Genomic DNA, 72,089 nt, shown 5'->3' on the forward strand with positions numbered 1-72,089 from the left:
GACTCACCTCTCGCAGCTGGATAGCCAAGGAACGGTACCTTGCTTCTCCCTTCTGCCACGCAAGCGGTCTCCCTCCATCTTGACCTCCTTGAGTCTGTCTTAAAAAGCAGAAGAGCAATACAGTGATTAGGTGTCAAAAGAAAGGATACCTGGGCGGTGACTTGGGTAGAACTTGTCCCAGGTTGCACTCAGGGCCAAGGGGCTGAAGTGAGCTCCCTGTAAAGCCATGAGGCACCACATGTTGCCAGGTTATGAGGCAGGAATGCATTTTTTGGGGGGGTTGCAATCAAACATCATTATATTGGCAACAGGCTGCAAAGAACTGCTCATAGCTCCACACAACCACCACTATCCCAGCCATTTCCTTCAGATACCACGTTACGTACAGCGTAGCCAAAGTCACATCTCCCTCTGCTGAAGCATTGTCAGAACAATTTGCATTGAAAGATGCCATGCAAATGGAGCTCTTTCTTACTACAAAGTTAACACGAATTAACCACTGTTTAATCAGGAAAGGTGAACATATTAAAGGAGTGGAGTTCAGATCCTAGAGGCTTGAGTCTAGCTTAGGTCACTAGAGTCAAGTACCTCACTCCCAGGAAGGAAGTCTGATTTTTGAATGCCCCAATAGAGAAAGGCCATTTTATTCACCAAACCGACCAAAAAGTCAGATGGTCAGGTACACTGACAGTGAGGGCTGTGGTCATTCTCACTTTGCAGCGGAGAACATCTGTATGGACCTGAGGGATGACAAAAAGAAATCCCACAACACAGCTGGTCTTACAAAATACACACTTCTCTACGCGTGGTTCCAAAGGAACGCGCACTCTACAGGTGAACTAGTGCCTGTATCTTTAGATTAAGATTATAGCAGGCTACATAAACACTAAGAAAACTTGAAAAGTTCTTTATAAAAAGATCATGTACATATAGCAACTTCTAAAGAAAGACAGACACTTGTATTGCTCTACTGTCACCTGCCACACTTAGCTCTCCTGCTCATTTACCTCTTCCTTGACTCTGAGTGCAGGCAGTCTACACCTTAGAGGGGTAGAAGATTTATTTCCATTTTGAGGCTAAACACATACACACTAATATACTCAGATACATTCAGAGCTATGCTCTGTTGTTAGCTTTACCCAGCAGTTATTTCTTTAATAAGAACCGCAGCTTCCAGCTCTTTGGGCTAATCTGCAAAACCCTGATGACAGCAGCAGCAGAGGAAGCTCCTTTTGTGTGGGGAGAATTCTGGGGACTGGAGGGAGCCACAGGAAGGAAACAAGCTTGTTTCAAGATAAGGTGATTTAACATAACACAGTTTTCAGATGTGTAGATTAGAAGCAGATTGGAAATGTTTTTTAGTTTCCCCCCCAGATGTTCATTGTTGTTTGCACAGACTTCCATGGGGTGGTTCCTCAGGAGCTGCTTCCAATTACCTCCATGTCCTCAGCCGCAACATTGATCAGATCCTGCTGAATGGAGAGACTAAAGAACTGCACAGCCCTGCTCGTAGCTTCCTTCAGGGATCCTTAACCACTCAGCATCAGTACAGTGACAGAGTGGACATGCCCTAATTCTGTCCCAGGAGGTGGAAGGCTGCAGTGAACCCTCTAAGGTAACAGCATCAGCCTCCCGCCTGAACAACACTGCTGTCAAAGGGCCACTCAACATCAGCAGGTTTAAAATAAATCTTAGTAAGTGTAGATTAAACTCAAATTTCCAAGATTTCGGCCAATAAAATATACATCTGAACCACAAGAGAAAGGACTAAACTCAACTCAAAATTTATGAGCATAACATTGGGGCTCCAGTATGCAGACTTCCAGAACACCACCAGCAGAGATAAACTCGACCACTGAATGCTTCTGAACCCTTGTATGTGGACAGCCCAGACACAGTACCTTTACACAAGTCATTTAAAGTTGCTTACGAGCAGAGTATCAAAATCAATGTTATTCAGCCCAAATCACCCCAAGTCTGTATACAGAGAGATTCAGAGTTTGCAAGCATAATTCCACCCTAATGCCAAATAATTTCCAGGTCTGAACCCAAATCACACAGAGTTGCTTGCATTGAACCACTTCAGAAAAATCCAGGGGCAGCCTGGTACCTTACACCTCTGGGGGTATAGAGCAGTGAGACTACTGGCATAGCCCTGAAATCACTGTACATCAGGAGGCATTTCAGTCCTTTGCCAGTATCACTCGACATGCATGCTTTTCAGACTACCCACTGGTTATATTGGTTTTACATCGTTCACAAATACTCTTGGCATACTGAAGACTGCATGTCCTCCATCCTTTTTTTAAAAATTGCCTTTTTCTCATCAGTTCATGGGGCTTCATTCCAGCTCTGAACAGTTTTATGGATTTCAATTTATACTTAAAAAAACACATATTAAAATTTATATTTTTAAAAAACACACATATATGCTCCAATTAATATGACTGCAAGTAGAGCAATATGAAAACCAAGATACGAAGTTGCCAGATAGTCAGCCACCTCCTAAAACCTAGCAAGTTACGTCTTCTTTGTATGATAGCAGACTTTACATTCTGACTGTGGTTGAACTAAGGCTTTACAAATCCTTCAAAGGTTTTGCTGTACCTGAAGCACGTCCATGTGCCTTGTGTCCTGTCTGGACTGAACTATGACCCTTGATTTCTTCTGGATTCCAGAAATAGAAAACAGGAAGAGCAGGTGCAGGGCATGCACGTGGACAACTTATCTTGAAAAACTTCAGTTGCCGGTCACTTCCTTGTCCGTTTTGAATGCTTGCCCAGTTTTACATTTATGCTGTGGATGAGTCCAAGTGGTAATCCATCTGGCCTCCTGCTTCCACAACTTACCTGGAGTGGGTCTCAATATCCTCGAGCCAGTGGACCCACAGTACTACTCTAGCACAGACAACACTGCCACAGAATGGTTCTGCAGCTGTAAGATGGTTGATAAAGGTAAGGCTGAATGCCTGTGGCCACTCTACAGATGTTAGGAAACATCATTTAGCAAGGCAACGAACGTAACATGCTTGGCTGAAAGGAATCTAAATCCCTAATGGAGCTGCAGCAGCAGTACGAAAACATTCTTAGCAGCCAGTTCTCCAATTAAAGCTTCTGAAATTTGACTACTGAGCCATGTTTAGTGCAATATATATACACAGCTCTCTTGGGATGTAGACAAATGGTATTAAAACTAAGAAAAAAACATCAATCCAGAGAGGTATCTAGAATAAAACAGTTTCTTAACCTCATTTTTGATCACCTAACTCATACCCACTTTTTAATACCCATTACTTCTCTCAATCCCACCATTTCTATTTTCTGAAATGTATTTCACGAATACAAAAGTGAAAGTCGCTGGGCAAGAGACACCCACTACTGACCCCAGCTCACCTCCTTCCTGACCACTTCCAACTTCCATGAATATGTGCTAGTGTAGGCATGTACTGTCAGGCCACAAACACTGACTCAGCAATTAGAAAGACAACTAACTCTCCAACTACAAGTTAGTATTCACAGATGCATAGCTACATATGCCATCAGTATTTTAAAGCTTCATAAAAATGAAGATCAAAAATATTCATTATTCTTTTGACTATAACCAGTAATTTAAGGATAGTATTTCTTCTGTTAGATGTAACAATTGAAATCCAAAATCCAAGATCCCTGTAAATACTATGAAAGTACCTGAAACTTTGAAAGATTGCTGCATCAAACAACACAAAATGAAGCACTGAACAGCTGAAGGAACACACATACGTACACACACAATCAACAAAAAAGCTCCTTCTATCATTTGCTACTCAGAAGAATAACTTTCTGGGGTATAACCTGGAAAACATATTGGTGACTAATACAGAAAAAAACCTAGGGCTTTATGATAAGTAAAGCCTGACAGATTGGGAAGGATTTAAATGCAGGCTAATCAAGAAAACCTTCAGAATTCCAGATTTCCTTGCTAAAGTATCTTCTATGATACCAAAGTTGCAGAAATGATGTTTCAGACAGGCCTTTGAGACATCGGGGTACCCTTATACTGCCACAGAAGATTGTGGCTAGTCTTTTAGTGACCAACTGCTCAACTCTTGCACTCTGTAACTTTGCTGAGTGCTGCCCTGTCACAGATGTTCCTGCAACACACTGCAAAACTTGACCTTGGAAGGTGATTTCAAATGAACTTTTTGAGGAAAAGATGGCTAATTATTTTCTCCTGCTGTGTACTTCCACTCAAATTTGAAATTACTAACAAGTATTAATAAAAGTTCAAGCACAAAAGCTTTGACACTTGTAGTTAGCATAGAATCCGCCATGCAATACCCAACTTTCAAAAACAGATTGCTAACATATATGTGTGTGTGGTCACTTATTATACAGCCTTGGATTTTAATTTCTCTTATTTCTCTTTGAACATGATACCTTAACATCTGTAACATCCTGACGGTTGCAGCACTGGTGCTTTGACTGCTGAAAAGGAAATCAACTCCTGAAAATATGTGTAAGAAGGGTTCTCTTGCAAGGAAGGGAACTGAATAAACTCCTACTTACAAGAAGCTCTGCCATCCAATCAAAGCCATCTGTAAAAGCAGGAAGGAAGCACAAACACTTAGTTTCAATTAATAACTAATATTATTCAGGTTTGGAAAAAGGGGAAAGAATGTAGTCATTGAGTTAGACCCGAAGTTTAATTGCTGTTTTTCAATCGAGTATTAGAATAACTTTCAAAAGATGGTATTCTTGTAAAGCATTTATTCTGCAACCATCTTTGATTCACTAAAATTGGTATTCCAAAGGGAATCAGAGGTTTTTAAAAAATACCGCTAATGCCATTTTCCTTCAGCTTCAATTACTCCTTTTTTATTTTTTTAAGTCAAATGAGTCAATATATTGGTATTCCTAAATCATCCATCTTGCATTTCGATGAGTTAGTCTACCATTACAGTTATGAAATTTCAGTCTCTTTGGAATACTCATTTCATATTTATAGGTTTGTATTTTTGACTCCATCCTATTTCCCTGAATTTCTTCTCAAGACAGTTGCTGATGTAAAATTTAATATAAAATATTTAGTCACAAAATAGTATTGCTTTTATGCACATTGTGGTAAGATTAAGATTTTTTCCAATAAAAACTATACCATCTTCCATAAAATCCTAAACATATTAAGAATTGTGATGCAGAACAAAATTACACAGGGTGAAACAGGTACCAGCACAACAGTGAGATTATATTACATCAAAAAATTTTAATGGTCCCAAATATATACTCAACAACTAAGCATACACTCAGGGGGGCAAAAAAAAATTATGACACAAAAGTGACCACATCTAGAATTCCACTCAATCTTTAATCAAGAAGGGACAAACAAATCCCCCACCTCCAAAAAAAAAATTCTGCAGTTTAAAGGGCAAAGGGAACAGATTAAAAAAAAAAAAAGAGGAAACTTTATATTCAGCCCTCCCCCGTAGAGGTTTTTAAAACCTGTTGTAGCTTGACTAAAATGTTCAGAATGTACGATTTCAAAGGCAGGTCTCTTTTATACAAAGAAACTGCTGGCATTCTTAACTAGTGAAGAATTATGGCAAAAACCGCCTTTTCTTCAGAAGTCTCATACATGGTCCAAGAAAGCATATTCTGATTGTAGCAACTGACCAGCCAATCCAGAGTTCCACTAACAAAACTCCTGCCCTGTTGGCTTTTTTTTTTTTTTTTTCATTTTTGTTTTCCATTTCCTTCCCTGAGAAAAGGGCAACATGTGGTCCAAGCTGGAGAGCTCAAAGGCATTAGTCTTTCCCCTTAACGAAGTATTTCCTCTTCTTCTGCTCCTTTGAATTGGCACTTGATTGGCAGAAATCCATTTGTATAGGTTGATCTGTGTCACACACAGTAATTCACAAAAGATTGCTGCTTTGTTGTGGGTTTTGTTTTGTTTTTTGGAAAAAATATCCATCCCTCAAATGTTAATGTTCTTCAGCAGTTGCCATTATGATGACTCGAGCTTTGCTTTCTTTGACAAAGGTAAAGTTTCCTCCTTATCTTCATCTTCATCATCCTCTTCATCATCATCAGGATAATCTACAAGCCCAACAAGGCCTCCCTACAAAGACAGACATAATTACTTCAAGAAAAACTTTGCATGGTGATACTTCACCTTTCTATTGGAAAATGATGTTTACGCAGCTTATTGCCATTATGGATAATGATTCATGAAGTTTTGGATAAAATCAAACAGAACAAAAAGAAACCCTTCAGTATTAATGAAAATGACATTGGCTGAAAAATATTTAAAGGAAAAAATCCAAACTGGGGCTTGACCTATCCAATGGGATAGAGATATTTCCAAATAGAAAGAAAATCCACAAATTTACTTAGCTTTGCTAAGTATACACTGCAGCTCAGTCTGCAAAGATGCAAATTTCTTTCACCAAGCATAGCTGACTGCAGCAATATGCAATCTGGAAGCACTTCAGAAACAAATACAGAGCATCCTTCAATTTGAATTTTCAATTAGGATACTTCCACAAGTACAGTCTATCTTCAAAAAAGCTAGCTAGCTAAATGTTAAGTAATTTAGGTAATTTATTGTATATAATTAAATGAATAAGGTATACAGGTTACATAATTTACACAGCTTGGCAACTGAAAATGAGAGCATAATCTTGTAATATTTAAAATTTCCTTGCATTGCAAATAAACACAAATTTTAGGATTAGGCAGCTCTAGACCCATGAAGAAGTGTCATGATCTTCAAAAACTTTCTCTAACTGCAGTATGCTGCAATTTCTGAAGCTTAACCAGGCTTTGACTACAATGGCAGCTGTCAGTATTTTACTCAAGGATCACGCTACTTATGCAGTTATCTAACGACATCTAAAATAGAAAATTGCAGTCAACTGTATACCAAAATGAAACTCTATAAAAAAATTACACACATTTTGTACCATCACACATAGCATAACACTGAATTTATTATACGTAAAGTAAGATTATAAAATAATTATTGGAAAAAAACAATTCCAACAACGTAGATTCTAGTTTGTGAACACTGCATTTTTACAAACAATGGTTGTTTATAAAAACAGTATGTTACACTGAAAAAACAGTATGTAACTGAAAAATGAACTTGTGCCTGAATCCATTAACACTTTTTCAGTGCACTGCATGTTCAATGTAACTTGAACATTTTTTGTAGCACCACCAGTTGAAAATTGGAAGCTAATACTGTATGCAATATGCTCCATATGTAAAGACTCCATTTCAGATTTACGGAATTACACTGACTGAGCGAGATGGTATAAAAACTCTCTGGTGAGAGTTTGGGCATAAGAAGAACTTATGTCTTTTCTTTTTGTATACATGTCAGACCTGAAAAATGCTAAACATCAGAGAAAAAGTAAGCACAAACTGTACAGTCAATTACTGCTTAGTATGTCAGAATTCACACAAACTAAAGAGGCACGCTAAAGTAAATACCTAGGCCGTAACAACGAAGTCAACCTATGTCTGTTCGAAATTACCTTAGTTGTAATAGCTGCCATCTGAGATGTGCTTTTAGAAACTGATCCTGGAGACCCAGGCGACCCTGGAGATCCAGGAGAACCTGGGGATCCAGGCAGGTTACTTGCAGATGACTGACTGGTAAGGTTGGATTTCGTCCCACTGGAAAAGGAAAGCTTGAAACTTGGGCTCTGACGACCTGAAAGGTTAGTTTTCAGAAGAACTTCCTTCTCTTCACTCTCTTTTACTGCAGAGAAAAAATAAAAACCAAAACCAATGCAACATTACTGAACGAAACATTTAATGACAAACCATTTTGCTGTATGGGAAAATGCTTAAGACTTTATGTACAACTTGCTAAAGAGAGTGATAAGAGAGACTTTTTTTTTATACTCTATACCACACCTAGCAGCTGTTGTCACCGGCCACTCTTATTCTACCTATGACATCACCTGAATGTTTATATAGAAAATGTTAAATCATAAACCTGAAATAAGACAAAGGAAAACCTGACAATCAGCTAAGATCAACATTTAAATTATTTATGAAATAAACACTTCTGCATCACTGTGCTTTTACAAACAACAGAACTTGTTCACCTTGCTCAGAGTCAGAATGTCAAAATCTATGAACTTGAGTATAAATATGTAAAAATCCTTTGTTGCAGTAGAACTAAAGAACAGCAGTTATGACTCCTGTGTAAACCATACGGCCTTATTCTTCTCATCACTTACATTTTTTCCTCTCCATGAATTTACTTATAGGGTCCATAATATCTTCATCATTCTTAGTTTTGTCAGAAGGGGGCACCACTGCCTCTCCATCTTCCATATCGTCCTCATCAGTATTAAACCACATTTCCTCCTCGTCTTCCAGGGTTCTTGCATCCCTTCTGTATCTGTGGTTCCTCAAAATGGAGCGCATGCTGCAGAACAGTAAGTTTTAAAACTTTTGATTAAAAAAAAACAACTCATATGATTATCAAAACTTCTACTTGACATTTACACTGACAGCTTACAGATATAAATACTGTAGAACAATAAAAATAACAGCATCTTTAATACAGCAAATCATTCTTACATGTGCCTCTTTCTTTGGATTTTCAGTGCAAGTAACATTAAAAACTTTTCCTTCTGAAGCATCAAATAACATAGCTCTGCTAATAGCATTTTAAAAGGTATCTGTACAAGATTCTGCAGATTACTAGAAGCTCTGTTACGTGTTACTTTAATAAATGTCACTTAATTGTTGTGTTCAGGCTTGGTATAACAGTTTACACTCATAAATAAAAAATTTTAAAGAAAAGTTTAGAAACAACAGAATTTTTCTAATAATATTCCATCAGTATTTGGGGTCCAATGTGTTTAAAAAATAGGTATGTTAAAAGGACAGTCTTCTCTTCCTTTCACATCTCTTTCACATCCACAAGTTTTGGTCAATATCAGTATTTTTTATTCTTAAGGGGCTTGGATACAAAGTGTTATCTTTCCTTCCCCGTTTAATTGATTTATTATTAGCTTTGGTCTATCTTCACCCCACCTTCCTTTACCTTACAGAAGCAGCAGAATGCTAAATGTGTTTTTAAAACTAAATCTATTTTTGCATAATTCTTTTGCCAACACTATCATCTGGATCTATATGAACAGTGCATCATCATTTAAAATTGCATTTAAATTAAAGTTCTACTCCCAGTGGAAAACTGTTACTTAAGTGGCAGTTTTCTGAATACTTCTGTGGCCCACATCAACACAAATTTTGGCCTCCCTGAGTGAACTATTCCATTGTTAAAATGTGTACACAGATTGTTGTTATTTTTGCATTTTTACTACTTCTGTTTATTTCACTTAGGACATGAATTGTGACAGGGCTTGTACAGTCACTTTGTAAGATGTAGGAAGAAGAGAAAAACCAGGCCTGGTTGAGGTACAACCTTCTTGAAGCTGTAGTTTTCTGCTGGATAAGCTAATGTGGCACAATGACACATGATCACTTATTTCAATGTAAACCAAGTAAAGACTCTAATGTTTTACTTGTTATAGTAGACTGAAATTACTGAAGGAAGTGACTGGGGGTTCTTTCCAACACATGCATTAAAGTAAGAATCCTGGGGTTTGAATTTCACAGTTGCTTGAGTGATAAGCTTAGCTAACCAGAGTGAGAATAATTATGTCACCTGTAAAAAAAAAAATACTATGCAAACCTGCAGATCCTGCACACACTCTTGAAAGAGCTTCAACATTTAAAAACAAATCTACAATCATACCTTCTAATTTGAAGAAATACGATGGTAGGAAATCAAACAACTTAAAAGTCTGAAATTTCAAGACATCCTAGTATGACTAATCAGGTATAATTTTAACACGTCTTCAAACTAATTCATGACAACAAAATAAGAACAGATCTTGCTAACAGTTCTGAACAGTAACTCACTTGCGGTCCATTTTGTTTGAATGGAACTGTACACATAAGTAACACCATTTGCAAAACATAAATTGAGTATAAAGTCCTAAACTTTGTATTTTTACAAATGCTACTCCTTTAACCTTAGGGTAACTGTGTACTAAGGAAGCGAAGTTTTGCTCTGGCAAACAGAAGGAATGATTCAAGTGTAGTATCAAATTGTTTTTTACCTCGTCTGCAACTCTAACAGTGACAAAAATTATCCTCTAAATATTTCTTCGCATATTTAATTTCTCAGTCATTTTGGTAGCACTTATTAAAGTATCTATTCCCATAACTAACCAAAGTAAGAAATCTGACATGAATTTAAAAAAAAATCTGCACAATGATAATTCTTGACAGAACGATGTTCCAAATCAAATAAAGGGAACCTGTTATTTAAGCAAATGAACTACAGATACTGGTAAGGCTTCCACCCTCATTACAACAGTACGCATAAGTTTAGGATACAAAAACTCAGCACTATTACTGGGGTCCAGGAAGGGAATGGGGGAACAACAACACTTAAGTGAATACGTTAGCTGAAAGCTGATCACCAGTTTGAAGCAATACATCAGAAAATCACACTATTGATCAATTAAATTCAACGATAGTTGAGATGTAATCAAGAGTATAAATCATTTACATTTCCTACTATCACACAAAAATCCACCAGTATTCCCTCTCCAGAAATAATAAGAGATTTGAGTGCCTGTTACCTGTCAAGTTTTGGATTATCTTGTCTTTCCCTTTGTTGCTCAAATCGTAGTTTCAGTCCTTTGAATGTCTGCACATAATCTACATCTTCCAGTGCTTTCCAGTAATTTTCAATGACATGAGCTGTTAATGATTTTATATCTTCCTGTAGGAAGGAAAAACCATAAAGTGACTTATTTTTGTTCAAGTGAATTTACTTCTTAATACAATATAAGAAGTAACTGAGACATTATTTTTAAAACATTCCACTGAAAACATCATAATAATTAGCTTAAGCAAAAATAAGCATATGCAAAAAACTACACTACAGGTGTAGTTAAAATCTAGAGATTCAAATGATTAGAGAAACAGGTATAATAGTAGCAACTTTCTAGCAATACATGCTTCAAAATATATTAATAGAATCTAAAACCCCGATAGAAAATGATATCAGAACCAATTCTGCAAACTATGTTCCACTACAACTTATAAATATTTGTATATTGATAGATTAACTGTTACCTGTTGTAACCAGTAGAGTAAAAAATATATATATATATGTTCACAAGATAGAGATTTGCATTCACACTGTTTCTTTGCTGCAAATGAATTAATTATGGAAAAATAATTATTCAATGCATTTGTTTAGGATGAGAGCAAGGAAGATATTTTTTATCAGAAACTAACAAGTTTTTTCTTTGTGGGCACACGATGCCTGTCAAGGTCCTTTATAGAAACCTGCCAATGTGCTTTTGTGCTCTTTCAATTGTTATGGCTGCCCAGAGCCACTCGTAAAGAGCTAAACCTAGCATACTGGTCTGCATACTGGTACAGGAAAACTGCTCTTGTGTGTGGTGTGGCTTTTGTACCGCTGCACAGCCACTGGAAAATACTGCAGAATAAACACCTGAATTACCATTTACTAAGAACAAACAAAGCAACATAATTCTTAAATGCACTGATTATTTTCTTTTTTGGTTGCATGCTCAAAGGTCAACTCTTTTGAATGGTGATCTATCAGTAATAATAAAAGTAATATCAATAATAATAAAAGTAATATATATGTATTTTTAATTTGATCTCTTTAAAAATAAACCCGGAGGAAATAAAATTGACCACAGTGATTTAGAGATAGCCAGGAGTACTCTGGAAATGCAACCTGGGTATCTATGTGATAGGGACAAGAAAATAAAAGATGACTTATTTTCCCATAGAATGAACTACAGAATTAGCATGCAATCCCAAAGAGTACTGAAAGACCATAGCACCAAATTCAGGACTAGGTGAACAGACCAACCTTTTTCATAGCTTCAAAACCATTTTAATGGTTTTTAAATGCAAAGAGGAAAGAGGACATCAGCACTGAAGGTGTCAAGAGGTGACAAAGCCTCAGTTTTCCCCCACCCATTTACTCCATCATGACTGTATGCACTTGCTTGCCCCCCCTTATCACATTTACAGTTTATACAGCATCTTGTCAGAATCTGGATAAAGACAACAGTAAGGAAAGAGTACTGTGCAGACAGCCAAATTGGCCTGGATATTTTAAGAGACTCCCCAGGGAAAGGATTTTGTAGCACTCCATTAATAAAAATCAAAAAAGACATAACTCTTTCTGATGTTTCCAAATTCTTTAGAATCGACATTACAGAGCAAAACTGTATTTGATGTTTTCATAGTAGTAGTTTCAAATGACATTCCTATCTTAACACGCCCATCCAATCTGCATGCTGAAACCTGAGCAGGGCTGCTGTTACACACACTGAGTATTAAGTGAATTTAATTCTGAAGTCATGGTACGGCTTAACATAAGAAAGAACAAATATGTAACACCGAAAATACAGAAGAAAGTTCATTTAAATACAGTGTCAGATGGTCATGAGAGCATAATTCAGGGCACAAACAGAAAGAATTTACTTGAACCACAAGATGAAGCAATACGTTAATTATCTTCAGCATAACAGCACTTACCACTCTGATAAACTCAAACATCTCTATTATGGCAGAGTTCATCAAATTATAACGGGAACCATTATTTAGAAATGCTTTGACCACAGGTTCAAACAAAAAACTTTTCATTATGTAACGGTTGTAGAATTCATCCTTTAGTCCAATTATCTTTCTCTTGAAACGAAGGGCACCTAAAACAGAGATGTTATTAAAAGCTATGCTTTTAACATTAATAAATTTAATGAAAAAATAAATTACTCAGTATCAGGGAAATTTGCAATCTCAGTACTTTTATAGCACTACATTATTAGGACCATGTTTTACATTCAGATATTCTCTGCTTTACAACAGTCTTGACCATACCGCTGAACATTACTTGACAATTTTATTATAAAGAAATCCTCCACTGTGATTCTGTATATCAAACCCCCTTTGTTCACTGAAGAAATGATATACTGCTATTTAACTATATTACCATTAACACGAAGGTGTAGTTTTTATTTTTGAAATGACTTATGGCAAAGGTGAAATATTTTCTCAAGTGGACTAAATTTGATTGCATTTAAGTAAGTCCTGTTTGATTAGGATGCAAAATATCTCATTTTAAAATTTGTAAACAAGATCTTCATACACACAGTAAAGATTTAATTTACATCCAGTTTAAAGCTCTTTCTGAAATCCTAAAGCACACATGAGTATGTAAATATCCATGAATAAATACAAGCAAGACTATAATCTTTCTAGAAGGCAGTATGTTCTGTTAGCAACCAGGTGGATGTGAAACATGATTACAGAAGGATTCCAAATCCAAATGCTCAGGTAATTCAGTTACAAAATGAAAAAGTACTTCTTACTGTAGAGTACTCTCAGTCAACTTAAGACTTTGTTTTGCACATGCACAGCTGAATCTTGGAAAAATCTCTTTCTGATCTCCAGAATTAAGTCACACCCCTTTGCTTTTACTGTGCTGAACACAGTCAGGAAACTACTACTGTTTGAAGCTCAACATGCTGAACAAAAATACTGTTTAAAGCAGTCACCTAACTGTATCTTTAATTAAATACCTCTTATGATATTTTTAATTAAATACCTCTTATGATTTCTACTCAAAAAAAATCAAAACTTACAATGGTTCTCTTAGGATATTCAATAATATTTTCAGTTCATGGCCATATGAAAGTTAAGAAAAATCCTTGTGCTTTGTAGAAAAGACATTCATAAATGCAAACTTATTTACTCATTCTGACATCTATAAATCTGTATAAGAAACACAGAGAATAACAGTAGAATTTCTGTATTCAGCCACAAAATGTCTCATCCGTGAAGTTTTCTTCCAGCAGAATGAAGATATGCAACAATTCACATTCACAAAATATTACTTTATTCTTTAGTGTTCTAACTTACACAATGCCAAGAAAGCGTGCTTTGAGGCCATGAGAACAAGTACCCTTCGCAGGATGTCTTTGTTAATAATGTAGTTCTTTATGTGGTAAGTATGGTGTTCTACGCAGAAAGTTAGCAATTCCAGTATTAATGCCAAGAGCTGGGCTGTCTGAAAATCATCTATAATAAAACCAAAACGAATCCAGTTAAACATATCCAGGATATTGCTTTCAGAATCTAACTTCAAATATCCAACTGCAGTCAGGTAAACATTCATAAGTTCTTCTATTTTCCCACAGATAGTTTAGGGAATACAACATAGAATATATTTACTCTTTAAAACAGAAATTGAAAAAACCTATTACAGATTGGATATTTCATATTTGTACACCTATGTCAGGAAACCCACTCAAATACAGAAACAATTACATTTTGTCTATCCTACATCAGTGTCTAAAGATTCAGAGAGTACAGAACTTTACACTAACACAAGGCTAGGTCAGCTTTATTTGGCCAAATCTCATTACGATGCTCACACACCTACAGACATACCATCAAAAATCCATTTCATTTTTACACCATTACACTTTTAACAAAAGTAGCATTGAAGAGAAATATCTCAGCCTCTTTTAACACTTCTAGGACAAAGTCATATCATTATATGGAAAAAAGTAGCTCAAATTCTGCTTTTAAGTAGACAGAAACAATAAATTAAACACATTAGATTTAATCTTTTTTAGAAGGCGGTACTACCTTGTTAAAGATACTGCCAGATTGTTGACCACTAAAGAATACAATTATTTTTTATATATATATATATATATATTTTTTTTTTTTATAGAAATTTATTATTTTAAATCTCACTTCAAAACCATCTTGAAGCAAGTTGAGATATATCAGATCAATTTAACTAAGTCTTTGGAAATCTAGATTAATTTAACTAAGTCTTTGGAAATCTTTACAGTTAATTAAGAAGTTTACAGCACATGTCTTTTTAATCTATGTACCACCTTTTACATCCATTTTGGATGTGCTTTAATATCAATAAACAGTATTGCTGCTAGTAGCAAGAAAGTACAGTTACTTGATTACTGAGCTTTGCTGTCCTAGGCTGATCTAGAAACAACACCCTTAAAATCAGCAAAGTATTTTGGACCCAGACCTTTCTCAGGCGTGCTTTTGGATCCTCTCTAGTAATTCCTGACCCTAAAATCACGTACATGTTTTCAAGTCTTTGTCACAGAACAGCCCCATGAGTTATTCAAGATGATACAAATGTTTAAACATTTTGCTGAAGTTAAAGCTGCAGCAAGTGCTGTTCACTTCTTAAATCGATCTGTGTGCTCAATTTTATACTTATAAATTATTCAAACGACTAATTCATAATTCAGTATTTTACTTTGAATTATATATCATAATCTCAGGTTATCTTAGAAGACAAAAAATATCTTCTGACAGTTACTCTGTTCAAAACATCAACAGCCTGTCTAAATTCAACAGCCCTTGCTGTGTCTTAACATCCAGAGCGGCGTTACCTTTGCTAGGCTTGTCCTCTGTAGTATTGGCCAATAAAGGGGCTGTCAGAACATGCATACAGTGTTTGTAGAAGAAACCCAAGAACTCTGTCTTTTCTGTTTTCTGGAGAATTAAAAAAAAATATATTATGCATGTAACGTATCACCAAATACTGTAAAAGCCCAACTGTAATTGTACTTGAAGGTATTTACTTACATTGGCAGTGGCAAGCATATTTTCTGGATCAACTAAGGTACGAAGCAAACCCATGAGTAGCACTGCCCCTCCGAGTTCTGGATCCGTGTCACAAATCATGTGTTCTATAATGAGGTTAATGAGTAGTATATCCTAACGGGAGGGAAAAAAAACATCAATTCCAATGCCACTCCCCAAAAAAGAAGAAAAAGCCTAAGAGAAGCAAGTTAACTTTACATTCCAGCGACACATTCTGGGCAGTTGTTCAACAGTAAGAAGGCAAGCAGCAAAGAAGAAACTTTCTAAGCAACTAAAATCGTTCTGAAATTAAGAATCTTTAGAATTTAGTTGGAAGGAAAACTCCAGAAATAAAAAGTGAGACTCAACAGTCTCAAAATTCAACTGATTTTTTGAAGTGTTTTCAGAGTATACACGTTTAGAGATGTATCTCCCCCCCCTAGAATACATACCAGTGTTTTATTTCCATGAACATACAACAGTAAATTTTGCTGTGCTATTGAACTTGATGAGATTATTTTCACCTAAAAATAACCCCAACATGTGCTTGCAGAAAACAAGAATAACATGTAAAAATAGAAAATAATATTTACATTTAGGAATCCCTACACTAAAGTTGCTGGGTTACCGCTGTCCCTCATAAAAGAGGACAGTCATCCAACGCAACTGGCTGGAACCAACAGCCCTATTCCCAGTACCTCAGCTGCACTTGCAGCATACAAGGTCCCAGCTGCCCCTTTCTTTGTCTTCCAGCACAGAAGTAGCAGCACGAACTATTTCCTGTCCTCAGCCATGCTTTTGGCAGATACAAGAAAACATATCAACTATCTCCTCTGTAGAAAAGGCAGCACAATATTTTTTCTCCATTGATTGCTACTTTGAACTACCTTTCTTACTAACAGTTGTGTGCTAGAGTTCCATGTTAATAATTTACTGAGGATCTCCAGGAAATGCAAACCTCAGTTTGAAAAAAAAAAAAAGAAAAAAAAAAGAAAACAGCGTCCAGAAACACTGAGAATCATAACTCTACTTCCATTGTGTGTGATAGAAAACTGAAGGTTTCTTATATATTAATTAAAATATGCGTCCAGGCTAAGATCAAGGCTTAATTTTATATTTTGCATTTTAAGGAGGCTACCAATCAAAACCAGTTTGTTTTTCTTGTATGGCTGCTAATGATAACACCAAAACAGTGGTTTACAGTAACTTCTACTTTACACACAATGGATAGAAAATATATAAACAAACAAACAAACAATCATCTCACCCGACTAACAGAACTTCTAAAAATGTGGTAGTTCACTGGTCTGTAATCATATGACTAGATTCCATACTTCTTCAGGACAAGGGTTCACCTCATTAATAGAGTTGTAAATAAGAGCAGCAATTTCAGAAAACAACAATACACACATTTCTGGGGAGCCATTACTTACATCGTCATTCTGCTGCGCTTCCTGCATGACAAACTCTCGTACCATGGATGGGTTGTATTCAACCAAATATGAGAATATATCAGTGGCTGCACTTCGTACTTGTGCATCATCCATACCCTGGAAAGTCAAATACAGTATTTTTTTTCCTTAAAATACTGGTCTCAAAGGAATGAAAATCAGAAATCACATAACTTTTAATTCCTATTTACAAGAAGTCATACCTAACTATTGCTGAAACTGTATTCCCAAACTGATTGGACTCTAATCTCTTTCCTGTACAAAGCTACTGGGGAGAATACATTTTATAGCTCTTCTGTCTGTTGGTTTATTTCCCTACTTTCTTAATTGTACACCAAGGAGCACAAAAAGATGGGAGCATGAATTAAAAAACAAAAATAGAAGAATGCCAGGGCACTTACCAACATCATATTGTAACTGCCTTAAAGTTTAAAAAAAATAATTTTTGAACATCCTAAAGCTCAAGATAAGATAAGTCAAATGAAGCAAACACTTAAGAAACCCATGTGACTGATGTTTTGCATACTCACTTTTTAAAAAACCTCTCTGGAGATAAATAAAATTGTTATCACAAAGAATATTGAGCTGACTTACCAATATAACTTCTAGTGCTGGCAGTATGCCCATATTTGACAAGGTTTTGAAAAACGCATCTCTGTTTTGAGGTTGCAGTGTTTGAGAGAATGCACAAAACTCTTTCAGAAAATTTACCTGAAACAGAGAAACACCACAGTAGTTAGTAATTAAAATAAAGATACAGCTATCGCTTTGTAGTAACTGTCCCTTTCATGTACATTTTACAGATTTCTTACCAATTCCTGTCTTTTCTCCTCATCTGTGGCTTCATCTGTTAGTTGTGCAAACAAGTCTGTCAGAAATTTTTCATCTTCCTACAAAGGCAAAACAATACCATTTGTTTATTTGACAATATCAAAAGGCATCCAAGTGTAAAACAAAGTTCTTCTAAACCAAGCCTCCTGCAGTTAAAAGAGAACACACAGTTGCATACTTTATTTAATCACACCAGCACGAACTTATTTTTCAAACAAATTAGTATCAATCTTGTTTCTCTTTTCTCTGCCAATTTCATTCTGAGTTACGATGTATCTCTGGTAGCCTTTCGGCTGACCTCTTTCTGTCTTCTACTGCCATCCTCTTCATTTTGCCTATGATTCTCTAATTCCCTCCCCCCTTGTAAGACATCTCTCATGCTACAACACACTACAATACCTTTGTGCTTCAAATGTTGATGTATTTTGATATGCATGATACTCAGCCCTACACACATTTGTTCAGGTTTGGGATATCAGAGATCTTTGCAGTGGAACTACACCAAGAACAGGATGAAGTTGTCTAACAGCAGGAATAAGGTAAGACTCTCCCCACTGTTGTGAAAAGGGTAAGTTCTGAAAATCAAAACAAAGTAACTGTTCCCGATGTATACAGCATTTACTGGGCATTCTGGCTGGCAACTATCAAAATCCGTTCAGTTAATTTTCATGCTGCTGAAGTTTAGCAAAACCACAAACAGCATCCAGCACATTACAGACGTGTATCTTTAGAACAGAACAAACAGCAGTACTCAGCTTCTCATCATCTTTACAGTCTTAGCTAGAAGATTAATAAAACAGAAATGAACCTTCCCCTATCCTTTCCCCAATATTATACTGTACTAGAGAGCACTTGCTTGAAAAAGATACCTTCACATGAGATCCGAATGGATTTATTTCAAAAGCTGCCAGAATGCTGAGCTGTTTCTTATGAAGTCAGTAATGCCACACGCTGTTTGCCCATCCCAAACCCACTGTGCTAGAAACTCAAGTTGCCTTGCTTATGTTTACATATCACAATGCCAAATGGTGGAAGCACTTACATGCATCCAATAAACTTTCTTATATTGCCAATTTTCTAGGTACCTCATCCAGGCAGCCTTGCAGAGAAAATGAGTACCTCAGTTAGGGTGGCACACTGTGCTAATGCAGCTCCAACGCCTTCAAACCCAGCCCAGGATCCCCGCGTCGCACTGCACAGCACAGATAAACTCAGAATAGGCTGGCACGAGCCGCTACCCTACAAGGCATTTCACCACACTCTGTGGCAAAACCTATATTTAGGGTATGCCACGTGTTTCCTCTTGTTTTGATGCTGTGCTTTTCTTCTAATGGGACCCAACAGTCTGGTGACAATGAGCAAAGAATGAGTCCTGGACATAATTTCAGGTGCTAGCGCTGTGACTACTTCAAAAGCAAATGAAAAAGAGATAGAAAAAGCCTCATCTGAAGCTGATTGAGAAGATCGCTCTAGAAGATCAAGCCCTGGAAATCTAAAATTTGACTTCCAGGTTTCAGCAGTCGTACACATTTAGAACAATTAACTAGTAAGGACTGATTTCCAGAAACAACTTCAGCTGTGAGGAAAGAACGCAAGGATGTCTGCTTGCTATCTAGCTCTTACATGGCCGATACATTTTCTGATCTATTATTTAACTCCTTAGGCAGGAGAGCAAACATAACTAACCTACAGCAGACATATTTATTTACTCCAAAAAAAAAAAAAAAAAAAGCATGATAACATTTCTTTCAAAGAATGTGCAAGTTATTCTCTATTAGCAGTACATTTAAGAATACTGCTGTTTTGATCTCGCTGTAGAACCAATTTCATCAACCAGACACATGCTGATCCCCAGCTGGGCAGCGTAACCCCATTTCCAGCCTGAACTGTGAAAGGAAGCTTTCACCTCCCTCGTAAAGCCTGGAAGTAAGTTCAAGTTAATGCCACAAAAATACTTCTGAATGATCACTGAAGGGGAAAAACGAAAAACACTTTTCCCACACCAATGTGATCTCCTCTCCCAAATTCCACTGAATGCGCTGTATTTCAAATGAACAGCACTACCTGAAACCTCTAGGGCTCAGCACAGCTCTAATCCCATTTAAAGTCAGTGGAAGTCAGATGACAATGAGTGAGTTGGAGACATCCCGCCTGACAAATTCCTTACAGGGATAACAAGCAGTAAGTGGTGGTTATCCCAAGGAAATACAAACAAACTGTTATTAACTCTGCCATTGTGGCTTAGCCCTGAACTGCAGGTAGCTGCAGCCTCATTGCAGGTACTTAACCAAAGGCAGATAGGTTGTTACTGATGGAAAAAAATCTCTCATTTATAGAAAACTTGTGAATGCAATGAACATTCAAATACAGGACTCTCAAGCACTAAGATTACTGAGTAGAGCACCTGTCTAAAGTTACACTCCTGAACACCACCACCACGATCTATGGAAACGCAGAGGACGAGAGCAAAGTTCATGTTTTACAAGGCACAAAGCACCAACACCAAATGCTACAAATACACGAGCTTAAACGTCTCCTGCTTTTTTATTCCAGCTTGGAAAAATCCCTCAAAAACCTGTCTGTGAAGTAAACGCAGCACAAATGCATCATTCCTTGCAGTACTTGGCCTCTTAATGAAGACAAGAATTTGTGTATATATGAGAAGCTGGCGAAATCATCCATGTCTTCCTAGAAAGAATAAAGATAGCTTACAGAGTAATTGTACAATCTAGCTATGTATTATCCCCACGCACAAAAATTATTACCTATGCAATACATATATGCATATGCCAAGCATATTTTCAAAAAGTATTTCCAAAAGTATTTTCATCTATGCTTCTGCAGGACCTAAGTGCACACTGCTAGGATTTCATACATTTTCATGTTCATGAAGATAAACTAAGCCTCGCTTAATTTATCTTCATGAACTCATTTATGAATTTAGAAACAAGAAAACCTACAGATCACCTAAAAATGCAGTATTTATATTTGTGAATCAGTTTTCAAAGCATTCATTCTTTTCCCAAAAGGTACTTAAAAACGTTTGTCTAAAATAGGCTTCTATTAATTGCTTAATATTAAATGCTTAATATTAAATAGGCTTCTATTAAAGGCTTCTATTATAAAATAGGCTTCTAATCACAGACACATCGCGTCTGTGATTACACATAAATGACAGAAACTATCCCTTTCTCAGAAAAAATCCAAGAAAATCAGCAAACCCTAAACTGAAAAAGAGTATACTTTCCATCCTATTTCCCATCTCCATGCTCATTTTAGTCAGAAATAGTATTTCAGCCCAGAAATTAAAAAGTTTCATTAGGTGTTACCAGCAAACAGAAACTTACAGTTTCCAACGTGCACTCCTTCCTGCTACCATACCAGAAGATTTCACAGTTTCTATTGGTTTTGTCTCTTTTATCCCACCCTGTCTTCCTACATATGCTTTCATTTGCTATCACCGAGCTATTTCCACTCAAGGCAACACGCTGAAATAGCAGCAGGATCCACCTGATCACCTCTGGAGCTTCTGCACACATCAAAACCCATTTTCTTCAATGAAGACGTTCCCCCCAGCCATCAGTAGTGTACCACTTGCAAACTTCTTTCATTAAGACATTTCCCACAGCAAGTGGCATTCTCTCACGCTTTACTGCGAGGTAAATTCTGCTGCAAAGGAAATCTCCCGAGTTCCTCCTGAGCTAAGTCCTGCAAAACATCAGACCTGGGGGAGATGTTCCAGTCCTCACACATGTGGGCAAAACTGCCTACATGGGCAGCCACAAGTCTTCCTCCAAACCACCAACCCTCCAATTCACATCTACAGCCCTGGGTTTCTGCTAAGAGGAAGTAACTCTGTAAAAACACCTTTTAAATGAAGAACAGCCTGTTGTTGTAGAAATCCAGTAAAACACTGAGATGTACCTACATGCCTTCAATCTTTTAGCAAAGAAAAAGGAGGGAGGGGCTCTCAGCAATATGATTTCTGTGTTTAAAGAAGCTGACCAGCAATGCCACGTGATCATTGCTGTACTAGGCACACACATTGCTTTAATATATACCCAATTTTCCCTTTCCAGTCTCCACTTTCCAAAAACAAGACTCTAGCCTCCAGACAGATAAACTCAATGTAACCCTAACACCACCCCGTATCCTGGAAGATAAAAGCACCACGGGATCTTGCTGGCAAAAAGAACACGCCAGTGTGGAGGGGGTAGAGGATAGAGGGAAATGGTGTTTGCTCACTCTATGGCGCAGTTTTGCAAGTTTTTGTTTTTTAAGAACTCGTTAATAATACAAAGGGAAAGAACTGGTGGCCTCCAGTGCAAACATTAGTATGTATTTTTTAAAATTGCAAAAGAGCGTCATATAAAGTAAGAAACACCACTTACCTGTCCCACCCCCACTCTCAGAACTGGGCGAGCTTCGTGTTTCAGCAAGGCTCCTTGGTGGCTATGACATCCCAAGACTAGAACAGGCTGGACCCCAAGCACTGAGAGCATATTAGGAGGGGCTGAAATTGGAAAGAAATGTTATACACCTCTTTCACATCTTCCATACAGTGAATTGTACAACCTGTCGCTGGGTAGGTTTCTACAGCAGCCAATTCTGCAGGCTGGAAACGCTGGTGGCATGGGTTTGTTATCCATCATGACCAACGTTATCTAGCATAGTGAGATCTTGAGGAAGTTACTTAAAATTACAGATCTTAAGACAACTACACCTCAAATACACTAACCTCCATTTCTCAGAAAAGCCCACCAGCATAAGCATTTTTATAAGGGTTATGGGAAAGCTAACCTTAGCGAAGAAGGAGGGAAGAATACGTTCTAAGTACCAAAGTCGACCAATTCTCTACTCTTGGCGTTACCACAGGGCGTGCAAGCTACTTACCTACCAAAGAAAGCAAAAGTAAGTAGCTATCTTACACGATTAGAGAATATACATCTCTCTTTTTTTCAAAGAGGTCCAACACCTCTCAGCCAGAGAATACGCAGCCAGAATGAGCATAATGTTGCACAAGCCTCCAGAGGTTTGTGAAATTTACAGAATTAACTAATTACAACTGAAAAGCTGACCTTAAATGGAGTCCCATTTGGACACCAAACGCCTTAAGTCGAACAGAGAAGTAATTCTGAGTAAAGTCAACTGGTCTGTCAAAAAGCATAGGGCATGATCTGCAGTCTTGTACAAATTTCTAGTCACTTTTCTGTAGGTAAGTTATGGTTGAGTTCACCTGAGATGAGGGTATCACAAAGTGCCACTTGAGTTAACATGCAGCCTGACACAAAAAGGGCCCTTTCAGAACTTATCTTTTCATGGTAGAGGTAACAATTTTTCTTCTCCTTTCCTTTAAAAAGAGAAAAGAACAGAATACAAAGCAGCCCAGTCGTACGCACAATAGTTGCATGGCACAGGACACCAGCTGCTCATGGAGAAATCTTTACGTTTAATGCAAGATGTAAAAGTTATGGTAGACATGGCTCTTCTGTCACACCCTCGGTCCCAGATAGGGGATCTAAAGTCAACAGCAGAAGCACAACAAGCTGTAAGACACATCAACCAACTTAAGAACTTGAGACTCATCTGTGCCTCCCAATAAACTACCACGATGCATCCCAGAAACTCTTCAGTAATGACGAAAGAAACAGCTTCTTAAATACACACAGAACATTAGGGAGAACCAGGATCTCCTAAGACCTATGGTAACAAATGCCAGGAACTCCAACTTTGAATCTGTCATGAAATAAGCTCCCCCAACCCCTCCCCAGAGTATTGTAATACAGCCAGCTACAGAAATAAATATCAAACCACACACCAAAAGAAGAAATACATAAAGAATTAATTATAGATGTGAAATCAACAAAAGCAGTCTTTTAATTTTGATATCAGAATATTACTTATTCTGCATAAAGGAATGAGCACCAGTATCACACATTTTATACAGGGACTGTGAGAGTGGAGAATGGAGAAAGGAAAGGGGAGAATGAGACTTCAGGGACAGAGATTACAGAGAAGAATAACCTGGCACACTGCTCTATAAATAAATGAACACATAAATGCCAGGTAAGTAGGCTTAAGCCTGGGCTTACAACTACACTATGAGAATGTGAAAAATTAACCAAGCCTTTTAATCTCTTAGAAATGTAATACCCTTGCAATTTGTGATATCCTCTTTTAATTCCCTCAAAAACAAGAATTAATCAGCAAAGTTTCTGTCACAGTTCCAAACAGACTCCTAGTTATAAACTATAGAGCCCCCCCCCTCAATGCTCTACCAGCTGTACTATCAGAGGACTAGCAAACACAAAGTACCAGAGGATACATTTTATTCCTTATGTTACCACCCTGCGCTCCTCCAATCTATAGAAAGCACTCGAACAATCTGAAATATTTCTCTTCCTCTGAAAGTTGTGCAATGCTAATTCTCCTGGCTCCACCACACACGGAGTATTCTTTATTCTCAATCACAAGCAGCAATAAAATTAAGATACAGTTCAGAAACTTCCAGTCATACAAGAAATGAAAATCAGATCGGAGCTGCTATTCAGCTGTGAACTGCAACCAACAAGTTTGGCAGCCACACAGAACCTTGATACTCTAACCTAAATTTACCCTACCTGTGTCATCCTAACACTGGCTTTAAGAGTGAAGGGAAAAAAGGAAGCTAATCAGCCACTAGTCCTTTATCAAGCTACCCAGGATTTCTAACAAGCATGCCCTTAGTGATCTTACAGCACCAGGTGCCCTTTCTAGTTGCCCAGTTTCAACAATCCAGACCCCCTCTGATTCAGCCACTGACACCAAGACTCCAAGAATAATTATTCTCCTCAAGCCAGCGCATATCACCCTCAGGACTTTGTTTTTAGCAGCCCGAGCAAAGAGGTCGAGCTATTTTAGAGACACCAGTCATACCGGATACTCGAGTGGAAACACCTTCACTAAATCTTTTCAGCACTCTCCAAGTCAGGCCTGTGCGTTCCCTCTAACCAGCCACTCCGTGATTAAGGCTTTCTGACTGTTTCAGGCAGGCACATGTTGTGACTTTGCTCATCAAGGACACACATGGATAGGAAAGAGGCCTGGTAGCATTTAAGATGGACAAGGTGTTCCACGTGGCCTCCGGTGGCTGCTCCAGCAGGTGATGGTCTTTCCACAAGACACATGCCTCAGCCGCCAGGCCCGGGTGGCTGCCTCGTGTACCTGGTGCTTATCAACTGCTCCACGCGGGGACACGACACGTTCGAGCCCAAGAGACTGGGTTCAGTAATTTCAGCGTCCTGATCAACCAAGTGTGGTGGATGAAAAGGCACGAGGCCTACTTTTGACACTCGTTTGCTACATGAGCTTCCAAAAGTCATTTTTACTCTTCTTTGTTGTATTTTCCATGAAATTAAACAGTGTGCACACTAAGACTCAACTGCAGATTCAAGCAATTAACTTCATCAGCAGCATTTACCCTTTTGTCCCTAACTCCACATCAGACAACTCCTTCAAAGACTATTTGCTCCTTAAAAGCTAGGAGAATTTCAATAATGACAATTAACTTGTACAAACTAAAATACACGTGCTGCAACAATTTGCTGAATTTGTTGAAAATTTTAAGAAGCTCCCAGCACAAAGATCCTCTGCCTACTTCTGCACACTTCAGGAAGTTCATGGGTTGGTGCCGAATACTTAACACATGGAAGTAAGAAATCTAAAGCATCAGTTACATATAATCTCTTTATGCTTGCAGTACAACATACGTCATGGAAAACTAGTAATTTGATACAGTCTTGTTTAGGGACTTAGAAGAAAAACTAAGGAAACATTCAAGCACCTATGGCAGTGTTATATTCTGAACCTGCACTTCCCAAACAACTTCCTTCCTTAATTTCAAAATTAGAATCAGCTATATCCTGGCGTGAGATTATATTTATGAAACTTAGGTGAAATAATTCGACCTTTTTTTTTAAAAAAATTATCCTTAACTGTAGTGCCTGAAAATTCCCCAAATACAAGAAAAAAAAATAACAAAAACCAACCTTCAAAATGCAAACAGTACTATTCATTTTAACCAACCCTACCGAGGATTCTACTTATTGTTGCTCCACATAAATCATCAGTTACAGAGCATCTAGGCCAAAATCTGGAGTTTAAGAACATACATTTAACAGCTCAGCATTTGAATTCCATGTTTTTTCTTTACATAATACTTCAAAAAGACTTTCAGAATCACAGAAGTGAAGGCACTGAAGCACCTCAATCTTCCCAAGAAATATTAACTAGCTTTCTCTGTCCAAGCTCAAATAAAAAGACAGTGAAATTCTCAAACTTACCTGTAACATACCAACTATTTCCACTTTATTAAAAAAGATGAAAGAATGAAGTGTTGATAGCATATTTTCCTCAAAAACTGAGGGAGTGGGTAGGACCATATCTTGAATATACTGTACTCTGTATGTCTGATGTATTTTTTGCTTCAGCTCTGGATCAGATATAGGAATCACCTCTTTAAATTTTGCTGTTTTAGTCAGAAATTCCCTGTGTTTCCGTGACTGTGATAAAGATGGATCATATTCTAGGCATCCAATTACGTCCATTATACATTCCTCGGAAAACATGACTTCAAAAAGTGCAGTTCTGTTCAAAAGGAAGATTCCCTTGATAATTTCATACAAGTGGTGTAGTCCTTCAATGTTCTCCAAGTCTTCGCACACATGAAAAATTTCTAAGAGCTTCTTAATATAGCCCTCATTTTCCAGTGCTAGTGCGAGTTTTTCACGACGTAACGGCGAAGGCAGTGAAGATGCCACAAGTTCTGCAATTTCTTCTAGTCGACTTAACTCACAAGAAGGTAATTCAAGACCTGGTGATGACATATCATCAAAACGTTCTTCCTCAGATTCATCGACGAGGTCCTGAGTAATGTCGACAGAAGGATCTTTGCCCTGAACCTGTAAAACAGGATGTTTTCAAAAACCAGAGTTTAACGCTTATTACTATTACAATGCTTTTTAAAAATACCTTTTTAAATGTCATGTGCTTTTTATCTGTATGGTCAAAACAGAAGTACAAATGTACGTTTCACATCACGTATAGCTGGTTTGGAAGACAGGAGATAATGCAAAGATTTCCTCAAACAGAATGCCTTACAAAAATTATTTCTACATTAGTTATTCATTTCTCTATAAAGAAAGGGAAGAATAAAGATGGTTGTTAATGTTAATCTTGGGTTGTCTAACTGGTCTTGATGCTTCTCAAAGCTTCTGCAAGCTCGGAGTGAAGGGGCCAGTCTTGTCAAAAATTCTCTGCTTTCAGTACTGAGAGCCACAAGTCAAAATCTGTTATCATTTTGAAATACTCAACAGAGGGACAGAATCCAAAGCAAAACCTGCATAGCTCTTAAGATCAGAAACCCCTACATCAACATTTACAAAAGGCTAGTGAAAATCTGGAGCTGTCAGAAAAAGGAGGCACAGGACCCGCAGAGGGATCTCTACAGCTACAACCAGGAAACTGCACAAAGTACAAATTAATGAAAAAAACTGAGACAGATGCTTGGGCACCAGAGTGTTTCAGCTTTAATTACATCTTAAACTGTAGTATCTGCTTGTATCTGATGTGTCAAATGCAGAAAGGCAGTGCTGCCTGGAAGAGTAGAAGGCACTTTTTAAACTCGAAAATCAGCAAAACAGTCTGGGAGAAATAATTCTCCATGGATAACAGCAAGTCTATATATAGATTAAAATCCAGAATGCTCTTAAGACCCACTTACTGTTCTCCTTCCACATCAGCAACCACTGCCAGTGTAAGTGCTATCAAAGTTTTCCTTTCAGAAAAAGCTGTAATGACTGAGGAAGCTTAAGAACTTTAAAGTACACTAGACAAAAATACAATAGCATGGCCTCAAAACAGGATGTAAAGAAACTGGATTCTTACAAAAATACTAGCTCTTTATTTAGAGGCTGAGGAAGCTGGGTTTCTTATCTGGGTGTTTCCCAAGCACAGAATTTCCCCTTTCCCCCATTTTTTGTTTCTGCCCCCAACTTTTGGTCCTTTGACTACTAAGGTTCTTGGAAACGTTTCTATACTTAATTAAGTTAGTAGAGAAGTGTTGAAAAGACTCACGAGTAAAAAAAAAAAACACACACAAAAACAACAGGATCTAAACACATGCAATTATGACGCCAGATTTCTTCTGCTTTATTTCTGAAATCAATGAGAACAAACTAGAGAAGTCAGAGTGGAGAGAATGGTGTGTTTGTTAACAGCACAGAGAGCGAGCACAGGGAACGAATTCTTGGAAAAAAATAGACAAATCCCACCTAACGTAGCAAAAACAATTAAGAAAAGTTGCAAGGCTTGGAATTAAAAAAAACAAAACAAAACAAAAACAAAACCAACACCTGAAAAATTAAACTATTATTCATGAATACATTGACTAAACTCTTCTGGGTATTGCTCAATAGTTAATAATTGACGATATGTTAACAATGCTGATTCAGTAACTATATAGTCATCCAGTCCTAGCAGTAAAACTATATATAAACCGTTTCATTTCTTTAAACTGTAAGAATTATAGCTCTGAGAGATAAAGAGCTGTCTCTCCTACTTCAACTATCAAATTATTCTTTCACACCCTGACAGTCAACAGCATGGTGTCATATTTACGTGGAAAAAAGCTCTCTAGAGAAACTCAACACATAAACAGAAGAATGAGATAAGAGAAAGAAAAGAATGAAAAATGGAGAAATATGAACATGATATAGTCAAATCCATAGCAAATACATTCTAAAATCAACTAAGAGCTCATACATTCTTTTTACTACAATAAAGCTTTGGAAGGAAGTTTTTCCCTTCTGGACAACCAGAAGAAAAAAAAAAAAAAAAAAGTTAATTATGAAATTAATTGTTAGGAAACTTTTTAAGCACTCATTTTGGAGAAAAACTTCCTTGGGGGCTAACAGAGCTATAAAGTTATTTTGATCAAAAAGACCTGGAAAAGCTCAAAAAAAAATCATAGTTTATGTTCATATCGAAGTCGGGGGTGGGGGGAAGGAGACAGTTTTCAAACGAAACATGCAAAATTTGGGGATGGTGGAAAAGAGGGTAGTTCTGTTTCCCCTTTCTATCTGCTATGTAGAGATTCACCTCCTAGAATGGCCTAAAAACTTCGAACACAAACATTAAGATTATTTTGATATCTCACACTTACATTTATCAAACTTACCTGACATATTTTTTCCCATATTTCATCACAGCCTGCTTTTTCTTGAAAGCTAAGTGCCAAATCATAATTTTCAGCCTCAGACCACACAATCAAGGTATCCTTTAAAGACAGGAAGAACAGTTTCAGGCAATGTATTTAAGATTTTACAAACCTAAACAGTGTTTAAAGAGTAAAATTTCAAAATAAGGACATGATTTTGATACGTTCTGAGATTTTTAAGATTAATAACACTTCTGCAAAAATCAGAATAAGCAAGTTCCAAAATGATAAGAAAGTTTTAGTTCTTAATTCATGTGCCCATAAAATTGTTAATCTTATAAGGCTAATCTATAAAATGTACTTTCACCTCAATGCATCCTCTGATAAAATACAAAAAGTAACGAAAGCAATAGGTATTTTTCCCTTTTCTTTTTAATGTGTTTCAATTAGACCACATAAAACTGAAAACTTTTGTAGGACTCACTTACAATCACTCTTGTGATTTTTTAATAGGCCCTAGCAAACGTTGTGCTGACGAATAGACCAGCTGCCTATAAAGAAGCCCCAAGATGCCTACAAACTTTAAGCAAGAACAGGTCCTTGAATACACACACAATTAACAGGGCACACTGATTACACTGAACCACGCACACCATTTCTACTCCTTCCAAACTACAGTTCTGAAAGGAAGTTTTGCTCTAGATTTGCAGAAGTTACTGGAAAGAATGCTTAGCTATATTTACTACCCCAAAACTTAGGCTCTCATCTACTTATTGGAATAGGCCAAGGTTTTTATGGAGCTCTCATACTGCATGCAAAACCAGTACGTAGAAGTAGAAGCCAAGCTGCAAACAGCAATGTCACACACTGGCAAGGTACATGATGTGCTGTTTTACAGACAGTTTACTAAATAATTGTTAGAATTACAAAAACAAAACAACAACACAAATGGGAATACAATCTGCACTATTTATACATTGCATCAAGTTTTATTTTAGAAGTCTCCTGTCCTCCTCTAAGAGCTAGCTGAAATACAGCCACGTTAAACATATATAGCCTCATTAAATCACATTATTTCAATTAATGCTAAAATATGCATTAATGCAAGAGACATGAGCATTTTTCTACCTATATTTCAATGAGAACCACAGCACAGACCCTCCTTTGTTAAGTACAGATTTTGCTTATAGTGATTATTCTTGGAACTAATTTTAAATACTTGCAAAAGCACTCTAGGTTGCCGGGCATTTATAAAGTCTGTTTATTGTTTAGGATTAGTTTATTTCAAATATCAAATGAACACTGAAGATAAACCGTACATTTAATTTCAATATGCACTTAACAGAAAACTCCTCAAGCTAAACTACACTCTAAATAGCACGATCACCTAGCTCCAGCAGGACTTCAGTCAAGCAATACGATCTAATCAATTTGCCATTACCAGCGCAGCTGTGCTGCTTCAGATGCACTAATGTGTTTACCTTGCAAATGGCAAATAGTTTACCTTTTCCTTTCCCAAAGGATTGAGGAAGAGGTGGTACACAGAGAAAGGGATTTAGAAAGACCACCTCCAAAATACAAAAGGAAGAAGAAAGGAACAATTACTAGTTTATTCTCTACAAGACTGGTCATGGTGCAAAAGAAAAAGACCATTAACGGGGTAAGAACAAAACCGAAGTTGTGTCAGTTACTAAACACTGACATTTCTTTAGGTACATTAATTTCACCATCTTTTAAAAACAGCACGTACCTTACTGCCGTATGCCTCAGGATCAAAATCTAATACGTGCATCTGCCGTTACTATTTACAGTACAGTACTTTTCAGCACCAATCTCTCATCAGCTTCCCACTGAGTAATGCTGTCTTTTATTTAAAACAAAGCTCACTAGATCTTAGGTATACCCTAGCAGAAGTTGCAACACTCCTATCTAATTACATTTTCATTTAAATGAGAGATTACTTGTTAGATTTCTAAGCAAGCCACTTCCAAAAGATCAAAACATTTTTTCTTCTCTACAAAGAACGTGACCAAGAAGGTAATTACTAAAAGAACAAAAATAAGGACAGTGATATTAACTGCTGTAAGCTGACTAAACAGAGCCCCCGAGTTTCTGAATAAAATCCATCATTGGACCAACGCAGATCTGTCTGCTCTGGGAATAGCAGGGATAGAGGAAGGCAGGCACTGGGCATGTGAAAGGGAAGAAACACAGGTAAAGCTGCTTCTGAAAACTATAGCCACAGAGGGAGAAAAGCTATTTGGCCCCAGCATAGCAACAGGTTGTTCTTACGCAAGATCATCTATTATGATACACAGAAGTTCAAAAAGTATTTTTTCACCTTTACAAAATCTGATTTTTTTCATTTCTTCTTTGGATGTTGAAACTAAACAGTAATCTTCAAATTCACTTTATTAATATTAGAAAATTATCTTCCAGTTGCCAACATTAAAACTTTCAAAGTGTTAGTTATTTGTCTGATTAGCACATAAGGATTTCATATTACCAATTAATGTCAGTGTCTCAACAGGATTGTACCAATTGCTATTCTCTAGACCTTTAGCACGAGGCTATTTGTTTCTATAGCCTTTCTTGCCCCAAAGAGCTTTTAAAAAAAGAGCATGAGAAAGTGAGAAAAGCCCTGTGCTGTTGCATAATGTACTATTCAAAGTTTACATGTCACTTTCTTAATCCTACGAGGTATGGAATCATCAGAAAAAAAAGAGCAGTACAAAACTTAGACATGTCTTTTAAGGGGAAGTGACTGAGGGAAATTCCAGATGTACGAATAAAGTCTACTTTCTGCTTGCTTTCTTTAAAGGGATCTTTCTGTGTGTTTGATCTGTGGTCTCATAACAGCGTAATCTACATCCACTAACTACGCCGGATCTCTCAGCTACGGAATAGGACTATCTCTTGCTTCCAAAACACCAAGTACTTCTTGGTACTCCAAAAAACAACTGATATTTTGTGAGATTGTCTCCTCCATTCCAAGAGGAAACAAGAGTGTGAAGAAATACTCTTATTAATATTAGCTATCAGTTAAAGATGTAAGGAGATGAGTTTTGAATATTGCTCCCCTATAAACATAAAATCCTCAGGCTTAGATCATTCATAAAGCAGTTCTGGCTTGAATAGGTCAGACATGTATCCATTTCTCTGCATTACACAGAAATGTTACCCTTGAGACCAGGAAGTGAATGGGACTGACTGAAATGAGTATCTAGAATTTTGTTTTTATCTAGCTTGTCGTTAAACGAAATTTACAGATGAAGCTGCAGTATAAAATCCTAGCTACGCTGTGTGATCTGAATAATAAAGAAGGACCAATGTTTTACCATCGTAGGCTTTTGTACCTACTGCTCTAGGAGAACCCTAGCATTCTAACTTCTCACGTTTTTCACTAGAGTTCTTGGCAAGACCTTCTTTTAAACACAATGATAACTGGGAAACTACTTATGTAGAGTTCAGTGTGTTATTCTGAGTATGAAAACCATTCGCTGCTTTGCAAAAATATTTTGACAATAGTGCCAGCTGGATGTGTCATTGTTACCTTACCCATAGAAAAATTGCTGTTGTCCTAGAACAGCTTATAGGAATTTGTCTTCTCTTTCATGTTATTTTTTATTATGGTTGCTCAAAATTTATCTGGAACTCTAAACTTTAAGCTAAGATTCTGAGCGTGGCCTCTTTTTAGATAACTTGCATTCAACGTCCCCATAAAGAGGTACTTCTTTCTACCAAGGGAGGTCAATTTTTTGTACTCTTATCCTTATAAACATACAGCCCAAGTCAAAACTTTCAAACCACAGTTTGGCATTTCTCTGCTGCTTGTTTGATTTTTGACTGGATCAAGTCCATACAGAGAAAGCCGTGGTTGGTCTGAAGAACAGGCTGCTGGTTTTCAAGGAACCGCTCCTGGGTGCTACCACTTCATCTGAGACTTCGCTTCCAAAAAGCTAACCTCAAAAATATTTCTGCAATGGATTAAGGCAGAAAGCAGTGACACTTCACTTAGGTGGGCAGAGCTTAATATCTGCCAAATGATTTGTTTCTGAAATTAATTTCCAAAAGGCTTATTTTTCTTCATAGAAAGGTCCTTAGATGTCAAGTTCTCCCTGTAACACTCATCAGAAGTGATTCTTTTATTGCACCAATTTTAACTGTTAGCAGGCACACCGTACAGCATTCATTCACTTTCCAATGCAAGCCCTGGGATTTCATGAAGAAGAATTAATGAGTAACTAGTACCTCAGGATTTGCTTCTGCTCTAAGACTGATTTAAGATTTCTTTCCTAATGCAACAGAGGTCGAGACAACTCTTATTGTTTGGCAGTGCTCTCTCACTGGAGTGGTGACATCCACGGAGAACACTAACCTTCTCTGCAGTTATTTATTGTCAACACTGAAAATACTTCTAAAACAAAAGTGAGTTCTTATTCTCATGCATCTACGACTCATCCCTGTGAGACCTGGGCTACTCTCAAGAAGCAGCAGCGATACCCCAAATTGGATAGTCTACAACAAATTCTTTTTTTTCCCTTGAGTGACTGAATCCCTTCCTCCCAGCCCTCAGGTGAATTAGGCCTCTGGCACTTTCCTGGGCCCCAGTGAAAGTTCAGCTGAGTAGGGGAGTTTCTGCTGCTCTGGACAGCCGGAGTGCCAGCCTCCTGCTCTGATAAGCACTGACACTGTTTGTATTTACAGCCTGTTCCCTGGGCATCTCAAACCATCTTTTAAAGTCCTGTTAGCAAACCACTTAAAATCAGAAGTACAGGCCCCAGCTTCTGCTTCGGAAATAAAGTACTGGCAGTACCCAGCTGTGCCAAGTTCAACACAAATCATTATTGGGGTAGGGTGCAGCAAAATCTTCAGGTTAAAAACCCCATCCTAGTAATGTAATGTCAAGCTAGTTCTGAAACTGGCTTTGTGCATTTGTTCACACAGAACCTGGATATCTCCATGTGACAATTCTTTATTCCCCAAACCCGAACAGGAAATCAAGGACATGTTCAGTCTTCTGGCAGAAAGTTTCCTGGTAGCTTCTAGGACACCCTACCAGCCACACTTGACTTTCTCAGTTAGCCATCTGATTGCTGCATCTCTATGCATCATGTGGAATAAAATCAGTTCATTAGTTCCATAACAGAACCTTGTCTCCCTGGCCTAGTGACCCTATGCAGAAACAGCAGAATATATTTCACAGGAAAACATGTGTCTGGGTAAAGGAATCTTTGATCATCTACTTAAATTAACCAACCCATTCCAAAATGGACAGTAGTCACACCCCTCTCTTTCCTTCCCACCCCACAAAAACACACACATCTCACTACCTGCGCTGCAGTAGGCATACTTTTATTGAAACAGTTTCACTGCTGGTTCACTTGTTCCTGGCAGCAAGTATAGGAAGTTCATCTTCTCTGAGCACTCTGCCAATGTCTTTCGCATCTTTCCAAAATTTAGCATTGTTATCAACAGGTTTGATCGCCTTCATTGAAGGACAGACACTTTCAAGTTACTTAGCTAGAGCCCAGTACTCTGGATGAATTTAAGTTTTCTATTCTTGTGAAGAACCGAGAGGGACTGCTAAAGCAAAGGACACAAGACACTGAAGTTTGTAGCGCAGAGGCAAGACTCCGTAAATGTAAGCAACTCAAGTCTTTTTGTGCCTGGAACAAAGAAGGGATGTAACACATACTTCATCGCTAAAAGGGATGAGTTGAGAATTTTAGTCTTTATTGATATACTGCTGAAGCACTGCCAATACATCCTGAAAAGCATATTCCCAAGTTCACACCCACATCAGCTTTCTCCCTAGATAAACTTGAGCATTTATTTCTCCTTTAAGGTTGCATAGGAAGATGTGTAATGTCCTAAAATACAACTGCAGCTGTTCTTTTTTTTTGAGTAAGGATCACTCCTGTAAGAACAGCATATCCTTGAGTAGCATCTCTGAATTTGGCCATTTTAATGCCTTAAAAAGGGAAAAAAACACATAGAAAAAAAAAGTCAGAGCACGGATTGAAGGTTGTAAATAGACTTCACCAGGACATTATAATTACATTATCTTCCGTTTACAAATGTGTGTGTATACGTAAAACAACAGAAGAAGAAAACTAAATATTCTGCATGTGGTCCAGGCACCACAGTGTAATTAAATTCCACTTACTGAAAAGAATGTGCTTTTAAGATGTATGCTACTTACCCATAATTAAATCCAGTATATTCCATACCTATGTTATAGAACCATTATTACAACTTTTAAAAATAAGAACACCAATAAAACTTAAGTTATAGCCCTAAGCAAGAACACAAGTCAGGAGGCCAAGTGGCTGTACTGATGAACACTTTGCCTATTTCCCCCCCACACACAGAAAGTGTTCTGCCTATACATATTACCTTAACATAAGGAACAGTTGTCTTTTTTCTCAGCCACAGGATACTAGTTTCTCAAGTTTTCTTACTAGCTTTATTTTCCTCATTCAGACTCTTTTCTTCTAATATAAGTATGGATGAGCATGCCAGGGAGTGCACAGTTCAGAGCACGCAGCAGCTTCCGTGGGTATCAATTCTGTGTTACAGCAGATATAGACCTATCTTTCTGAATAGAAAGTGACTCATCACGGTGACAGAAAGATTATATTAATTTATCTGACTAGTGAAAAGGTGGTTAAAGGACTGCCCATATCGTTAACACTTTGAGGGATTACATTAAGCCTGTTGATGTAAGCCTGGGAACACTGGGGACTAGGGTGGCTGTGTTGATCCATGAAAAATGAGTCCTGGATCAGGTCTCAATATCTACCAAGTGTTCTTCTACTCCAAAGGAAAGGGGGGACAGTCATATCTAACACCAATTAGATCAACATTTATACGGAGACCTGAATAATCCAAAACATACAGCAAAAGCATTGCTTTCAACCCTTAAAAAACAATACATCTGAAGCAGACAATTTGACAAAATTTGCCTTGAAGTTCAGATTCACACAGTGGTTTTTCTTCAATTTTAATCTCTGTGGATATTTTACATGACAAGAGACTAGAGGGAGCAATGCAAGCTTGTACGCAGGTCTTTGTACTATTATTTTCACAAATAAGGATCTGAGCTAGGACAGTCACCACTAACACATACATGCGTACACCCTGAGAGTGCATAGCTTGTAACATCTTTAATTAATGAGACACTCTGTTTCACACTGGCAATAGCATTGCCAAAGAGATAGAAGGTGCTTTCACCAGCAGCAGAACTTCCCTGTTCATCAGAAAGGTATTTATATGCTTGCTGAAAAACCCAGAACAATTGCCATAGATAAGCTGTTGGGGGAAGTTGCTATTACACATTTCTCATTCCTTCCAACCACAAATCAGATTAGTTAGTTCAATAAAAATCGTTTCTTCTTACAAACTTCACGTCAGCCTAGATGAAAGTTAGAACTCATTCACTTTTTCCTTCAAATACTGAAGTGCCACATGCAAGCAATAGACTAAGTATGGCACACTAAGAACAGCTTCAGCAGTGCTATGCTCCCCTTTAAAAGCAAATGGAGGTTCCACCTCACAATAAAACTTTGATGTAGAAGTCTGGTAAGAATAGCACACTGAAAAGTTAGTTGGAAGTTTTAAGTATTAAATTTGTACAATATTTTCTTGAAATTTCCAGAGAGCAACTGAGAAGCACAAACTGAATTCTTCTGTAGCAAAGTTCCACAGATGGATCTTGAGTGAGCTGGCTTGAAACTTTTGCTGATGTAGAGAGCCACCTGGTTTTGAAGAGGGGTCTGCAGTACCAAAGCTAATTTTCTTTTGTTTTAGTGAGCTTAGGCAGTTCAGAGCTCTGATAAGCACAGCTGGAAAGAAGCAGCTCTTCCCTTCAGCAGTGAAGCTCCAACCATCACTCATATGGAACCCAGTTTAAATTCTGAACTCTGCTCTTACTGAGGGAAAGGGTAAGGAGGTCTCATTTGAATATCCTGCTTCCTGTGAAGCAGGATTATTACATGCACCAAGAAAAATCTGGTATTTCTAAGGCTTGGAGTAGAACCCTACTTTCAGTCTAGAGTAGAGACTGCATTGCTTAGAGAACGTGAACAATTCACCTGCAAATATAAAGCTGTCTATGCAGCACTTGAAAGCTTTAAGAATAGCAGTTTTCCTTTTCCAGCAGGGAAAACCTACAGTGCTGGTCTAATAGGACAGATTCACGTCTAATACTTTTATTTCTTTAACCATGTTTTCACAATCAGCAGTATCAGATTTGTGCAGTGCTGGTTACACACTTGACCCCGAGCAGCAACAAGCCCAAGTACATATTGGTGCTGTACCCACTGGCACGTGGGCTGGTTTGCACTGACTGGACAATTTTCTGCCTACTTTAAGGACACTTCATGCTTGATCTGGCAGAAAGGCTGTTGACACAGAGCTAGCCCCTCAATACTCTTTAAACAGATTTGAACCAGCAAAGCAAGTTTACACTAGATCAGCACTTTAGGCCACAGAGCTGTGAAATACTCATTATTTTAGGAGTCCTACAGCTGGAGTTACTGTATCATGGAAACACAACCTCAAGCTAGCGAGGATTACAACTAAGAGCTAGTTTGCTTAGTATTTTTGCTGGTCTTGTCCTTTCTTACTCCCTGCAATTGATTCTCCACACCACGCTGCCCTTATCAGCTGTTCAGTACTGACTGTTTATACAGTGCATGCTGAATTATATCAAGGGGGCAGATACAGACTAAACTCAAATATTTCCAAGAAAGGATATTTTTAAACTAGCCCAGTTCTTTGCATTCCATTCAACATGAAGTCCTGCAACCAGTTGCAGCCACAGAACCACTGCAACTGCCCGTGAATAAAACTGAATTGTATCTATGATTGTAGTAAAACATTCTTCACAGCTCTAATACTTTACTACATCAAGTGCACCTGACAGGATTTTAGCAAGTCTGAGATGACTGGACAAGAAACAACATCCAATCTGATTCAGCTTTTTTTTTTTTTTCCTTAGCCTCTAGGAGTACTTCTCAGCATTCATCAAAAACAGTAAGCAAAGTGCAAGAGCCACAATCTGCTTCTCCTCACCCTTCTCAATACCATTCTTTGGAGGCCTCACAATGTTCAGCTTAAGTAACTGAAGCGAGGTACAGACTAGAGCTGAGAAGTGGCTTTTTTGTATATGGAATGCTTTGAAGCAGTAGTAACCCATATACCTCACCCAAATAACAGCCAAATAAAGGTTTACATAAAAATAGTTTTAAAGTCTTCTCTTAAAAGAGAAGACATTAAAAGCCGTAGTATCTGAAATACAAAGAAGAAAAAAGCCAGATGGTATTAAGCTTCAGATACTATAATCCTCAGGAACCTCAGCTAACTGGTGACTTTCCCAACTCTGTTTTGCCTGTCTCACCTGCAGCATTTGTGTATGTGCGAGTGCACAAGCAGGATACAAGAAATGCAAAGAAATTACATGTCTTATAAAATAAAAAAAAATGCTGAGAACTACGTTGCCTTCTATTTTTGGTACAAGAACATACAATTTAACTTGCACTAGATGAAAAAAGGACCATTTCTGAAGTTAAAAAAGCTGCCTTTAAAAGTGAGGTAAAACAGCACATTTACCTGTTGCTTCTGGTACGCAGTATTCGGGTTAATTTTGGACTCCAGAAGAAGAGAGCCTAGAAGAAAAAAGTTTCATTTATTTATGTGCATACTGAAATGTCTACCTTGAGTTCTCTGATCATTCTTTCCTCAAGTAGGTGCTTATACCTTCCATCCCAACAACGTGCAGATTTAACTCATGTTCTACAGCTTTGTTTCATTTTTCCCTCAAAGATACCGTTCACATAACACAGAACATTCAAGAACATTTTGGGGACCGGGATTTTAACCTTATTCTGAGATGACTTTTCAACTGTTTCTTTTGTGTGTTTTGGGTTTTTTTTTTTTTGAGAGAGAATTTTTCTCTCTCAAAAAAAAAATCATTATCACTGCCATAATTGTGTTCTGTGGAGCACCTACAATTTGTTTCACACAAACTTTGCTAACCATGTGGTATGTGTTCTTAAAGTTTTGTTAAAACACCAGTTTTAGGTAAGTTTGTCAGAATGCACATCTAAAAACTAATACTGCAGCAACCGTGACTGCTTGGACCAAAGAACTTTACACAGGGTAAACTTGGGAACAAAGGTTTTGCAGCAGCTTATACTGATGTCAGACGTAAGTATGGCAATAGAAGTGCTGGACTGTGTTGTCTTGCCCCTCCTTCTGCATAAGCATTAGTGTTAACACATATCACATTTAGACAGCTCGAAGGGCTGATCTAGCTGAAAACAATCATTAAAACTGCTTTTATTTGTGGGCAGACCACATCCCTCCTCCACCTTACTGCTCAGCTGCACAAGTGCCAGCTCATGAGGGGCTCTGACAACCAGGACTTCAATTCAGGCATCTGCAGAGCTTCACTCAACATACATGAAAATGTATGGACAGATTTAACTTTGCACTGTCTGTAATTAAAGCATAATGCTGCAAGTACCCCTTTAACAGGGGCTTTTCTATTTGTTTACTCATTTAAATTTATTCTGTAAGAGAAGTCCAAACTTTCAACTTCTTAGTTTCATGACTACAGTTCTAAGGCAGTTTGATGTTACTAGAACATTTGCCAAATTTCAAGGCAGTCTTCAGTAGTCTCACAAAATCTAAATAGAATAAAATGCTTCAACCACCTCAAATACAGAAGCCTGAGAGCTTCAAGGCATGACAAACAAATTACTTGGATTTGACAAACATACTTGGAACAGAAAATGGTGTTTCCAAATGTCACAGTAGAATCAGCCTGCTTACAAGAACAGACTATGACTAACCAGTTTTCACTATCTGAAGAATGTTTCAATTCATAAAATCCACATCAAGAATACTCTGAACTGATGCTTGCTTACCAAGTGTCACTATACTCAATCAAGTTATATTTACAAGAAAACCACACTTTTCCTCAAGAAAGACTGCTAACAGAAGATGTTAGGCTGGGGGAGGTGAAGGGAGAGACCAAAGAGACAGAACTTCACTCTCTAGAAGAGTAATGTACCATTACAGAATAACAAGTATCTGCACAGTTCCACCTGTAGAATAAGAAAGGTTATCGTTTCATTCATTTGTAAGTCTCCACAAGGATTTTGATATTCATTAGCTTACTATGTAGAGCTGTAATGCTCACATTTATTTATTAACTTACCTGCGATGGCTGCTTCTTCCTAATTTCTAAGTCTGTTTTCTACAAGTGGGAGCTGTCAGTAATGAAGTTGGCTCTAGAAGCTCTCAGCCTGCCTCACACTGCTCTTACAGGAAGAGCTGCTTACAAACTCAGATACAACCCAACAACAAAACCGAGTGAAATGGCCCTCATAGGAAAACAAACAAACAAAAAAAACACACACAAAAAGACACAGATCCACCACCTCTCTTTTTCAGAGCTTTTCCTTTTTTAAACCTAGACAACTTAAGCAAGTAAACTGCTTTGGTGATAGAGCAGAAATGTGACAGCATAATTACTGAAAAATCACAAACTATAGAGGAAGACAGAAGAAAAACTTCAAAGGTGACCTTTAGCAATGAATACAATACACTGTGGTACTTAGGCCACAGTTTCAGGTTTTGAATTTCAGGCTTGCTGAGTGAGTATCAGAAACAGCCCCCCTTTTCTGTTACAATGATCACGTACAAGCAGTGTTTCACTTCAGTCTTACTTTCAGTTTCAAAATCACAGCTTCAACTGTATGAAGTTTTAGAATACTATCTGGTGCTATTGAGTTGCGTGGCTATCTTCTGGAAAGCCTGTACTGGCTAGAGATAACTAATAGCAGCAAATATGAATGGGAACCCTTTATAAATTAAAAGCAATTGGTATTTTTCACATTGTATTTTGACTTCTAAACAGAAATATACAGATGCAGAAATCCTGAAATCAGCAGGAAGTCATACATCAATTGAATTTCACGTTTGACAAAATGCTATTAAAAAAAAATCTTGAAGACAACTCAAAACAGACAGCTGATCTTCCAGGCTAGAAGCAGACACAAGAGAATGAACTTCTCACTAGACTTACCACAAAAGAGCATTTCTTCCCTACTAAACCTGACACTTGTAGGGAAGACAACTCCAGCCTTATAAGGCTTGACTTGCTTCTCATTGCCACACCATTCAACTCATTCCTCACCACTCAGGACAATAATGAGAAAAATAGGAATTCAGAAGCAGAAGTGTACTGAAGTACAAACTGTGCTCTCCAACCCGTAACAGCCCCAAATGCATCGTTCTGGGCAATCTGATGCTCCCTTTGTACCACTTAGCCCCCCAGAAACGTTTCAACTAAGAATAAAATAAAAAACCTAACCAGCAGTGACTACTCTAGTAGTTCGTTGAGGAGTTTATTTTCATACAGTAGGTTTTACAGGATCGTGCCCTTCCCCATAGGAAGCTGTCCTAGGTTTCTGTTACTTACTTTGGGGAACCAGGCAACAGTAACAGATGCCTGTAACACAAACGGGTTCTTCAGAAAAAGGTTACAGAAATTTAATATACCGCAAATAAAGTTCCTCTCCTCTCCAAGTCAATATCTGTATTGATTTCTAAATACCAATCAAGATGCTTACTCTTTCACTTGTCACAAACAATTACTTTCTATATAGGTATTTTTCTCTTGCTACTACCCTAGAATATATTAAGACTACTCAGTCTGCTTCATAAAAATACACCAAGAAAACTTCATTTCCATTTCCCAATGAGTATTCTAAGAGATTACCTGAAAATTTGCTTAAATATAAGTAATATTAAAAAAAAACGCAGATCTACTTATTTTCTAGATTACAGCCTTGAACAAATTTGTAAAGATAACTGCAAATATTAGGGCTAGCAAGTAACAAGTGAAACTACCCATAAAGAAGAAAACATTGATTTGCAGCATTCTGTTATTTGCCACAATAATGCATTATAGCAGAGCTGTTTTTTTTTTTTTTTTTTTTTTTTTGTTATTGTTAGTGTAACACCCTCATTCTGTGATGTGAAAGGAATATGTGCATAGGGTAAGGTTTGCTCAAAAGCCATTACATACAGATATACAATGCTATTTTAGAAGATGTTCAGAGAACATCAGATGTCCCAGTCCAGTAGTCTTAAACAATAAATCTGCAGGACTGTTTACATATATGCATATGGAGGTGACCTCATGGTAAAAATAAAATAAATAAAAAATACTGCTCTTCTCCCACAAAACTTATGTGGCTCCAGCTTCAAAAGGAGAAGAAGTACTGTCACTCATCTCCCCCCAAAATAAAACTTCCTTATGTTTAATTTAAATTTTCAGTTTATGATTTTTTTTTTTTTAAGCAGCAGAGGTTTAAGTTCTGTAAGCAGTTCTATTGCTGCTGAATCACAACACAGCAGTCCACAGAAACCTTGGAAACAGGTCAAACAGAGGTCCGAGAACAGGCTCTGCACTCTCAACAGACAACTCCTCAGCCTAGCAGATTTCTGAAGGGTGAAACCCAAACACTGGAGGTGGGGGAAAGAAGGAAGAGAAACAAAGTTTCTGATATTTATTGTTTCATCTAAAATGGAAGTAAGATCTCATTCGTAAACAAAAGGTGACTGGAGTGCATTAAGCTAAAGTACATGCTTCCCTAAAAGCTCAAAGAATCTCAAAAGAGACCTTTTACAATTCAATTTCATAACTTCAAATCATCCTTCTAGGAATAAATAGCTCTATACATCTTCTCTACTAGATGTCAGTTGCAGGTGTCGGTAGGAAGGCACCAAAACTCATTTTTTTAATAAGAACTACCTTCACTTTTTAAAAAGTTAATAACAAGGAAAAACAAAACAAAAGAAAAACACCCATGAAAGATGTAAGATGTTCCTGGCCAAGTATTACTAACTTCTGTGTTGCTTTCCTTAGCAATAATAAACAAAATTTAAGCCTTCGAGTCTGTGAAAAAGGAAAGTGACTAGATAGTATCTAAAAGATAGCTGGGCAACATGGCCTCCAATAGGGGAGGTCATTCTGCCTCGTCAAAGAGCTTGGTGACACGACTGGTAAGCATTTCTTAAAAGTTTAAGCCTTTGGAGTATCCTAAGTTAGCTGAACAGAGACATTAATTTTAAGGGCCACTTCAGTCATCTGGGCTCAGAACAAAAACAAAAAAGTGATCTGAAACCAGGCAGTGAGTATCTAGAAGCACACAGACATTTTAAGAACTAGATAGGCAACAGCAGTCTGAAATACCATATGAGAAACTGGCTGGAAACCCAGGGCTTCTGATTACACAGAAATTCACATGGAAGTTGACCATTTGTAAATAAAAGATTGAATTACTATTGCAGTACTGCACTCCAACAAGTGGAACACACTGCAGCTAGGCATCACATTCGTAGAAACTTTTCAAGGTCTAAACAAAAATATCAAGTGGGGTAAAAAAGGCAAGTCCCTCTTTTTCAAAGCATAATGCATCTGATCTGAAAAGAGCTGAAACTACTTCTCTATGATAAAAGATCACTCCAAATTGTCTGCGATAACTCCCAGTGTTTAGTGCCTGGGAGCTCTAAAGACGTCTCAGCAATAGAGTCACTCATCTGCTCAAAATTCCTCTAAGCCTGTGTTAAAAACAACAGCAGCAAACACCCCGGTAGATAAGAACTGAGTAAGAGTGCAGTCTGTTTATTGCTCCAGTTCAGTGTGATAGCTTACCTTGGACTTGCCATAATGATTCCAGCTCCCTTATCTAAACACTCTGACCCTACCATAAAATCTCAACGGTTTGTAAAGCAGCCACGGAGCCGCAGCAACTCCCAGCTGCACCACGGAAAGGCCACGCTCTGTGCTGGCCTGCACAGGAAGGCCAAGGCACTCAGCGCCGCTGCTCTGGGAGGAACTGACCCGGCCCCCGAACAGGCGAGGGCATTTCCAAGGCAGGGAGGGAACCGCTACTAACAGCCCCCACTCAGGAAACGCAGCTCTCAACTTCAGTCGGATCCCGAGGTTTTCAGCCAGCTTCCTGGAGTAAGTCAGTGAGAAGGAGCCAACGTGCACAGGATGAATCTCGGTTCAAACACTAGGAAAAGCTGGTTTATAAAAGGAGGAAGGAAGAAGTTTCATTGTGGAAAGAGGAGGAGCTGACAGAGACAATACAAGAACGAAATGGAACCATGGAGGCAACTGGTATATAGGTCAGGTTGCTAGCACTTGCATGTCCTTGCTAACTCAAAACCAAAAGTCACAATCGACTTCATTAAGTTTAAAAAAAAAAAAAAAAAAAAAAGCACATGTGAGGGAGCACAGAAATTGCACGGTACCTAAAGCCATGTGTTTTAGGTTCTGGCAACACCCGCTCCCAAACAGTTTGCTCACTTTTAAAAAATGACTGCCTTTAACTTTCAAAATTGATCTAGAAATAACTTATACAGTAAACAAACATAAATCAAGTTTTATGAGGCGTTTAAACAACAAGCAAGTTAGGGAGAAACCTAGCCTATTAATAGTGTATGCATTTACCCAGGCAGGACTGATACTACCTACTAAATTAAGAACTTAAACTCTGTACATTATTTACTACTCTTGAAGAGTATGTATGATATTTGAGAGAAGTCTGAAGTGTTTGTCCTGTTAAATGTATTTCTGTGCACTAGGTGCAATTAGTAAGTGCACGCACACTGCTCTGGTTGGAGTAGCTTAGCTATGCTACACAAGGTAATGACTTCATGTTTGGTTTGGGATCATTTATGCCAACTTGTACTTTCCATCCTACAGATGTTCATTTACAACAAATAAGCTGGCAACAGCCGCCCTATCCAGGTTCAAATCAGTCTTAGGCACACATATCCCACTGAAAGCAAATAAAGAGATTTTGGTTTGAATGGACCATTTCTTCACAAGCAGGCTGTGAACTGCAGTTCTTTTGCTTTCTTTTCCAAGAACCAAAAAATAAATAAAAATCAGGAAAATGATTAGTGTGTAACACGTGACAGTTTTTAAACATTTGCTAACAGCGGCTCCTCAGCATAGCAGCTGTTTGGACAGCACTGTATCTACAACCAAATACACAGTAACACAAGATTAGCCTAGAAGTTGTGGCGATTTTCTTTTTACCTTGATCATTCACATTCAAATTAAACTAAATTCATTTCCATTTTGAATGCATTCTGTTACACTGGAAAGCTGGCCAAACTAAGAAGGCAGCTTCTTCAGTGTAAAAGAAATAAATAAAATCAAGTATCAATTTAAGTTTTTAAAGTATAATTAAGAAACTAAAAAACCCTGAGACTCATGCTTAATCAGAAGCTCAAATATCAAAATCCTGCTTAGATTCAAGCTTGGTTCCTCTGTGTCAGCTTATGATCTGTTTGCTGTAGAGATTATGGTAGTTTGTCAGAACTTTCTCAAACAGTGAGAATTAATGATTCTCAAGTTGCTTTTCATCCTAGTTTCTACAATGAAAAAGACAAACAAAGAAAAATAAGATGTCTGTTGCAAGTCACAAGCCATAACTTCATAGACAATTCACTAGACACAGTACCTACACATGCAATGAAGTACCAGGGCATACCCTGACAACATTACTAGCAAAATAGTGTGTTAGATATTGCAAGATCTACAATTAAAAATCTATTCTGATCACAGAAGTCATGAACTCACTCAACCAATAAACCAGACTAGTCCAAACGTAACTACAGGACAAGATACTACCACTTAACCTGCAGTAAGTTTGGTCAGAAAATGTGAGGATAGTTAATACTGCATCATTTTAATTTTACTTACAGGGAGACCTAGAACTGCTGAAGAACTGAGAAATAGTATTTCATTTCAAAAAACAAAAAAAAAAAAAAAACAAAAAAACCCACACATTTCTGAAAATGCCATTCAGTCCATTGTCTTTTCTACTACAACTGCACTTTGATAACTGTTGATAGCTGTTAGCATGGCCTGCATAATTCTGGGGGGAAAGGATAGACAGAGAGCAAAAGAGAGGGGAAAAAATGGATATTGACCACCCACTGACCTTTTAAAAATTTACTCTAAAAACTACGATCTAAGTTTTGAGCACCTCTTCTCATGAGGGGCACATTTCCAGAAACCTCTAAGGACAGATACATCACAACAACCAGTTCTGAGACAGGCGTACACTGGGCACCTAGAGATGGATCGCTGGGTGTGCAATCCCTTACGAGACCTGGTTGTGTTTGGATGAAACACTGCATGTTCACTATGAACTAAGTGCCTACTACGCCTGCACTCGATGGCAACCTTCCATTTCTTCCACTCGGCCTAACAAGAATGAACTGTGCCCGGTGCCCACTCACCTTTAGGAACCGCATTCGAATTGCACTGCAAAACACGAAGGCGAGAAACGCACAAAGCGAACCCCACTCCCCTTTCTGAGGGCAGAGCGTACCTCCAGACCCACACTCACCATCGCTCTCCGCCCTGACGAGCAGGGACATGCCCTTCAGCCTCTCCACGTAGCAGGAGGACACATGCCCCGTGCCTCGGTCGTCCCACTGGCGGTCCTCGTTCAGCGTGTACACCTTCACCCTGCGCCGGGTGTCAGTCATCCTGCCGCCCGCTCCGCTGCCACCCCTGGGGCTCGCACGGGCTGGAGGCGCAGGGGACCGAGGGGATGGGGCAGGAAGGCGGCGGCGGGAGCCCCTCAGGGGCACGCCAGGCGAGCTCTTCTCGCTCCCCTTCAGCGCTCCCACGGGATCCTCATCCTCGGCGGGGCCGGCGGGCGCTGTGCTGGCGGGGGGCGAGGCGCCGCGAGGAGCTGCCCGGGCACGGCCGCACAAAAGGCGGGCAGCAGGCGGCGGCCGAGGCGGGGAGGGGGGTGGGGGGGAGCCCGGAGGAGGCCCCGGAGGCCCGGGGGTTGCGGGGCGGCCGGGCGCGGAGCTCGGCGCTATTGTGCGGGGGCCGCCCGGGCCCGCAACCCCTCGCTGGCCGCCCGCCGGCCGCTCACGCCGCGGGTCCGGCCGTCAGCGCGGGGCGCCGCGGAGCCGCCCTCCCGCTCCTGCTCCCGCTCCTGCCCCTGCCCGGCGCCGCTCTGCCCGCGGCCTGCGGGCGCTGCCGGGGTGAAGCGGGCGGTCGCGCTCACAGCCCCGGCTCCCCCATGGGCTCCCGGCGCGGGCGGCGGCTTCACTCCCGGCCCGACTCCGCCGCCATGTTCTCCTTCCTCCTCCTCCTCCTCCTCTTCCTCCTCCTCCTCCCGGTGCAGCTGCGGCGGCTCGGTCCCGGCTGCTCCGCGCTCCCCGCGGCGTGGCTGCTCCCGGCGGCCCGGCCGGCAGCGAGGCGCTCGGCGCGGCCCCGCCGAGGGGGCGAGCGGCGGTGGCGGCGCGGCGCGGCCCGTCCAGCCCGGCCCGGCTCCCAGCGCCTCCGTCCCCGCCTCAGTCACGGCGCGGCCGCCATCTTGCTTTCACCTCTCACGGCAGGCGCGGGGTCTCCCAGCCAGCGGCGGCACGGGCCGCCCGCCGCCTCTTAAAGGGGCCGCGGCACACGCAGCTCCGCGCCCGGCCGGGGGGGGCCCACGCGTGTCCCGCAGCCCCACGGGATCGCGCCCCGACACGCGTGGTCCCGGCCCAACCGTGGGTGGGTGCCGCCTGTGTGTGAGTGTGTGTGTGTACACGCGTGGAAAAACACGCGGCCCCGGGTCCCGCCGCAGGGGACGCCTCGGTGTCCCCTTACCTGCCGCCTTGGTCCTGGCACGACCTCGTGTCGGGGCAGCTTTGTGCTGCTGAACGCCCCCGGAGCCTGAAAAAGCTTGTATTAATTCTTGATTTTTTCAATTTTTTCATTTTTTTAAACATTTTTTCTTTTTTATTTTTTCTTTTTTTTTTTTTCTCCTGCCTGCCATCGCTGGCTGCCCCACACCCGCGTGAGCCAGGAGTTCACTCGGCGGCTGTTGGCCCTGTAGGGCCAGGGATCTGCCCGGCCTCTGCCCCTGTGCCGCCAGCTCCCCAGCAGCCTGGCATTGCCCCGGGAACACGCGTGGCAATCCGCAGCATGCACAAACACCAGGCACAGCACCCAATGCAGAGCCCGTTGCAGAGCATGGCCTGGGCGCGCTGCATGGATGGGAGGTGGCTGCAGTTTGCCCACTAACGAGGTGGATTTATTTTCCAAGCTATGTGATGTTCGCTTACCGGAGTGAGTTGTAGCGGGGCTGGTTGGAGCCAGGAGCAGGCTACAAGCTCTCAGCCCTGAACTAATTGTGTGCTGTGAGGAATCCTTCCGTCAGCTTTCCACCTTTCTCCACCTGCCATTCCCCTCGCCCCATCAGAAAGAATTCATCCCGTTTCCTGACCTGCACGGACATTGCGCCATTTGGGATTGCTTTTAGGCATAAAAAGTTATGGATTTTAAAGGATAGGGGCTGGTTGAGAACATAAACGCCTTCAGGAACATTGGTCAGAGGCCCACAAGGTGGCTGGAGGCAGGCTGTGTCCCGGTGTCCTCGGGATGTAGTAAATGCTCTGGAAAGGTCCCGCTGGGTGGGAGCTGGGTTCGGGGGCCCTGGCGAAGGGAAGCTGTCAGCAAGGCACTCGTCCCCTAGGTGGGCGCCCCTGGGCAGGGGCTGTGCCAGAGCCCCCCAGGTGCACCCTCAGGGCTGGTTTCGGGACATCCAAAACCACTGGTCTTGCTTTGAGAAACCTCCCTGGGACTCACGCACAATTCACAAATTGTACCCTCTGGTGGCCACCAGATTAAGCATAGGCCGCTGTTTGCTGCGGTTGATTCTGCTCTTTTGTTTTTGTTTGTTTGTTTGTTTTTGTTTGTTTGTTTTTTTCCAGCGAATTGCAAATAAGTTTCATCAGACTTTAGTTTGCATAGTTTGCTTTATGAAGAAATTGGGCTTAGCTTCTTTTAATTGTCCTTGTATTGTTTTCATGCCAGTCTGAATAATGCCTAGTTCAACCATAGTGTCCATTTGTCAGATTTTAACCAAATTCTCATTATGTTTGCCAAGGGGTTTCATTTTCTCCAAATGTTTCCACCCGAGTGATTCCAGAAGAAAGGCCAGGCATTGAGGGCATCTTCCCATACTGGGAAGCAGATGCAAAAGAAAAAGACACACAGTTTGTTTTTCTTAGGGTCATGATTTATAAGGCAAAAGTGTGTCAGGTTATATCTCAATTCCTTCTCTTCTCCAGTTCCAGAGGCTTGTGTCCAGAAGGAAATATCTTTGGGGATAGTGAGAGACCAGTAACTGAGAAAAGGCCAGGCTGCCCAGGTTCAAGGACCTTGTCCTGGCAGGGGTCTTGGCTCACCAGGAACTGAATAATACATGAAGAAATGGAAGATTGAGTACAGTTTTAAATTTCTCCTATCTATAAAAATAAATGAATATGGGTAAATATATGAAGAAAGAAGCCTAAGAGGGTTTAGTAGCGAGGGCTTGCACAGCAAAGATTAAAGAACAAGATGACTTTCAACACCTGCTTGTAATTTTGGCAATGAAAATTGCATTGTTGTTATGAGGAACTTCAGACATGTAACTTGAAGCTATGTAATAAAGCATTATTAGAGTTCCTAAAAATCATAGCTAATGATTTTCTCACACCACCACCCCCCAGAAAAAAAATCCTATTAGAGAAAGTAACAACAGACTTCCTTTTGGTAAAGATAAAATAATTACTAGTGTGAGAGTTAGGCTTGCCTGACTGTTTAGATAAACATACACAGACACTATGTCTTGCTCCCAGGGCATACATTGTGGCTTGTTCCCCAAAAAACTGCAGAAAATGAACGACTGAGCAAGAAGTCAAATTACATAGAAAAACTGTATAAAAGTAGGGGGAGTAAAGAAGAAGTTGAGTCATTTAAGTCAGGATATTGTCATCAAGAAAGAAGGGAGATTCAGCAAAATGCATTTCTAGCTTTGTAGGGAACTGAACACAGCAGTTTGAAATAAAGATGTACAACAAGTAGAAAAAAGGCAATAATCATTACAAGTTATAAAGCGTAGAAAAATGGATGAGAACATCAATGGTTGACAGTTTTGGGTACAACTCAAGTTTTCTAAAATTAACAGTATGATAGGCCAATATATCTAGATAGATACAGGTAATAAATGTATTCTATAGTTGAAAAAATATGTAATTATTTATATTATGAGAAGATCATTAAGTGTCTTGTCATTATTAAGAAGGGCACTAAACAGCTTTTCTTAGAAACACTTTAAAGTATGTGAGTCCTAAAAAACTTGAATTTGAGAGTCCTAAAGGAGTTTGCATATAGGATCTCAGGAAGTAAGAATCCATATTAATTTTTAATAAAGCTCTGATTAGTGCAGAAATTCTGCAAGATGTGAAAACTGACTATAAGTATTCAACTCCGACAGGTGAGTAATGGATCAATTTATCTGACACTAACCAGACACTAAATGCAGATACAGGACGTAACAAGGAATCACGAGATGAGAATATAACAGTAGCAGCTGATGTGGCTTTATTGAAAAAGGACTTGTCAAATTTGTTTTGTTTCTTGTTAAATTACAAAGTTGCTCTTGAGGGTAATGGTGCAGGTATAATATACTTGGATAGTTCTCAGATATTTTTCTGGAAAGCTGACACCATATTCTATCAAGAAAGCTCACACTGCATGGGTCAGGTGTGTGGTGACAGGCATGGCTCAAAAGGAATTACCAGTCAGTGGAGATGATTGTAAACGGCTGTGCAGAAACCAAGAGTAGAACTGATGTTATTTAGGATTTATAGTAACGATTAAAAAACAAGTCAATGTAAAATCTCTTTGAACAAAAACTGTGACACAGAGCCTGGAAGAGTTGTAAATACTATAGAGGACAGAGTGGTCAGAAACAGGTTCATCTACTGAAGGCTCTAATGGAGAAGTTGAGAAGCTGATGAAGAATAGCTTAGCTTGGGACAGCTGGGAACGTTACTGGCAGCCGTTCCTCGCTCCTGTCCAGCTTTACAAACATCTATGAGCTAATGAAACACCTCCCCATCATCACTGCATTTTTAAGGAAAACAGTGACACTTTACCTTAAAACTCTGAGCTGGAAGCAGCATTGATTGATTTGCTGATGGATGAGCCATGGTCAGTTAGGCATATCTTGTTTGTGCTCTGATGTTCACTTTCTAAATGGTACAAATACAAGATCACGCCTTCAGGTACAAATAGAAAGGCATCTCTGAAAGATGCTAGGCTGCACAGTGAACAAGCAACCCAACACAAACATCTTACATCACTCCATGTCTCTAAGATATAGTACTTTTTGAGTATATTGTAAGCTAGCAAGCTGTACAAGAACATAAAGTCAGGACTAACACTAGATTTGATGCTGTGTTCTGTAATTCTGTGTCCTCACTGCTAAAAGATTTGAAAGGAACTGGGAAGGAACAGAAAGGACCACTCCCAATAACTGTTTATTTGCAGATCCAGGACTAGCTCACTTCAACATCTTGGATTCCTGCAGTACGCAGAGTTTTGCAGCACGCCGTATGAATCATGTCTCGGATGCCGCTGCTCAGTTTTCACATCCTGTCACAGATCCCCTAGAAGCAGTAGCCCTGTTTTTGTGCCTGAACCACAAACACAAACCTGTGTATGTCAGCAATTAAATAAGTGACTCTTCCTCCTACATCATGTGCATATGAATCCCCTCAACAGAAATGTTGCCTCGTCTCTTTCAACCCCTACTGACATCTCAGTTTTCCCAGCGCTGGAAAGGCCCTGGTTCTCACAAGCAGATCTTCCTTGTAAGAATTCTGTGCAACTGCACAGTCATGCAAAGGCTGTATTTGTTTTGAATTCCTACATGCCTCTCTGGAAATGCTACACTTTATCTAAATATGTAGGCCTCATCATCAAAGACTGAAGAATTTCAAAGCACTGCTGAAGCTGTTGGATGCGGAGGGCATGTCTGGGTCATTTATTCATCTGATAGAGAAAATTCCCCTTTTTCAGAGGGGGGAACTCTGAGACATCTGAGTTAGGATAGCTGTTCCTATGCAGTGCATTGTTCTATTTTTATGTTTGTTTTGGTGCCTGTTGGCTGTTTTTCTAAATCTCATTAGTAAGCTGTTACGGCACACTTTTCATTTTTTTCTTTTTCATATGGCAGACTTCCTAATCTTAACTTTGGCTCCCACATATTCTGTCTCTCCCTCACACCCCATCCCCCATTTTTTTTTTTTTTTTTTTTTGTACAAGATTTCCAGTACTTTATCTGTAACTCAGACTACAGTAGGCTTCTCTTAGGCTCAACAGTTGTGGTCTTTTGAGAAAACGATGGATAGAGAAGCAGAAATATGAGATCCACATCACAGATTTGTTTCCAAGAAGCTTTGAAAGTCCAACAGAAATCCAGCAGAGAAAAATCTAGACTCGTTTTATTGTTATGTATTTACCTAATTACCTGAAAAAAAAATAGTAATGCAATACTCTTATTAAAACTACTTCCTCATTACCTTAGGCTCATCCTGGAATGAGAGCAGGAACAGTAAAAGTTTTTTTCTAGTTTATGTACCTAAGAGATACATAGGTGGATTTAGAGCAAAAAGGGAGAAAGGAGCGGAGAAGGGATATGGTCAGAGCCAGAGAGAGACCGAGGCACATGGATGTGTACGGATCAACACTCATCCAGACACATACACAGAGTCTCAGTAGACTGACACTTTAATTACTGTAGTCATCTGAGATAACTGGACTTGACTACTGTGAATTTATGGTCAGTTTCTTGGACAAAAGCTGGTGGAGCTAACCATACTTCTGCACATAAAAGTAACAAAATGTCAGAAACGTGAAAAAAAAAAAAAAAAGTTCAGAAAAAGAAGAAATTGAGTTGAGCTTTTTGAAGGGAGTGTTTTAGAATCAACCATTATATTGATGGCAACTCAAATGTGAGTTGTGTTTTTTTTTTAAAGTTATGAGTCACATCAGTGTTCGTGACAATGATGGCCTTAAAATGCAAATAATTAAGACTTGCACAGAGCATGAACAATTCTTGTGGAAGTTGCAACAAGGTAATGTGAACAGCAGGCAGACTGGGAGCACATTCATTTACCAGGAAGGTTACTTTACCTATCATCTAAGTCTGCTCTAGCATCTTCCATTTTGCATATGAAGCTACCAAGCTGGGGTGAGAACCTGACACCCAGGCTCTGTAGTCTGTGGATGAGCTCTGCGGTAACAGACTGGCATTTAGGGCAGGAAATGCACACTGCCTTCGCATTGCATCTCTGCTCTAGCTAAAAGTGTTGTTAATTTAACAAAATGGAAAAATTGAACTTTTGCTTATATTGTAACCTAGAAATAACAACCCAAATTGTTTTGGCATGCCTCAGTAGTCACACTGAAGTTCTCCTGATTGTACATTTCCAGCATAGTTCCCTGATTTTCTGTACACATTGGCTCCTTTCTGGTCATGCCAGAGGTAGGATGTGGGAGACTTCTGTAACTTCTTGAAGGTCATGAAGAAAGGCAAGGGTCAGGTGTTTAATGTCTTCTCCAATACAAGACCTGAGTAGCAACAAGTCCAGGTGATCAAACCAGGAATGTTAAAGCAAGCAAAACAAGTATGTTCAAAACAAGCAAAAGGAGGTCTTCATACCTCACTGGAAGAAGTGATGGAATGCTCTGCTGCAAGGTGATGTGGATGCTGAAGTCAAACGTACTAGCCCAATGTGCCCACCTACTGCCAGCCTCTTTGCAGAAGGTACAGGCAGCCTCAAAGCAGAACTCTTAGTCTGAGACTTTCTGTGACTAACAGGCAAAGGCATTACTGGCATGTGGGGATTACCAGCCGCTGGGCAGCAGGAAGGAGGTTGGGAATGGTGAGCATGCTAGTAAGGTCTGTAGCAGTGAGGTGCAAAGGGGCTATGGCAGCTTTCATACCCCAGTGTATGACTGTTGAAGTGTAAATGCAGTTATACACGCTGCAGGGCCCTAGGCCTCTGTAGGGTGGCTGCCTGATACATGCCAATAGGACTAGGAATTGAATTGTGTGCTTGGACATTGCTACCAAAGACAGCGTGGATGTAGCCAGTGTAATTAGAAGTGCACAGCCTTTCATTAATCACCACTGCAGTTTACCGCTATTTTAGAAACTACAATATTCAGGCAGGATTTACTTATGTGATTTTACAGTTTAAATTAGTGACTGAAGCTGAGACAATAATCATTAGAAAAACCTTAAGACTATATGTCAGTCTCAGCTGTTTACTACCTTGTGTTTAGTACTGACTAGAAACAGTTAATGTGAGAAGAGAATTCTTTACATTTTCTGAAATCTGCATAAAAAATCTTGTAAGCACATACCTTCTGGAGATTTCAAAAACAACTTGGAAATAATAACTCAGTACTAATGGAAAAGTTACATACATAAAGCCCTCAGAAGATTAGCAACACATCTTTAACAAATCAGGAACTGGTTTTAAAATAACATTAAGCATCCGTAAGAGGTTCAATATACATGCAGGGAAAGAAATAATTTCTCTTTTGGGTATCATTTCTGTACTTACTTTGAAAGCACGGCTTCTCCAACTAGGCAGAAGTAGCAGTTGCAGTATTTGAAGTTTGTAATGGTGATAATTTGTTGTTCCTACTGAATTTATATTTCTTTGTTATATATGTTTTCACTGTAAAATTGTCTCAGGAATGCTGCAAAGATAATGATCCCTATTGATACAGCTGTTGGTACACTAGTAAAATATTGCCCCAAAAGGACCAGAGCACTATCAACATAAATCTGAAACAGAAAACATTTGAAATATCTGTTATTCAGTTACTACTAAAATTCCATATCAAAATTTCAAAGCTTTGAATTTTTAATACAAATTTAAATTGTTCTCACAGAGGTAGAAGAACATGGTCTTTTTGTTTTGGAAAAAAAAAAGCTGAGCAGAAATCTTATCCTGCTTCAATATTTCAGAACAAAATAATGAGATTGCAAGCTGGATGGTCATCACAGGTAAACAATTTCTGTGATGGAACAACAAGATACTTAGTAGGTATCAATTGTGTTACTGTAACATGATATTTTGTGAATAAAGCCGAGCTAGAATTACACATTTGAGTTCCTTAATCTACCTTTTTTGTATTTTCTCTGACTATAGACATTTTGGGCTAAGGGTTGTATCTACATTTTTTATTTTTAATAAAACATAGAATCATCATAGAATATCCAAGTAGAAGGGACCCATAAGGATCATTGAGTCCAACTCCCAGGTCCCCAATTGCCTCCGTCCTCCTGTTCCCCCCCCCCCAAAAAAAAATCAGATCATGAAGTCACAAACCCTCCAGCTTGCATCTTTGCATGTTATAATTTTCCAGCTAAAACCCAAAGATATTGATAATGACCTTTTTAAAGCACTTTGTGGCTGTGTTCTATCAATGAACAATGTCTTAACAAATCTATGTTGATAAAGGCTCCTTGCATGGGAATCTCTGTGGAGTTACAAGGGTCAGAGTCCAGCAGCACCTTTTAGCAGACACTTCTCTGCAGGTAGTCAGAGGGCCAGAGACTAAATTGAAATTACCATACAATGCCAGTGCAGATGGTCTCCCATGCACATCAGGCATATGTAAAACCACGAGAACAAGGACAGGCCCTAAAGATGAGAGCAGAGTTCCAGACCTCTGTCTAACTGGCAGGTGCAATCTAGATGGTTTAAATTTGAACCAAATGGCGTCAGCTTACCATGTTTAGAAAGTTACAATGCATTATTCACGGAAAATGTATTCTGTAAATGGCCAAATACGCAATCAGGATACTGTTCAACAGAAGAGTTCAAGCTTACTTGGACAAGTAAGGATTTTGATGTAAACTATTTGTTTTTCATTTGGAATGCAATTATTCTTATTTTTAAATAAAACTCAATTATAATAACACAATGACACTATGAAAGACAGAGTCTGTTTTTGATACCTGAAATTCATCACATAGTTGACAATGGGAAAGCTCAGGAATAGCTGATACTTTGAAATGAAACAGGCTCAAAGGTCAATGGTATTTTGTTCTAGAAGTGTGGTTCATACCTATTTCTCTTCATAATAGTTATTCTGATTTGAAATTATAAAAGTTACATGCATAGATTGTGGATTATATACAGTAGTCTGGAGCATTTTAGCTAGGTAGTGTCTTGTATTTAAAGTGTCTGATGTTTCATTGATGCCTGTAAAGTTAGGAAAAAGAAATGACTTAAAATACTTTTTTTTTGTTCTTTTCTCCAACGTATTAAATGAACATAATATAGCTTTTGAGATTCACAGACAGATAGGGAAATAGGGTTTTTATTATTATTTTATTTTTTAAAAAACACTTCCCCTAACTGCTTCCTGGAAGGCACTGAGCTCCATCTCCTGTTAGGTGACAGATTACATTTACCACTGGCAGAGGTATTTGGGATTGTTTGGAATCCTGTCTCCAATACAATCCCCAAGGATGAGCAGAGCAAGCTGCTGACTGAGAGAGATTGTACAAGAATATACAGTGAAGTTTCACAAGAAAGAGAATTAAAAAAAAAAAAAAAAACAAAAAAAAACACACAAGTGAAAACATTTTCTCAGCCAGGTACAGCTGCATTCAGCTTAAGGTGACTTGCTAGCACACTTTTTATGAAGTCCAGAAATCTGTGGAAGGTCCATAAAAACTGATTCTAGCTCAGTTTCTTCACTGAATTCTGGATACTAGACCTTACAGAAGAAGCTACGAGTAAACCAGTGAAACTTTTCCTACATTGTATAGGGTATTTCAAAATAATGATGTTTGCTACAGGTCAGAAACCAGGTCACAACTGACCATTTCAGTCCCATGGGAAATTTCAAGATTTTGGAATTTTATTTCAGTTCTAATCAGGAAAAATATTGAAATCTTAGTATTTTTCAAATAATGTGAAATTTGAAAAAAAAAAAAAAAAAAAAAAAAGATTCTCAGGCTAACAATTTTTTTTTTTTTAGATTAAAAAACAAAACAAAACAAAAACACTCTGCACTTTGTTTCCAGCAATATTTCTACATCTAAAGTTCTAACCTTTTAAAAATTTAGTAATTTTCTGTGAAAAAATGTTCCACTAGAGAAGAAAAATTGCATGTGTTTCAAATTCCTAAAAGACTCTTTGGATCCAAAAAGGCTATCACTGGAGGGATCCAACTCCACTGCCTACACCAAGGTACCATCACAATCCAGGGAGAAGCAGAAAAGCAAGGGGAAGTACAAACCTCTGTCACCAGCTTCCTATATATCATTTCTGGAAAAAATAACTTTGCTCGTATGAACCATTCAACAGCATGGAAGGAAGAAAAAAGGCAGGGGCATACTAGGGCCAAGTGCATGAGCAGAGTCCAGAGCCAGGTGTTACTAAGAGAGCTCTTTGGGGAGGATCAATCTTGGGGAAGCTCCTCTGCTGCCCCCATGAGTTTATGGTCTAAGCAACTTCTCTTTGCACTTAAATGTATGCCTAAAGCCAGCCCTGCCTGAAAGACTAAGCTGCCAGCCTGATATTTCCTTTAATCAGTCTCAGCATATTTCATAGCAGAAGTTCCTAGTTCTTTAGACTCAAAATATGGAGAACAACCGTTTAATGGGCCTTTCCCTTTTCTGGGACAAGCAGAAAGTGAACCTTCAGGTGTTAGGAAATGTCTATATGGAGGACATCTTTAGAGTATAAAACCATTTTGTAGTGTAGGGAAAGGCCAGGAATGTAAAGATGTGAATATGAGTTCAGAAAAACCCACATGAGCATGTTCCACATGACATCTTCACAGAGGAAACACAATACTTCTGCTACCTCTTGATTTAGGGTCAACTCTGTGTTAACTGTTTATGTTTATTAACACAGAAAGGGATCTATTTAAAACTCTCAATTTGAAAATATTGATATAAAATGCTGTTTTGATTTTTTTCCCCCATATGTCTTACAATTTCAGAATGATCACAGTTGGCATACTACACCAATTGTTTCAACAACAGTGTTTTGAAAGGCAAAGAGCTAGATGTAAAGATATCCTCTTCTGCCTTTCTATTTTAACTCATGACATCTTATCAGTACTTCTGGCAGTAGCGATAAGAATAGATTTGAAGTGGAAACTCTGACACAGGTGTTTTGCTCATTAATGACCATGAGGTAAATGTTTACACTGAAGTTACCTAATTTTATATTTCAATTCCTGTTCTGTTCCACTGTCCACCCTCTCCATTAATGTAGTATTTGGAGTTTTACATCAGCCCACCCTTCAGAGCCTAATAAAAGAATATGTATTCTCCAATTGAGAATAACCAGAAGATCTTAATTGCAAGAATATAGGATACGGTAAGCACACCACTGAACTGTCCTGTCTGTACAGTCTGCTTTTCAAAATACTGATTATTAAAGTAAGTTGTAGAAAAAGACAACTGTGTATGAAATAAATGATGGTCATATAATGAATTTTAAAATATGTTCAGTAACCGTGAAATGATTAGGAAAGACTCACATTTAAATCCTTATGTGAATTTCTCATTCTTAATTTGCTGGGATCTGCATTATAAACATTTTCACTACGTAAAATAGCTCTTCCTTCAGGTCTGTAATTTACCTGCATATAAATTCATCACAAAACAGAAGAATATAGATTAAATGGACATTAGTTGTGAGAAAAGGATGATAAAAAATTATTCTTAATCTCAGGATAATACAGTAGAAGAAATGGTATGATATTAAAATAAAAAGAAAATACAAAGCATAAAAAACAAAGTAATTCATTCATCCATATAAACTATTTCAGATCTCAAGGAGTCCTTTGTAGAAAAATGAATGATCAATGATTTTTTTTTTTCCATTCTTAGCCATCACCTCAGCAGTGAGGACTGAGGCAACAGGTGTTGACTACTCATATGGATTATGTGATTTAATATGTGCCCATAATTTCTTGACAGGGTCCTTTAGACTCAGGATTTTCAGGTGACCTCTCGTCCCTGTATGACATTGCTCAGAAATCATAATCAGAAGACATCACCTGCTTTCAGTCCACTGTAATGGAAACCTAGAGATCTTTAGCATGCGTGTTACTTTTACTGGCTTGTCCTAAGTTTGAGACAAACAGAGTACATGTCTTACCTAGGAAAAGGTTGGAAATATGAGTTTAATATGAGATAGAAGTTCTGTTAATCATTTGCATTTTAAACACAGGACATTATGTTGTTTTATAACAGTTTAAACTCAAGACCACACATTTCACGTAATGAAAAAAAAGATTTGTTCGCAAATGAAAACTTCCGTCATTTAAACAGGAGATGTTTTTAGTATGACAATAAAATGGTACTTTTGTAACAGTAGTGCAGTGAATGGCATCATAACTGGGAACTGTGTTGTTTCTTGCTTCCAGCTATCTCAGACCAGATCTTTTATATCAGAATAACTTAAGGATCCTAAGGAAAAAAAAATAAAATATATATATATACACATATATATTATTTTTTTCCCTCCCAATGCACTGAAAAATAAAAGCCCTGGAAGGTCATGGGGTTACATAGAAAGCAGTAACTTAATTTATTCATTCTAAATAACAACAACAAAAAAAATACTTTAATATACACTAAAATATACTCCTTTTATGAACTTTTAAAATCTAGTGTCTGATTTTGTCTGTAGATTTATTTCTGCACAGTGCATTCTCACTACAAAAACTGGTAGACTGTTGTTGACAGCTTCTTCAGATAAACATGCAAATAAGTTTACTCATGCTCTTGGTTATTTTGCAAAACTAATGTAGAAGGTAGGAAGGCTTTCCCTTTCTATACCAATTCTTATGCACCACTTTATGGCTGCTTAGCTTTCTTACTGGTAGTTCATGAGAGGAAAATCATTTGTCTTTTGATAGCCAGCATTCCTCAGTCATCATAACTGGAGAATTGTAATGAATTGATACACTGCCACTCTTCAGTGTTCTAATAAATGCTGCTGTGTCACAAGTATTTCTGAGATAATCACAGCTACCAGATTTACCTTAAAGATAGTTACATTGTGAAAATAAGTTAGTTTTCTCAAAACAAAGATCGTCATTTAAATTAATGTAATAAGTATGCTTGCTTTGGCAGATGTGTCTGCATTGCAAAATTTATTCCTCCTGCCTAGTGCAAGGAGGCTAAGGGAGGCTGGTTTTAACTTGTATATCTTGGAAATTCTCATTTCGAAACTGGCTTTCCCTCTTTGCAGTGCTCCTATACCAAGGAGCATGAGACTGTTTAATTGATCACTCCTTTCATTAGGCACAGACTCATAACTGAATGTGCTTAGAGAGGTGTCTTTGACTGAAGAATTCGCAGTCCTACTTTTAATCTAAAAAGCCTGATTTTGCTAGCTTTCAGTATATGTGGCAATGCCATACTTTTACTAGAGTACTTGGAGGGAGCAGTTGTGAATTATGAATTGGTAAAACTGATCAACAGAAGTGATGCGGACAACTACAGTACAAGCAGATCCTCGCCACACGTAATTGGTGTGGATGCTATTTATGGACCCACATATTTTTAGCTGCTGGCAATGCCTACCATGGTAGAGGGGGTGGTAGATAAAAATGGAAAGAATACTTTGAAAAGGGTGTTATTTTTACACTGAACTTCTCATATTACTCAGCTGACGTTACCTCAGCACGTCACTGAACACACTCAAAGAAAAAGTGTCTGTCACGAGGCCATAGGAACTGCCACCCTTATCTGACCAAAGGTCCATCTGTTGGAGCATTCTGTACAGTGACCAGTAGTGACTGTTCAGAGATAGAGTGTAAGAAACAGCATAATACAAAGTGGTCTTTATTTCTGACAATCAGTAAAAGCATTTCAGACCACTGAATTCAACAGCAAACATTGGACATATCCCACATATACTTGTTTTATCCCTTTTTAAATCTATCTTCACTTTTGGTTTCCAAAACATCCTCCAGCAAGGAGTTCAGTGATTCAGCTTGGTTTGTTTCAAATTACTATATAGCTTTTGCACTTCTGATAAACAACAGATGACCACCTTCATACCGCTGATTTTATGCCATATCCACCTTTAATCATCTCTTTTCCAAGCAGGCACGTCCTATTCAGTTTCCCTAGTATGGTACCTATTACTTTGTTTTTAATCACCACTGCTCACCTTCTCTATGTCTTCGCTTCTGCTACTACATTGATCTTTGAGATCTGTTTCCTTATGGAACTATGTAGGACACCTGTTTCCAGTCTGGTCAGCCATAAATCCTGGAACTACTCTCTGATACCAGCTGGGTGCTTGTGCAACCTAGGATAAAGGAATGCAGTGTCAAGAACAGTGCCCATCTTTTGAATTCCTTCTTGCCGCCTACCTATAGGTAGGTGTAGCTCAGGTCATATCAGATGTACAGGATGGGACTCACTCTCCTCTCCACAGGTGAGAACTTGGATTTCCAAATGTGCCTTGCAGATTTAGGAATGTAAATCTTTCTAATTTCCCAAAGAGTCCTTCACCCATAAATGACATAATTGTTTGAAAACATGTCTTTGAAGTGTTTGTCCTCCTGATTTAAAATGTTAAATTCTGATCTAGAGGCTGTTTTTATTAGTGAATTGAATAGCACCACTGCCACTAGTACATGCTTACATTTTCAATGAATGGCTAGTCAGAGTAAACTCCAACTTCAGCTAGTCAACACCAGCTACTGCAGAATTGCCATTCTCAAGTCTGACTGATAGATGTCTATATTACCAATTACAATAATAAAGGGCTTTACCATACAGACTTACACCAATAGAAATAATTTGCTTTACAAGAAGCAGCTCATGAAAACCCAAAATATTTTTCACACAGTTAAAATAATTTCCCATACATTCCATTTCATATACAAATGAGCATATCACCAAGTACCACAGTAAATCAGTCAAAAAAACCCACAACTTTCTAAAACTCCCTATTGTTCATGTTTTTCCTTTGCTCTTCCTGAATTTTAAATACATTTTAGTTCCCCTTTCTGGTAAGAAAGAATTGGGAAGCATTCAAACAGCTTAGATATCAGGAGGCTCTTGCTGATCAGCCTCTCCTTATCCACATTTCAGACTACCTTTCTTAGTTTTTCAGAACCCACCTATCTTGACATGTCTTTTTCTACTTTCATTATGCATTTTATGGACACTGTTGGAACATAACATTAAATGCTAATAATTTGGGTAATAATTTACAACTGTGAGGAAGTGAAAGCTATTTTAAAAGTTATAATAATATTGTTTGGGTAGGGTTAAATCCTCTTGAAACTGGTGGATTCAACAGCTGCCCTTCATAAATTATTAAAGAAATTATTCAAGTAGTAACTGAAGTCCTTTTAATTTTAGAGAACTGAAGCAATTGCAGTCTCCACTCAAAAGCTGCATAACTTCCAAAGGACGTATATGTATGCTGGGCATGCATAAGCAAAGGTAACAAATTACCTGCACCTAATTTCATTATAGACTCCTAATATGTGAAAGTGCATCTAGCTGTCTTTCTAGTATTACTAGATTTGTGGTAATAGTGGGTAGAAAAGCAACTTTGATCAAGAGATAGGAAGAAAAGATCTGAGCTTCTTTATGAAAGAGATGAAATCTGAAGCATTTTTGCCTAGAATAAAGTCATGGGGAAAACCAGAGTACAAACTATGCCCCAAAAATAGAGAGTGGTTGAAAGGGAGTGTTGCATCAGTGAAGACAGAGTGGAAGGAGCAGTGAAAAAACAGAAGTGACAGAAAGAAAGGTGCAGAAAGCCAAGAAATAGCAGAATGAATATTAAGTAAAATGAAAGAGACAGAGCTTCTTGGCCTGAGCACTGGCTCAAAGTCTTTCAGATATGTAGAAAAAACAAACCACTTAGTGCTTAATACCTCTTGTGTCCAAGGAACATACATTTGTACGCTCACTGTAATCAAATACCTGGCTCAGTTACTAATTTATATGCTTAGCTGAACCAATATGCCTCTTAAATTTAGCATACTTCAGAGAGAGACAATACAGTTTTGACCTTCGGATTGTTTTTATCTAAAGTCAACACATTTTCATCCTCAACTGATTTACAGCCCATTGAGTGGTCTATACCGCAGCCAACTCAGGGAGAGATGAAGCAGATGGATGGGTTCTTCCCCTTCCCTGTCTTACCACACTACCATAGGTAACTACTGCACTGCTAAAGGTCATTGAAATGCAAACAGCTGACTTAGAACTGTAGTATATTTTCCTTTTGTGAAGTCTCACAGTGACTTGTGAGGACATAATACAATTTTTGAGTGCTAATAGTCAGCTGATAAATGATAACATTGTAATGTAACAACTACTTAAATTATTAAGTGACTATGTTCAAAGCCTATCACAATTGAAAGAGGACAATGTTTAACAGCGTATTTATATGTAGACAGCTTTACTACATCTATATGCAGTGTTTGAAATAAGTGGAAAACGTTTATGAATTTAAATCCTAAATGAGTTTAAAAGGCTAGGTTATGATCTCAGGAGAAAGGAGAGCAACAGCTACTAACAGACCAAGACCTTCTGGCATCCCTTGCTATTCACAGTAAGACCAGGCTGCTTTTAATATGTTGGGCTTTGTAGTGTCAGGATTCAGCAAGGTCTTTTGTAAGTCAGCCATTACCATTGCTCAAGAAAAGCAAGGCCATGCATAGTATAGCAAGCAACATCCTCCAGCTTCCGGATTCAGCATGGGCTTTGGCATTTCAACTGCGTAATGAAACCAGTACACACCTGCAGTGGAAGAGAGCTCAGTGTGGACAGGCAAAAAACAGTAAGCCTGGAAAAGAATGTATTGTAAGGAAAGCTGAACTCGACACCAGGGAAACTGAAGGGTAACCTTGGTTTTAGATAGAACAGCTGTACCAGCAAAACATCAGGTGTAGGGTCTTTTGATTCCTCATGAGTTTGGAACTGAGAAGGTAAGATCTGGGAGCTTCTGCTAGTTGTCAGAGACATAAAATACTTTGCATCTACCAAAGGCAATGTCTTTTTAGCTTGTGTGTTTTCTGACACTTGCATCTCAAGTGCAGGTTTCTTCCCTTTAAGAAGTGGTGTGCCAATTTAGAATAGGAAACAGTTGTATTGCAATGCCTGACTGCATTCAGGCTTGAAATAAGAGTGAATGTAATATGAAGATTACTGTAACAAATCAATGACTCATGACCAACTGCATTTGCAGTTTACCAGGATTAGAAAGGTGGAGCATAACATTACTGTCCTTTAAAGATTTCACAACAGATAATGTGTATTTTATGCCGGGAATGCTTTTCTTAGATTCAGTGGGAAACTTCTCAAGAACATTTACAATTATGAAGGATGAATAATACAGAGAATGTACCAGTGGGAAACCACCGACTATCAGAGCTGCTCCAATTGGCCTACAATGACAAGTGCAGTTTCCTGATGTGCTGAATGTTTCCTTAGGTAAAGAATGTACATATTTCACACTTTTTTTTTTTTTTTTTTTTTTACAAATTCTGAAAAACCAACAACTTCACTCCAAAGTCAAAGCAAACTAACAAATATCAGATGCGGAAGTCAGGTGACCTACACAGATGAAAAGATTATTGAAAGTTGGTCATCATTATGTTACCAACTTTTGGGATAGGTTTGGATTCTTTGAATATTTTTTTTGCCTGTCTGCTAATAGAGACAAAGAACAATTACTTACCATTTGTCTAGTAAAGAGAATTTAGCCTTGTTCATATGTATTCTGCAGCAATTGACACAGCTATTGGCAGAAGGTGCTGAGCTGTTTGGTGCCTGAAAGTTTTACCAAATTCAAACTGACAAATCATGTTAAAGTTATGTATAGTCTCTATACAAATATATATATACATGTATCTGATACATATATGCATACACACAGAGCACAGTTTGCATAATTTCTCTGTATTATGGGAATATTCATAAGCAGCATAAAATTTTCTCTGCTAAAATGCACAATAATCTGCCTTGTGGGCTCTGAATGAGCTGTCTTGGAGCAGACACTCTAGCTGAAATTGCCTGACCCTTAAATAGGTTATTAAAGACAATAGAGAACATACAAAGTTTCTGTATGATTGCATCTGAAATGCACAGTGTAATCATTTCTTCAGAAATGGTTTGGGAAAGATAGTAGACATGGAAATTAGCAAATTTAAAATGACACAATCTATTAGAGAATAGCCAAACCTTTAGAATTTCAAAAAAGGAGATTAGGTTCTGATGCACATATGAAACTTGTAGAACACAGAAGATAATGAAGAAATGGTGCTGACAGACATTAAAGATGTTTCACAGGTCAATAAATTACATTAAATTCAGTATGGGAATGACTGTGACTCTCCCCATATTCTCCCCACCTCCCTACCAACTATATAATTTAAACTTAAATACAAAAATTTGGAATACAGATAGCAACTGACACAGCTAGAGAGAAAGATAAAATAAATTCATTTAAGAGTGGACACTTTTTAAGAACTGTAAAGACTCCAAAATAAGGAAGAGACCATGTTTGTAAATATACTGAACTCTAATACAGAAATATTTAGTAAACAAGGATAAGGGTAGTAGATATGCAGACAGGTGGAATCTATAGTGTCTGAGAATGGGAAATTGTGCTGTTATGCAGCTGCTGGAAACAGTTTGAGCTGATTGATTTCCTAGAAAAGGGTAGATAAGGATATGAATTTTTCAGGATTGACTGACATCTTTTATAATGACTGTCAAGCTGATTTTGTCAGTAAGCACAATAGATTATTAGAAATTGGTGTAACCTAAGATTTCTCAGATACTGCTGCTACTAATAATCTACCACGCTCACTGAGGATTAGGCAATAAGGCAATCCTAATTTTTCATATATATTAATGGCTGCCTACACAGCAACACTGGCATCTAGCTGTCCTCTAAGGGTAAATTTGAGAGCTCAAAGCTTTCCACATCAGCCAAGTGTTGCCTGGCCACACAAGCTGGACCTGTTCATTCATTCTGTTTTTGCAGTGAGCTGTAGAGGGACTCTGAACACAGAGGCCAATTTACTCTCTTTGTGGTAGAATGGGGACCGGTACTACAGGATTCACAGCTATCTCCGAATATCCTAAATGCAGAACAGTTTCATATACATTTAAAGTGTATATACAGCTCTATACATGCAAAAGCCTATATGAATTCAAACAATTATGCATAATATTAAGAATCAGATAACATGCGCTAGTACTTGAATGTCTTACCACGAGTTTGCAAAATGCGTGTAAAGGGTGGGTGAAACAAATTTATCTTTTAAAATCCTTTACATCCAAATTGAATTGTACACAAGCTATTTTTTTCTTTTCCAAAACCAGAGTAGCTTTGTTTCTAATGAATGTTACATGAACTAACCAAGAAAATGCATCTCAGTAATGCAAAGTTCCTCAGCAGTCACAGCATTATCGACCGTAACACTAAGTGCTTTTTGCTTTTTGTGCACAAGGTGGTGCTCTTATCAACGGGCTGCGTAGTAGGTAAGTGCCTGAGAACAAGATGCTTTACTGCTTTACAGAGCAGTATTAGGAAGCACAGGATTCTTCTAGCATTTCCATAATCTCTCCTGAGATGTCAGGATCATATGTTTCTGCTCCTTTCTCCAGATACAAGAAGTGCAAGAATATTACAAAAAATAGTAAAATGTAAGAGATTAAATAGCTCTAAAATTAATTAAATGGACTTGAGATGTTCACACGAACATGGGCATTTGGTTCCCAAATTCTAGGCAAGTTTACTGCAATATGAATTCCTTCACAATTTTGAGATGAGAATCTGAGCAAAATTCACTTCTGAATATGCTTTATGATTTTTTTCTCTTCCTGTTCTAAATTCAAGATGTCATGTTTTACCTTCATATCTTCCTCTGTTAGCTAGACACTGGTGATGCTAGCATATACTTGTACTGAAATAATCATAGTAAAAGAAATTAAGAAAAATCAATAAGGTGGTCACATTTCTATTAATATAAACATAAAATTATAAATAAGAGTAGTTTATCATCAATAATATACTGGCAAAATAGATGATTCATTGTATTTTGACATAGCTAGGTCACCTAAATCTTCACTGGCCTCAAGCTAAGAAAAAAGGAAATTGGTCAGTACTCTGGAAGATCTCTAAGGAAATAACACATGGATTATTTTCCTACCAAGGGATGTGAAATGGATGATGGAAACAACAGCAATAACACCCAGTGGAGATCTACCTATTCTGATTATACAGAAAATCAAAGCTTGGTTTGGTCCAACTCTGAAAGAAACATCTCTTTGCATTCTTAAAAGAATATCCACTGGTAACATCCTAGCTTTGCACAGGAAGGTACCCAGGCAGGTTTTGAATATCTCCAGAGAAAGAAACTCCACAGCCTCCCTGGATAACCTGTTCCAGTGCTCCGCCACCTTCACAGTAAAGAAATGTTTTCTCATCTTCATCTGGAACTTCCTGTGTTCCAGTTTGTACGAGCTGCCTCTTGTCCTGCCACCGGGTACCACTGAAACGAGTCTGGGCCCATCTTCTTGATGCCCTTCCTTCAGACATTTATACACATTGATAGATCTCCCCTCGGTCTCTTCATTTCTCTATTGCTCTTCTGAACACATTTTGTTCAGGAATTCTTCTATATATACACCCTTATTCCTCCTAAAGCTTTCACCTGGTATGCACTGCCACTTGAATAGAAACATGCAAATCTTAATGTCACTACATGATCAAAGCTCCATCTAAAGGCAAATTGGAATAAAAACTGGATCAAAGGTTATTATTTTTTAAAACCATACTCTTATAGTGTTAAATAGCAAGTTAGAAATATTTTAAAATAATTTGGTAATTTTACCTTCATTTTATCCTTCCACTTGCTCTCATATTTAAGTCCTATTTTGAACCCTCTGGATCTGGGAACTTTTAATGCACTTTTAACAATCTGGATACCTTTTAACATACCTACAGTTATTAATAAAAAGCAGAATTACATTTACTTTTATTTTTCTGTTGTTCTTACATTTGCCATTAGATGGGAGCAGTCACTTTTATTAGCATTGCAGATCTAGTGAGCACAGAAGAACGTAAATTAAATAGCTTTATCTCTAGCATTAAAGGACAAATACATTTATCAGCAGAGCTATTAAGAAAAGAAACATAATGGAAATATAAGACCGTGCTTGTAACATGGTAACTTGAATTCATTGAACAGGTCTGTGCTGCAGTATTAGTACACACTGTGGCAAAAAGCTTCTGTTTAAAACTTGAGAGCTATTTTGTTCTTTAAATTATGGTTTACACACACTTGCATAAAAAAGAATACTATGAGGATTCCAAAGTTAACCTTAAGAGCTGCCAAATCTGAAACCCTGTATCTGCTGTGGTTGGGAATGCATTTAAATGGAGAGAGGCTGGGGATAGTATGCTGAATTCAGTTTCTGCTTTCAACATGTCACAGGAATAGGCCTCATCTTATTCCCTACCTCTCAGAGTATCCAGTGACATTCCTTCAGTAGCAAACACACGTAATCCACAGGGCATACTGAGTTTTATGAGCCATTCCTCTATTGGCAATGTTTGCTTGAACACAAAATTAATATTAATGGAATGTTTCCATCTTACAGACTACCACAGAAGACTGATACTCACAGAAGGGCCTTTTTTCACTAAGCTAATCAGACTTCTTCTCGGTAATAACTAATTACTGAGCAAGGACAACAGTACCTGGCTAGACAAAAATGCATACATAAGAAATTCACATTAGAAGTTAGCTGAATATGAGGAATACAAGAAGTCACACACCTAGATATTTAACAAGTAAAAGTTAGTGTTCTCTTACTCTAAACATTCACTGGAAATCCCTTGGCTGCATCATGTGAAATCTACTGTGTACTTGTTAACTAGCTAAGGTGACAAACCACAATGTTTGGAATGCCAGCTGTTTAGATATACATACAAAATACTGAGTTTTACCCCAAATGGCTTCTGTCACTCTATCGAGCACCAGTTCAGGCAGAAGACTGGAGTCCAAATCACCTGCACTATCGTATAGCAGTAAAGATTTTAGAAACTTAACTATGTTTCTAGTCCCTTGCCTCTTAACCCCAACAGCAGTATACCAGCATTAGTACAGCAATGAAGACACACTGAGAAAACCATTTCTCAAAAGTAAATTGTCAACAGCTTAGATTGTGAGGGTATTTAATGTAACGCCACACTGATTACTGCCAGGCAGGTTTCTTTGAAATTCTACAAGAGTGCCAGGAAATATTAGTGCTGGGCACTAAATAAAGAAAATTGGCCAGAATAAACAAACACTGAGAAATCATCCAAATCTCTTAGAATAAGTAAATAAAAAAACCAAATGGTTTCATCTAGGAAAGTTGAAGTCAATCCACAAGAAGAAATATAACATGAAAAATAGATATTTCAAAAGCTATAAACAGGACCAGCAGTGATACTGAAAGACGCATGGTGTTACTGGACAAAACCCAGGAGTTTGAAATCAAATATGCCAGTGTGGATGTGGACATGGATTTCTAAAGACTGAAGTCCAGTCATTTCTGCAATAGTAAGCAATAAATGCTTTTGTTCATCATTTGGTAACTGCATTCCTGCCAGCAAAGCCTCTGGAAAATAAAGAAAAGCCAAGGAAAAACAATGAAAGTCTTACTTTTAAGGAAAGTTCAGCAAAACCAATCACCTGTACAATGGATACAATAACATGGTAAGTGGATAAAGATGCACATATGTGCTAGTGACAACAAAACAGTATTTAGAACAGGTAATAAAGTTCATTATTTTTTGGAGAATATTACAGCTATAGAAAGTCAACTAAATCTGAAGAAAAATAGCAATTAGATCCAAAGAATATGAAGTATGATTTTAAATTTCTTACTGCCATTATGTGTAATGTTTTGCCTGGGGATATCAATATCCCAAGTACTTGCTTCATCCTCACCTTGCTTTAGAAATGAAAGCCAGCATTTAAATGAGGCTTTAAATTTTTCCTACAAAGGCTATATTAAAAACACACCTTTTCTCATTTATGGCTCTAATTCCCCTTGTCTCCCTGTGCAATTATTGTGTATAAGGCTAAAGGCAAAAGCTGCTAGAGGCAAATTTTTTCAGATCAAATTCCATTAGATTACCTCTGGCCAAAGCTAGCAAGAATACAGCAGGACTCAGCTTGTTCACAGAACCCTTAGGGTCATTTCTACTTTTGTATCCATACCATTAAGCCCTGACCATGTATCAAACCTTTCTTCAGCTGATGGAATTCATCTTCTTTTGGATACGTGCTCTTGAGCATTTTCATTCAATTCTTTCCTCCCTCCACCCTCTTTTCTTTGAACAGCTTGTGTTGATAGAGCTGACACTATGGTAACTTCTCTGGTCCCTGAACAAACAAACACACACTTTGGTCTAAATAGAAGATTGAGCCAGATAACTATACCTATTAGAGAAATAATTAGACCAGTAAAAGACTGTTGTGGATGCATTTGTGCCAATCAAATAGTGATCCATGCCAATATGATCCCTCTGTATGAGAACAGCTATACTGCATCAGTATAGCATCCCTTTGGAGAATAAATTCATTATCTGACTGTGTCTGCACTGCAGTAATGATACAAGCATAAGCATAGCAGTGAAGTGGCCAAGCTTCAGTTAAAGAAACATCTTGAAGGGGTATCCGAGCTACGATTGAATTTCAGAGATTTCCATGCATTTTTGTGACAAAACGGAAGAAATTTCATGGTATTTAAACACCTTATTCTAGATTGAAGTTCTCAGTTTTCAGGTCTGTTCAAAGTTCACAGAAATTCTAGGGAGCTACTTGGACAACCCAAACTTGAATTTCTTGCTTGCTCTGTTCCATTTCTGCAATCAACTGAAATGTTGTACACAGAAGATCACGGAATCTTTAGTGCTTTTAGCATTCCTTCTGTTCTGGGCAAAGGGAGATTCAGGACTTCCACCTGGAAGTTGCAGCTTTCAACTTCCCACTCCCTACTTCATATTCTGCAACAATTCTCTACTATAACAGCCATCACCTGTCACTATTCAGCATACCTTTAATTAGCTATCAACAAGTTCCTTACTTTAGCTCTGAACTTCTAAATACTCTATCAGGAATATAGGAAAGAGTGGATTAAATGTTATTCAAAACTGTTTCTCTTGTAGCATCTTATAATTTTGAAATAATTGCAAAGCTAATCCAGCTGCTTGGTATGAAATAAAAAGAGTAAGTGACAAGTAAGGTATCAAGTAGTAATAATAGTTTCTAGTTATGTGTATGGGTCTCACAGTTTCTATGACAACACAGAGAATTAGTAAAACAATTGTGTAAGCATCACCATTAATTTATAACTCATGTTAATCAAATATATTGGGAAAAATTAAATATTACTGGTTTCACTTTGAGGTGGAAGTTGTAAAAAATATGTACTGTTAATGATCTCTAAGGTGAGAGCAAGCCCTGCAGCATTACACATCAGTAGAAACTTCTCTCATTTCCCACTTATCCTCTGCATTTATGTTATTTATATAACAGCTGATTTGCTTTGAAAATGAAGAAAAAATACATGTTATAACTTGAGAAATCTTCTGCTATCTCTCCATTGCAATTATTAAATTAGTCAAACACTAAACACTTTGTGAATGAATAACTGGTTGAATTTATTTATACACCCTATCTGTTCTTGAAAGCATGTGTGCTGTGTCATGTGTCAATGTGCGGAGGTCACATTGTCCAACTAGCCTTGCTCAAGCCAGGCCACCGAGGACCATGTCCAAATGACTTCTGAATATCTGCAGAGGGGGAGCCCACAACCTCTCTGGGCACCCTCTAAGAGTGCTCCACCACCCACCCAGTAAAATGTTTCCTGATATTCATACAGAATTTTCTGTGTGTCTGTTTATGCCCATTGCTTCTTGTCCTGTCACTGGGCACCAGTG

At 38.5% G+C, this 72,089-nt stretch overlaps 1 protein-coding gene across 1 annotated transcript; it reads right to left on the minus strand.

Moving 5' to 3' along the window:
- Positions 1–4,841: 4,841 nt before the first annotated feature.
- On the minus strand, positions 4,842–47,603 carry PPP4R3A (protein phosphatase 4 regulatory subunit 3A). The gene is made up of 15 exons (XM_084288265.1): positions 46,619–47,603; positions 38,781–38,836; positions 29,187–29,285; positions 26,293–26,910; positions 17,953–18,030; positions 17,735–17,851; positions 17,123–17,239; positions 15,693–15,824; positions 15,497–15,599; positions 13,983–14,141; positions 12,600–12,769; positions 10,652–10,794; positions 8,228–8,418; positions 7,514–7,740; positions 4,842–6,093 (listed from the first exon to the last, which is right to left on the minus strand). The coding sequence occupies exons 1-15, from the start codon at positions 46,758–46,760 to the stop codon at positions 5,980–5,982; spliced, it is 2,466 nt and encodes an 821-aa protein (XP_084144391.1). The 5' UTR covers positions 46,761–47,603; the 3' UTR covers positions 4,842–5,979.
- Between the last annotated feature and the right edge of the window lie 24,486 nt (positions 47,604–72,089).

The sequence above is a fragment of the Netta rufina genome (genome assembly GCF_964035555.1).
Source record: "Netta rufina genome assembly, chromosome: 5".
Classification (NCBI taxonomy): domain Eukaryota; kingdom Metazoa; phylum Chordata; class Aves; order Anseriformes; family Anatidae; genus Netta; species Netta rufina.

What these genes read in the sequence shown, in the direction of transcription:
- PPP4R3A (XM_084288265.1), bottom strand. Translation starts at nt 46,760, where the DNA reads ATGACTGACACCCGGCGCAGGGTGAAGGTGTACACGCTGAACGAGGAC. An exon ending in AGGAGAAAAGACAGGAATTG is followed by an intron (nt 17,852 to 17,952) that starts GTAAGAAATCTG and finishes TCTCTGTTTCAG; the next exon opens with GTAAATTTTCTGAAAGAGTT. An exon ending in GCACGCTTTCTTGGCATTGT is followed by an intron (nt 12,770 to 13,982) that starts GTAAGTTAGAAC and finishes TCTCTGTTTTAG; the next exon opens with GTGCCCTTCGTTTCAAGAGA.